General features: G+C 41.8%; 1 protein-coding gene across 1 annotated transcript; it reads right to left on the reverse strand.

Annotated features, from left to right (window-relative positions):
* Positions 1-4,202: 4,202 nt before the first annotated feature.
* On the reverse strand, positions 4,203-37,827 carry sema3ab (sema domain, immunoglobulin domain (Ig), short basic domain, secreted, (semaphorin) 3Ab). The gene is made up of 17 exons (XM_050073485.1): positions 36,982-37,827; positions 27,511-27,671; positions 26,996-27,058; positions 22,834-22,953; positions 20,762-20,852; positions 19,849-19,968; positions 18,382-18,524; positions 14,417-14,531; positions 14,237-14,306; positions 13,981-14,125; positions 13,656-13,875; positions 13,443-13,534; positions 13,310-13,351; positions 12,485-12,642; positions 10,634-10,701; positions 8,652-8,797; positions 4,203-8,353 (listed from the first exon to the last, which is right to left on the reverse strand). The coding sequence occupies exons 1-17, from the start codon at positions 37,097-37,099 to the stop codon at positions 7,823-7,825; spliced, it is 2,403 nt and encodes an 800-aa protein (XP_049929442.1). The 5' UTR covers positions 37,100-37,827; the 3' UTR covers positions 4,203-7,822.
* Positions 37,828-72,089: the final 34,262 nt, after the last annotated feature.

The following is a 72,089-nucleotide window of genomic DNA, read 5'->3' on the forward strand; positions in this document are numbered from 1 at the left end:
TACACCGATGCCTCTTCCCCACAGCGGCAGTTAAAGGATGCAGTGGCAGTAAAAAAGATGATGAGTGTCTGAGGAAAAGAGTCAGATGCATTGTGTGTGTCTGCATGCAAACATGTGATCTTATATATTCGCTCAGCTGCCTGCCAGATGACTCCGAATCCTCACCTTTCTGTGGAAGAGTGTTCCTGGGAAAGACGAGTTTCACATGATGAATCAGACAAGATGAGTTATCGCACTCAAGTTTTATTGAAACTCTCTTCACTTATTCTGCGTCTACATTACATGCAATCAATGCAGTCAGATTTTCTTTCCCATACCCACTGAATGTACTTTATCTTATGTTTTGTATCAGCCCCACAAAAAAGAAAAGCTCTTTGAGTTTAATTTAACACAGGTGAATTAAATTGAACTGTAATAACTAAAAGTCAAATGCTTATAGATGTGTTCAAAACTTCTGATTAAAAAAAATAACTTCACAAACAAACAGTCCCCGAGGTAACAGAGCAGTTTCAGTGCAATAAAAGCAGCAAGAAGGTCATTAACTTCTCTCTAATCTCTGTATTCTTGCTCTCCCACTGTGTCCCTCATGTGTCAGTTTTTCCATTGAGTCTAGTGGTCCTTTGTGTGAGTGTCAGGGCGGTCCTTCTCACTCATCCATAGCTTTGGCTCTGAGTCAAGGAGGGGGAGCAGCTATTTTCCATCAGACAGAGTGGGATGCAGGAATTGAACCGGATCGAAAGAAGTCCCCTTCAGCCACCGGAGGGCAGTCATGCTCTGTGTTACAGACTTGAATGCCAAAGCACAATCCTATCAAGGATTTTAGTGTTAGAGACAGACGGGGTAAAGCTCTGAAAAAGCTCTACTTTGCTTTGATGATGACATGATCAAAGTGTGTACTGTATGCTGCAATTTAGCATCCATCCATCTGTCTCTGTTTCTACTTAAGCACTGTCTGCATTTTTGCTTTGTGGGGATAAATGTTACTGCCAAGATCTATTATGATGTCATAGTAATCAAAACTAAATATTGCTATAGCATATGTTATAGTACACATACTTGTGTCCACCCTGTGATGTTAGGAGTTTGACTTCGGATCACTAATTACCGGTGCCAGACCATGGTCAAGAGCAGGGTCACAAAGGGAGCATGTGTGAGGGTATGGCTACCTTGGGGACACATTTCAGACAAAAGACCAGCAAACTAGGGACAGCTTGTCCAATTGGGGACAAAAGCTGTGGCCCCAGTTCATAAAAAGCTGAGTTTTGGGTCAGTGGTTAGTGTTTGTGTTAGGCAAGTAGTGATTAGGGTAAGTCTCCAGGAAATTAATGTAAGTCTATGTGTTTTCCCCAAAAGTGACCAAAGTAAACATGTGCGGGTGTGCCTGTGTGGGTGTGTGTACTTGTACATGCTATTCAGTGAGGACCAAAAAACATATTTTGGCAACAGAGTGAGGACATTTTTGCAAAGTGAGGACATTGTTGGCTGGTCCTCCCATTTTCAAAGGCCTGTTTGAGGGTTAAGACTTGGTTTTAGGACTCAGGTTAGAATTAGGTTTAGGTTAGGGTAAGGGTTGGGGTTAGGCATTTAGGGTAGGGGAAGGGGCTAGGGAATGCATTATGTCAATGAGGGTCCTAGCAAAGATAGAAGTACAAAAATGTGTGTGTGTGTGTGTGTGTGTGTGTGTTCTTCGAGCCGACACCATCAGCACTCGAACCTCTCAGTAATGTTCCCTTTGAAGTGTCTGACTCATGAGCTCCCACAGCAGCAGTTGAAGTGACTACAGAGGTCAAGGTCAAAGCCCAGGTGAGACATATGCTCACTGACCTCTGACCTTAGATCAAAGGTCACCAAATGTGTCAACAGAGGCTTTATTGTGATAAAGCGAGTCTGTTGTGTTTTCAACTGCAGCCTCAGCACTGCCATATCTGTCCCAAGCACCTATAGCTATCACTATACAGTGGCGTGCAAAAGTTTGAGCACCCCTGGTCAAGATTTCGTTTACTGTGAGTAGTTAAGTAAGTGGAAGATGAACTGATTTCCAAAAGGCATGAAGTTAAAGATGAAACATTTCTTCAACATTTTAAGAAAAAATACTTTTTAATTTAAATCTTTAACAGTTTCAAAATCAGAAACTGCCTGAAGCAAAAGTTTGGGCACCCTGCATGGTCAGTGCTTAGTAGCAGCCCCGTTAGCAAGTATCACAGCTTCTAAATACTTTCTTGTATCCAGCTAAGAGTCTTTCAATTCTTGTTTGGGGGATTTTCACCCAGTCTTCATTGCAGAAGGCTTTTAATTCTGTGAGTCTTTTGAGGTTTGTCCACAGATTTTTAATTATGTTTATGTTGAGGAACTGTAAGGGCAAAACCTTCACTTTGTGCCTCTTGAGGAAGTCCGTTATGGATTTCGAGGTGTGTTTAGGATCATTGTCCTGTTGTAGAAGCCATCCTCTCTTCATCTTCAGCTTTTTTTACAGATGCTGTGATGTTTGCTTCCAGAATTTGCAGGAATTTACCTGAATCCATTCTTCCCTCCACCTGTGAAACATTCCTTTTGCCACTGGCTGCAACACAAGCCCAAAGCATGATTGATCCACCTCCGTGTTTAACAGTTGGACAGGTGTTCTTTTCATGAAATTTTGCACCCTTTTTCTCTCCAAACATCCCTTTTCTTACTGCCTCCAAAAGTCCTATTTTAACTTCATTTCTCCACAGGACTCATTTCCAAAAAGCATCAGGCTTGTTTAGATCTCCCTTTGCAAACTTCTGACACTGAATTTTGTGGTGAGGACACAGGAAAGGTTTTCTTCTAATGACTCCGCAATGAAGGCCATATTTGTACAGGTGTCGCTGCACAGTAGAACAGTTCACCACCACTCCAGAGTCTGCTTAATCTGTCTGTATGTTCTTTGAAGTCAAACAATGGTTTTAATTTGCCTTTCTAACAATCATACAAGCAGCTCTCCAGGAGTGTTCTTGGTCTTCCAGACCTCATCTTGACCTTCACAGTTCTTGTTAACTGCCATGTCTTAATTACATTACCAACTAAGGAAACAGCTACTGTCTTATAGTGTTCTACAGCTTAATGGGCATCAGTTATTTTAGTTTTCAGAGAGCAAGGCAGCTTTTAGAGTAGCCCATGGCTGCTGATTGTCAGAACAAGGTTTCAGGAGTCAGAGCATTTATAAAGCTGTGAAATGTGCATCACCTGGCCTTTCCTTACGATGAATGTGAATAAGCCATAACCCTGACATACCAATTAAGGTCTGAGACCCTTTGTTAAAGTTGTCTGAGAGCTCAAATGTCTTGGGGTGCCTGAACTTTTTCATGGTATGCCTTTCCTTTTTTCACTCTAAAATTGTATATAACAAAAATAATGATAATAAGAATGTTTCATCTTTAACTCCATGCTTTTGGGAAATCCGTTCATCTTCATTTGACCAGGGGTGCCCAAACTTTTGCATGCCACTGTATGCTATACAAACAGATGGGGTATACATGTGCTTTCCTATTGAAACCACCAGAGGACAGTAGTAAAACACAGTTCATATTTTGGAGCAGGAGCTATTGACATGAAGTTCTGTCAAGCCCTGGAGAGGAGCTATTTGATTTCAAGATGTTGGTTTTCTGTTGTTGTTTTCAGCTTCAGTTGTAGACACTGAGAGCCAAAGTTGTGCTGTATCTTTAACCACCAACTCCTTTTCGGTATGCAAATACAACAGTTGGGCTCCAGTGAGAGACTGTAGGGGACCTCATGTTTTATTCACATCACATCACACATCAAGGTCTTCATAATAACTTACAGTAATTCCTCCACTGCCTGAGGCATGCCATAGCACACAGCTCCGCTTTTCAATACACATAAGGAGCTCTTGAGCTGAGTGATATTCTTTCTTACCTACTTAGATTTTTAATATATTATCGGTTATGTTAATGACTTGTTAATTCAATCATTAATTAGCCTATTCTCTGGCGTCAGTAAAGTTTATTTCTTCTGATATAATAGCTAATTAAATAAACTTCAATATTAAGGACAAGTTTGTAAAAGTTTTTCTCATTAATATGGAAATGTATGCAGCAAGGTGCTCCGCCATCTAATCTGATCATCTACGCTACGTGAAATTTTCTTTCCACTAACCACATACCATGATAGCAGCAGGACACAGCACATTAAAAATAGATTTAATGAAACCAACACTTCATGAAGAGACATTTATTAGATCAGTAGAATACATCACCAACATCATCATCATGCCAAAAAGCAGCAGCAGCAGCAGCAGCACTTCATTTCCTCACGTCCACTGTATGTATGTCCAAGACAGACGCAGTGAGGCACCCTATATTTTCTCTTTATCATGATGATGTTATCATATGCCCATCTCTACTGAAAGTTCCACAGCTCTGGTGTTGATCTTGTCCTGTTAGCCTTAAATAGCTCTCTCACGGGTGGCTCCAGCTGTTTCTCATCTTCCTCCATCGTGGCTTCCGAAAAAGCAGATGAGGTTTGTAAACACTCACTAGACAAGGTCATCTGACATACTGATGTGTTGCAATGCTCAGTTGGCATTGTTCAATGTTGTTGTTCGCCGTCATTAACGGGTCTGTGGATGTTAAAATCCACAACGAGATCCTGTTTAGATCTTGTTTATATTATTTTTTATGAATACCTACCTCAGGAATGATCAATTATACAGTTTAGAGTCCTAACAGAAATAGTATGTACATCTTTGAAATAGTTAATATTGTGTACTGCATAAGCAAACAACAGAATAACAGTGACAACACCAGACTAGTATATCATTGCTATAGCAAAACAGGAACACTACAATAGTATTCACATGCACTAGTACACAGTGTCATACTTGTCAAACATAGACCATAGTATTTATATTTACATAATGTTCACAGCTACATTCCAGGTTTGTGTTGGTGCATTGTATAATAAAGGATTGTTATAATCAGACAAAATTCGTTTTTATGTAACATGCAGTGAGATGAAGTTGTTACACTGCGCTGCCTGTGAAGAATATGAATATGAGGCAATAAATGTGAAAGAAAAATACAGTATGGATACTGGGTTATTGCTCAGTGCATTTGATATGTAGGTAATGCATGTGATATTGACTGATATTGATAAATAACTTCCAGTCTTACTACAGTATTTGTGATAATACAGTTATTTCAAAGGAATACTTCACCCACAAAATGACCATTTGTATATTCATTGGTAATGCAGTGCTAATTTCTCACATGCCTCCATGGAAAAAGGCAAACATATACATTTATTGACTGACTGGGCACCACGTAAAACTATATCAAAACATCAGTTTACAAACTACCGCACAACATAGTCGTATGCTCAGTACTTCACACATATACTTTTGCTCGACCCTTATTATTTAAAAGTGAACTGAACGTGATGTATGCTCTCTTCAAAGCCAGACTCCAATACTCCAAATTTTTAGTCAATGCATGTGTTTTGGAAGCAAATATATCAACACATAATCACACCTAACTGATCAGATATCAATGCTTTCTAAGTGGCTGTATACATCAACATATGATGTGCTAGGTACCCCTCCTGCGTCAGCTTTGAACAGTCAGGGACAGCATGCCAATTTACGCTCCGTTCCAGCTTCTGTTGTTAGAGCAAATGTACAGTTTCTGCTCATGCAGTGTCTTTCAAAATGAATTTAGAACATAGGTACAAACTTTGTTTTTAGACTTACTTCCTTAAGTTTGGGCGACAAAAGTATGTGGTTAGGTTTTGAAAAAATGTCATGGTTTGGCTTAAAATAAGTATGTCTGTTACTAATGTAATGTCATGTCGCTAGCATAGTATGCTACACATGCTAGCACACTATGTTGTTATTATAATAATTAAACCGATTTTTGATTTCACACAAGACATGAACAGCGGCCTCCCAGGCAAAAGTCCAGAGTTTGTTTGACCAATCCACCTCCACTCCTGTGTGTCTTATATGGACTTACTTGCTCTTTATACTATGGTAGTTGCCCAGAGCATCAAAAAATGCCTTTGTGCATCAGTATCTAATGCCATTGGTCATGCTGTGCTACCTTAAATTTGTGAAGAAGATGTTGTTTTTCTTGCATTCCTCCATGGGAAAAGGTAAACCTATAGCTTTATTGATGGATTGGGCACCATGTTTAGCAGCAAAACTATATCAAAACATCTGTTTACAAGCTCCTGCACAACTCGCGCAGTATAAATCAAGTCTCATTTATCCGGTCATATGCTCAGTATTTCCCAAACACAAACACGCACTTTGCTAGAACCTTACTATTTAAAACTGAAGCTAAAGTAAAACGTATGTATGCTCTCTCAAAGCCAGACTCCAATACTAAGGTTTATTTTAGTGAAAATACATGTGTTTGTGAAGTATTGAGCGTACAACTGAATAAATGAGGCTTGGATTTTAACAGCCTGAGTTGTACAAGAGTGTAAACGGGTGTTTTGATATAGTTTTGCTGTTAAATGTGGTCTCCAGTCAATCAATACATCAATATGTTGGACTTTTTCAGTGGAGGCATGCAAGAAAAATTAAGTTTTCTTTGCTTCATGACTAATACTTATACAAATGGTAATTTTGTGGGTGAAGTATTCTTTCAAAAGATTGGTCCTGTAAATCAGATTAATCAAACCAAGCAGAAAAAAAAAACCCTGCACATTGAAAAATATTTTCACAATGTACATGATTGTATATCAATAAATACACATATAGAGGAAACAAAGTGAATACAAATCAAATGAACATGGAAGAACTCAGTATGACATTTCATGCACTGAGATGATGCAGTTGGCAGACGTCCCTATGGAGTGACAGTCAACTTTACGACTGTTGACATTGGAAGGAATCTGATGATTCAAAAAAGTAGATGAACAAAACAGAATAATAAAACCTGACTTTGTTTGGGAAGCTTATCTAGGGCGTAGACACACAGGCTAGTACAAAATCTCCCTGTTTACAACGGCTTTCCAAAGACTTTTTCTTAAATAAATTTCTATCTGGGGGAAACAACATAAAGCAACAAGACGACTGCAAGCCATTCCCTTTAGTATAAGGAGACGTCATAGAATACAGTATTTACACATCTTAGCTACATAGTTGTATTTGTTGACAAATGGTGACCGTTGCTTGCAGTTTCTTGCAGTGTTTGGGCATTTTTCTTTCTTGTGTTGACTGATTTACCATCTATAATACCAAAAATTACCAAATATCCCATTTGTGCTTTTCATGAGCTTCACTTATTTTGTGCTTGTAATTCCACTGTAAGTCCATTTACTGTTTTTAATACAACCCCACCTCCTCTTCTTTCATATTTGTGAAGTAAAAAAAGAAATTATCTGGTATTTTTTTTAGGTATCTACTTAGTTTCACACTGATAAAGACACCTAACTAGCATGCCATGAGACAATGCCATTGACATCTCAACGTGGAGTCAGTCATGTCTGTAGGGTGGGTATATGTATCCAGTTCTTGTGCTGGTTTGACATTGTCCCTCTGCAGTGTCCAGGCCACAGAGGCCAGCTGAGATAATATGCTCAAATGGTCTGGCGTGATACAACATCCCGTTCCCCGCGGTCCTCTGTGCTGTCGTACTGTAAACATGGCTGCCCACGCACAGGACACACCAGCCAGCAGATCAGGATAGTGTTAGCTTTTTTTCCAGTTTAACTTTTCTACCCAGTCTTTGTGGAAGATGTCTGTATCTCAGTATGAAGGAGAAACGTGGGTATGTTAATCGAGGTTACAGAATGAGGGTGTGGTTTCAGGTTTGGGTGTTAAAAGTCAAAGGGTTATGGGTCAGACACTGCGGGGAGCCCTCTCCAGTTCATGGGTCCTGCGGTTGCGTCCCTTCTGCCTCTCTTGCAGGTGTTTCCACTTGGCTGCCAGTCCTTGAGCGTGCATGTGGCTGCGAGGGTTCGCAACCTTCTGCTGCTGTTGGTGCTGGTGTATTTGTACTTGCTGCACCAGGTGAGCTTTCTGCTTCCTGTGCTTTCTCTCCCTTTTCCATACCTGCTCGCAGAACTCGTCCACACTGTTCAGAGTCGGGTGGTTGACCAAAGACAGGAAGTCTCTGTACCACAACTTTTGATTGGGAGTTTCTTGAGGTGGGGTAAGATCCGGGGCAGGGACGCTGGCTGTGGCCTCTTCATCCCGGTGTAGCAGATCCTCCAGGCGCTCGGTGTCAATGACCTCCAATGTCACCTTCAGAAGTGTCTGCATGAAGCCGTGCTCCACCGCCTGGCACAGGTAGATCCCAGAATCCTTCTTGCTAAGTGTGCGAATCAGCAGGCCCTGGTCTGTGCGGATGAAACGTTCCTCTGATTTGATCTGCAGAATGAGAAGATTGAAAGCAACAGAGACACAGAGATAAAGATGGGAATGATTAGGAGATTCAGCAGTTCCCAAATATCTAATCAGCTCTGCCTCATGGCTGTTTTGATTACACAAAATTTATTTGACTTTAATCAACTATGGCATCAAATATTATTAAAATATGATACTGTCTACTTTCTACAATCATCTTCATAATGAAATACCATCAGTCATTATTTATCTGCTTTGCAGACTAAGTGCATCAGAGTCTATTTCAATAAAAAAGATGAAGTTCAGCCGAGGTAAACCCAACCTCTTGTTTGCGGTCATCAGTCGAGCGCTGATACTGCCAATACGTCAGGGCTCTCTGGGACTTGGGACTGCACTCAAGGAAAGTGCTGCTGTTCTCCACACCATACACAGTTTTGTCCAGGAGAGTTGTCTGCCCACTTAGTTCATCTGGTGTAAGACAAAAGCCCAAAACAGAACATATTACTCAAAGGAGTATAGGGGGCACGCACCAAACGAGGAGGTTGGAGGCTCACCAAGAAGAAAAGTTTGAGCTAATTTTTTAATTTCCTGTGTTCTGGTAATTTTTATGCATCAATTTGGGGTACTTTTGCTACTAGAAAAATATGGTATAAGAGGGGTTGCATTGGATTGGGTAAAAACCTATATGGGACACAGGCGGGCAGTTTGTGCAAATGAGTGATTATATATCATCATGCCTAGATATAACTGTTGGGGTTCCACAGGGGTCAGTATTAGGTCCCAAACTGTTTATTTTGAATATAAATAATATATGTATGGTGTCCAGAAAATTAATATGTGTTTTATTGGCAGACAACACCAGCAGCTTTTGGAGAACGTCACGACAGAAAGAGTAAATTAAAACAATGGTTTAAAATAAATGAATTGTCTTTAAATTTGTTTGGAAACCGCAGTACAGACACAGAAGTACAGATGATGGCTGATAATGTTAATGTGGAAAGAGTCTATTAAACTAAATTTCTGGGTGTGATTTTAAAAGCCAAAATCTGTTGGAAACCTAGGATCAATTGTGTAAGAACAAAGCTGGCAAAGAGCATTGTTAAAAGAAGAAATGTAAGGAGTAGGGACATAAAAGTTTTACTTCTACCTAGTCCTTTTTGGACATTTTTTTCTTTGTCTTGTTTGTTTTTTTAATTTATTTTTGGTATGATATAAAGTCGTTCATTCATTCATTCTGTCATGTATATGGGGGATGCACATGTTCTAGTATGAGTGGCCCAAGTTTGTTAAACTAAACGATTTTTGTAAACTGTCCCTGCTTTTCTGCCTTTCTGTAACCGAAATGTAAAAATCATTACCTTACACGTACTGCCTTAGAAAGGGGCCTGGATTTAGTTTTTTCAGTGACTGCATTTTAGATTATTTCCTCACGTTATCCTGTCTCTTGTCTTATCACACTCAATCATGTGCCGAACAGGCAGCCCCACCACAGAGGCAGTCGTTGGAGGAAATGGGCTGTAACTAAAATCTGGGTTTTATACAGTCAAGTAGGTGCAATGCTATTCAGTCTGGGAGTTTTTGCTCTTTAAAATCAGTGTTCTTCTGATTGATCTCCTAAAGCCTGTTGTAAATTTAACAACTCTGACTCCAGTAAAGGCTGCTACACTATATTGTTATTCCCTCCTCATTTTCTCAAAACACTTTGTTCATTTAGTCTTTTATTTATTGAGTTCTGCGGCTGGTTTAAAACATATAACCAAAATTGTTGCTGCCTGCTGAATGGGTATCAACAGGTAACAATATTTTTCACGTGTCTGAATTCCTCCTCCCGAAATCAGCAGCTTTCGATAACACTTTTTTCCTTTTGTTCTTCTCATTTAACTGAAAGAAACATATAATCACAGCGTATTAGACACCAGCGTGAGTCCTGCTTTTGTACTAAGACCACTAACAGGGCAGTCGTGGAGGGCTTGGCGACAGACAGGAGGCTCGGTGGAATCCTGACCATGTTAATTATAAGCTTCACATGGACCGACTCTAATCTTCACACCACCAGAGACACATAAAACGCAAACATTCTCTACTGGTTTGATCGCTTCAGGAAAGGCCAGCGGCTGCTTTTTATGTTCAAAGAAAAAATAAATCCATAAAACAAAAGCTCTTCTCCATATATCATTTAGAAGTTAAAAAAACATAATATTATTAGTCATAACAATAATTTCTGTACTAAAACCAACACAAACATGTGTTATTACACATTGTTTTGACTATTCCATAGTTTAAAATGTCTTTTCATTTATGTACCGTGGTGTTGCAGATCTGAGCACTGTGTGAGTGGGTCTCCGTTCCTGATGTCTTGCCTCCTTGTTCTCCTGCAGAAACACAAATATAAACACCTTCATGAGTCAGCAGACACACCGGCTTCTTTGTATGTGTGTGAGAGAACATGTGAGCACAGGGAGTTTGTGTGTGTAGGTGTGTGTTTGAACGTGGAGGCCAACACAAACAAATAAACTAACAGCAGGCAGCCCATAGCATTGTTAAGACACTTTAATTATAGGGTGTGTATGACAGAGGAATTCAAACCTAATCAATCATTTCAGCTTGATGTCTCTCTGGGCTGCAGATGCAAAAGAGATGGGGCTTCAAGTGAAGTGTGAGACATAACCCCAACGATATTTTCTGTAAACAATAATTGTAGAAGCTACGGAGACGCCAGAGCAAACTGGTAACTTCACTCCCCTTTGCTTCCCCATTGTTCTAACCCAGTGCTGGTGTGTTGGTAATTGGAGGTAAGAGTTTGCTCTGGCTGTGTTATGTTTGAATGTAGGACTCTGGAGTCCAACTAACAGCGAGAACAGGATACTGTGCGCAGCTAGCATTCAAATCAATAAGCCCCATGGAGCTGTGAGTGGGAGGCAGCACACAGAGCACACACATGAGCACACACAGATTGGTCCACTACTACGTACAACCGCGCTACCGCCGAACCTCCAACACCTACCTCACCCCTGGTTCACCCAGACAGCCTCCAGACATCACTGACACTGGGTCTCATTTACAGTAAACACATGAGGCAGGTTATATTTCTAGCTCTCTGGTAGAAATACGACCCTCTACCTTTAGGGGGTTTTGGCAAATATACAAAGCCTGCACTATAAGCGTGCCCTAGCTCCAGCCCTCAATCGCGGTCTGACTGCATATGTCCTCAATCACGATGTGAAAAGCCTTCTATATGATCTGGTTTTACGTCTGTAAAATAAAGTCAATATGTTAAACAAAAGTAATTCTTAAACAAGCATGATTCAAACATGTGTTGTACATTTAGTATGTTTAAATCTAAAGCAGGTTGCTCTCATGCAAAACACAAACACACCTTTCTGTTGAGGTTGTTCTTTTCATAAGACACGCACAGTCTAAGTGCGCTACTTGCAGCGTGTTACAGTTGACCAATCAAATTGAATGCGTATGGACCGAATTCTGACAACTTGCAAATGCATTGTATTGCGAAGATTCTTTAAATAGTCATTTTTAGCCTTAATGATAACATTTAAAGACACGGTGGTCTGACCTATCTGAGATTTTTGCTTTGGTGATGTACCCACAGAAGAGCAAACTCCAAAGCTGTTCTCCTCAGCATTGGTTTTCTCAGGGTACTCCGGCTTCCTCCCACAGTCCAAAGACATGCAGGTTAACTGATGACTCTAAATTGCCTGTTGGTGTCAATGTGAACGTGAATGGTTGTCTGTCTCTATGTGTCAGCCCTGTGATAGTCTGGCGACCTGTCCACGGTGTACCCTGCCTCTCGCCCAATGTCAGCTGGGATAGTCTGGTGGTGGCAAGGTAAAGTGGTGAAATATATTCTAAATATAATGTAGACCCCAGGTAGTGTTTTATGTGTGTGACACAGGGATTTTCTACCTAAAAATTACTGTAAACAAACATTATGCTTCAATCTATACCAAGCCAGGTATGTTAAAGTGTCTGCTTCTATTTCATGTTGGAACTATCATACTGCATTTGGGGCAAACTTCAAAAATACCCACTCAGTGTTTTGAGCACTGATTAGCCACTGTGTACAAAGTGTCAGGCAGCTTGTAAAACACAATGGCACGGTGGTGCCTTGACATGAATGTGGAAGTATGTGTTCAGTACCTCTTAGCCATGGGAAAGTATCTGGAGCACTCGGCGCCATCCCATGCACAGTAAGGGTCCCTTGCGAGGCAGCATTCAGCGCAGGCCTTCCCATAGACCTCACACCTATGCAAAGGCATCTGGGACACACCAATGTCTGAACCGAGGTACAGTTGTTGCTGTGAAGGTAAAGAGAGAGAAAGGTTTCATTCTCAAGATCATATACTTTATGCCTTAGGGAGCTGTGATTTAGGTTTTACTTCTGGATGAGCGATGTGCTTTGAGAAATACCCCTATGTTTGTCTCGGCTTGTGTGCGTCAGTGAAGTGAAAACACAAGTAAGGAATGTGGTCAAACCATTTTTACTACAGGTGCTCAGGTACCGTCCTACCTGTCAATTAGCTGTCTCGTTTTGTCTCTCCCTGCCATTTAAGTTGACGAGCTAACTGTTGCCTGAAAGCCAACAATTGAGATCTTTGTGCGATAAAATCTTTCATCTTAAACTGTTTTAGACAAGCACGTCTTTATTTTGTATTTCAGCCAAGCAGCGAGGTGTGTCACCTGTGAGGTGAAGCTCTCACTCTCTAACACAGGTTTGTCAGGCACACGCAAAAACAGCTCTCGCTTGTAACATTTTTCATTATGTGTCGAATCTCCACAGGTTTCTCCCCAATGCAATCTCGGAGGCTTATCTGCAGCCTCCACTGAACTCATTTACCGAGGTAATATTCTCTATCAGAGTTATCTTGATATAGCTTGAGATCTCCTCTTTGTCTACACAGCTCTGTTCTGCTACACGTGTTGCTATAGCTTCATTTTACATGCAATAAAAAGGACAATAAATACCTGTTTTGTCGAAAGTTCCATCGCTGTTATGGCTGTTGGCTCCTGAAAGAAAAAAATGATAGAGAAATTATACAAACTTTCCTTTCCTTTCCACTTTCAATCCTTTCATATGATTGACAAGAAAATAACCTACTCTGAAGACAGTCATTTCTTCCAGTAGGACTTCCTCCAGGTCATGCCAGGAGCCTCTGGGGATGGATACCACTTTCAGTATCGTCCCCATGTCTACCACACAAATCAAACACATGCATCTTGAGTTAATATCCACTCTGTAGCACACGTGTATCCATCTATCAGTCAATAAACCACTTGCAGTTTACACTATACAGTATCTGTAAGTGTGTACCTGTTCCTATGAACATGACGTCATACTGGCCATCTTCTGCTTCTACTTTATCCACCACTATCTGGGTGAACTGGTAGTCCACATCTGTTTTGACTATGATTGGTCGATTGTTAATGGGGTATACGGGGTTGAACATGGCCGGGTGGCTTCTAGCAAAAGTTACGACTTCATCAGGAAGGTCCTTAGTTGTATCGAATCCTCCAAACGTCTTGCTCGGGCACTATAGAGAGAAAAAAGTTATCTGCTTTGTAGGACATGGAGGGGAATTAACTTTCAAGCTCAGCTCATAAGAGACACATCCCAGTTAAGAGTGCACTGTACTCACTGTGCCGGGCCGTGGGTATGGAACACGTCCCTGGAAGGGCACCCACTGATAGTTCGGTCCGTCTCTATGAGCGTAAGGACCCAGGAACACTCTCCTGATGTCTGTCATGCTGTACATACACACAGCTGAGCCTTTGAAGATGTTGCTAATGGGCAGAAAGAATGAGTCGGTTACAGAAAGGTCAGGTTTTTGTTGAAAACACAGGTCATGCATTCAGTGATTACAGATAAAACTATTACCATGTCAGCCACAGTACCTGGAAGTGGTAAATACTGCATAGATGATCGGGCTCTTAGGATCCTTTGTGCTCATGAGAAAAACATCCTCTGAAAGCCAAAGGGAAGACACTGAATATTACAGACGTATTCTCCACTGAAAAGATAGTATTTCCTCTCCAGGAAATATTGTGTGAAAGAGTGCTGGAACAATTACTCACGTAGTTCATCAAAGTGTGTGTCTATTCCATTACTGCCGGGCACAGAGCAAATGAGTCGAGCCTTCAAGAAGGTGGTCCACTTATTCACCAGACTCCTGTGACCTCCCAGGTCATTCTGTTGGGCAGATCACATGGAGAAGCTCAGCAAGGAAATTAATTACTTGGAAGTTACAGAAAAATCAAGACGATTACTGTTTTATTTTCCACAGTTCTCCTCCTTCTTTTACCATAGCATATACCAATATATCATCATACTCCTAAATTACTTTTCTGGCTTGCTATTTACATGCAGCTTTGTGTCTGTAAAATGAAAAAAAAAAAGTCATTGGCTATAATGTTGATGGAGGACTTGCATTGCCTAATTTCATACTCTACTGCTGAGCTGAGAATATATGGCTCATTACCCTCTGGCTGAATGAGGTGTGGTGTTCGCTTGATGGCTGGATATACAGAGCATGAGAACTGCCTACCCTATGCAACTGATTCTGTCTTCCCCCCTCTTATTCACATTAGAGCATACTATAGATACAATATTGTCATTCATATTATCAAACAGACATGGAGAACTGGTAATAAATAAAGATTGGACTAGTAGTGTATTCCAAAGCTTATGAAGAACCTTTTTAAAGACCTCCAGATTAGAGGTCATGAAAGCATAAATCTTCCTTACAAAGCTACAGCAGACAGTTTTTAAGATGGTTTACAAGGTCAGATCATGAGGGAATACATCTATGATAACACCAAAGGTGTGGACTCAAGTCACATGACTTGGACTCGAGTCAGACTCAGACTTAAAGGGGCAATAAGCGAAATTCATCATTTCTAGATTGAAGGAATTAAAAAATTGCTATGTGAAGAACTAGAGGTGTAATTTCATCTGGAGTATAGCATGACCTCACACACCCTCTCTCTGTGTTGATCTCCAGCCCATTGTTTACAAGCCGGTCCGGCTTGTAAACAATGGGCTGGAGAAGCAGGTTCCCGGAACGTTAGCATAGCAGCCGACTAGTGCAGGCTAACGTCCCCACGCCAGAGCTCGCCGGAGCCGAGAAGCAGGCTCCTGGAACGTTAGCATAGCAGCCGGCTAACGCTAACGTCCCCACGCTTCTCGGCTCCGACTCACTGAGCCTGGCGGAGAAGCGTGAGCCCGGCTCCCGGCTCAGTTGGAGCGTTAGCGTGGCAGCCGAGTAAGTGCTAATGCTAACAGGAAAGCAGGGAAATACAGCAGAGACCGAGAGTGAGTGAAAGACACTGATAACTGCTAAACTAAGTTGGCTGTTTAGGTTTTATTTCCTCGCCCCTGTGGTGAGTGAATCTGCCTACAGCGAAAGCGGGGGCTAACCGGTGCTTCCTCCTCAGGCTCCACTTCACTCAGCTACTAACACACCCAGTTAGCCTCCGCTAGCTTCCCAGCTAGCGGCTCTCCGTATGGATCCAACCGGAGCACCAAGCCCTGGTGTGTTATTCAGGTTAATGTGGGAAGAAGCAGCGGGTATATCGGGCAGCTGAGTGAAGCGGAGCCTGCGGAAGAAACACCGGGACCGTCTGGATGTGATAGTCCGTGGAGGTGCTGCGGTACTCACCGGCACAGACGAGGTGAGTGTGCCTGCTCTACAGGCAGTGCACAACAGCGAACCTAGCGGTGAAACAATTTTGCTTATTGCCCCTTTAAGTCACAAAATCAAAAAAGACTTGCAACTTAACTTGGACTTCAACACCAATAACTTATGACTTCACTTGTACTTGAGCCTTTGACTTAATAGTTCTTACTTCTAAGCCCAAATAATTAAAACTATGTTACTTAAAAAGTGTGCAACTAATAATTTGCTGAATAAGTCAACGGTAACTCTATTCATTCCTTGTGATTGGACACTTAATTCCCCAGATCCACTTTGTTTAAACCAATCAGAAAACATCCAGTCAAGTTGCAAGAGAGATCCATGAAGAACTAATGTTTTGTTACTGGGCGCCAGTTGGAAAAAATGATACTAAAGATAATTTTGTTTGGGTAGAAAAATTACGCAGTGATCAACAAAAACCAAACTGCAGTTCTTGGTCAAAAATTACTGACAGAGATACAACTTCCCGCAAACTTGTTATAACAAACAAATATAAATTTTAAAAAGCATTCTTGATTTTTGTAGATGTAATAATGTTACTACTCTGCTGTTAAAATGTCACTACATTTGGTGAAGAGTGTATTATGGCTTGTTTAGGACTTTAAACTCAACAAAGACTTTGGACTTGACTTGGGACTTGAGTGGAAAGACTTACTTATGACATGCACAACAATTACTTGTTCCCACCTCTGGGTAGTACACACACTTAACACTTAAACTGTCTTCAGAAGTCTTTACATTGACTGATTCTTTCTACTAATAGACACCCGGACAGCTAAAGGCAAAAACACACCAGCGCCGAACGGCACACGTCAAAAAATTTGCCCGTTATTTTCAATGTGTAACCCCACAGTGGTGGCAGCAACATGCACATTGCCACTCTGCAGCAACTTAAGCCACTGTCCTTTTTCCAGCCTCACCGCTCTTGAATTAAATGCATTTGTTCCTTACTCACTCTCCGCTTATACATACCAGCTCTTTTTCTCTGCTCCTATGGCTGCTCGAGTCCTCTCCTCACCACTGACGTATAAAGAGAACTCTGTAGCTCTCTCATGTGTGACAGAGTGGATGAGGAGACACTTGTTGTTGAGGTCGACAAATATCCCGAGCTAAACGACCCACAATCCTGTCCACATAAAGACAACGGCAAAAAGATATTGCCTGGCGAGTCATGGCTCTGGAGATCGACTCTTCAGGTGAGAAATCAAGTTTGATTAGGGGCCGTCCACACATGATTTTAAGCTAATTCATAGGCTGCACATGCAGCACGTGACGTGCCATGGAGGTACCCGTGTGTTTTCAGCTTTAGTGGGAAAAATATATTCCAGAAAGCTGATTTAAAACAGATTCAACAGACTATATGAAACATAAACTTTTTATTAATGGTGATTTAAAAATTTCAGTGCGGGATTTGTTCCTTTTAATTACTAAAAAAGCCTGTCATGAACCAAACATCCACTTTAAATGCATCTCCCCTTATCAATAACAGGTTTCTAGATGGTGTAAAGAAAGACAGCTGTCTCTAAAGTACTGTATGTTCCATTACACACCCTAATAATATGTGTCTGTGTGCTTCACAGTATAGTGTTTGTTTTCTAGCACACAGCACACAAACACAGAGGCACAAAGTGCTGGCTCATAAAAACTTGTTATTGATTTATGACAGTAAATTAGAATGTGTCCAAATATGCATAGGCCCAAATTAATACCACATCTTGCATAATGGATGGCTTGTCTTTCGTTGAGCGTAGCAGATTCCTGACATACTGGGTAATCACGCTGTTATGACAGAGGCACGACATGCAGCTAAATGGGAGGCTGAGGCTGGACATTACTCGCTGATCTGCAGTCAGCCTGGTGGATTCCTGCTTAATGAATAAGAAGAGGATTTTGGAACGTGAAAGCTGATACAAGGCCAGTGATTTAACATGACCATCCCCTGGAGCTAGAGCGTGTAGCAGGCCCAATGAGTGCCAAAGCCTGGCATTAGGATAACAGTGCCGCCATTGACAGCATCTTTGCCTCTCAGGTTCTGGTGACATTTAACATTTCTCTCAGGTTTCTGTCTTCGGGGGCTGATTGTACCACACACAACAAAGCCCACTCTTCTCCAGGCTAAAAATAATCACAGATAACAGCCCCTGAAACCTGCCATCATAAAAGCCACTCAGACACCCGTCAAGTGTTTTTCCAGATACAGAAGCTATTTCGTATAATGTCGGTGTGAGAGTGTGTGTGTCTTTGTCTATCTCCCATTGTGTGCGTCTGAATTTCCTTTGTGAGAGCCAGCTTGTGTGAGTGTGTTTGAATGGACATGTGGCTGTGTGTTAATGTGCGTATGCATACTTTGCAGAGCTGTCCAATGCGAGCATGTGTGGCTTTCCCAGCGTGCTCTCCATCGATAGCGTTTTCTTTGAAGAGCAGGTAGATTTTGTCGTCTTCTGGGTTGTCGCTTTCTGGAATCAGATGAACGCCCACAAACCTGGGATCTGCAACACACACAGCGACGCACATTTGAAATGATGAAAATCAAGGAAAGTATTATTTAGTGATATGTTTTACCTCAAGGCGTTTAATTATTTTGCACTTTTCACAGAAAAATTACAGTGCTTTGCAATAATACCATTTAGTAATAAATATCAAACAGACAGGACAGTAAACACAAGAGCAATAACGAAATCAAATAATGGGTATCCCTTCATTTTTAGAGAGATGCTTTAGGGGCTTCCCTCTTGTAGAGCCTGATAAGTAATAACAGAAGTTTTATATTAAATTCTAAACTTCAAATGCAGCCGGTGGAGAGAATCAGACACTAATGTGCAAGGAGCGCTCCTTGCTCTTCATCTTTGCAAGACAAGCAGCAATAGTTTGAGACAGGCAGAAAAGCTGCAGCTTCTGGGTGGGGTAGCCCCTCTGTGGGGAGTTTGCATGTTCTCCCCGTGTCAGCATGGATTTTCTCCGGGTACTCTGGCTTCCTCCCACCATCCAAAGACATGCAGGTTAATTGGTGACTCTAAATTGGCCGTAAGTGTGAATGTGAGCGTGAATGGGTGTCTGTCTCTATGTGTCAGCCCTGTGATAGTCTAGCGACCTGTCCAATGTCAGCTGGGATAGGCTCCAGCCCCCCCGTGACCCCTAACAGGATAAGCAGTTACGGAAAATGAATGAATGAATTATGGTTTGGCTTAAAATAAGTACTCACTTACTTATGTAATGTTTTGTCACAGGGCGTATGCCACATATATCATGTGTCATATGTCTATAGTCTCTAGTATACTGCACATATAAGCACACTGAGTTGCCATTAAAATACCTCGATTTTAGTTTCACGTGATCCATGACCAGCAATCTCCTGGGTGAAAGTCCAAGGTTTGTTTGCCCTAAGTGTCTACTACTGCCACTAAAGGGCACCTCTTTGCATCTGTGTCTGATTTCAAGGGCCACTGACCAAGTGCCAATGAAGAAAACACAAAACCCAGAGACTGCTGCAGGGTCATTTTTCTCTGAGACAGCAACAAGGACCTTCGTTTCATCTGTATTTAAACTGAGAAAAGTTTAGGATAATGTCTCTCATAGTCCATAGAGACCAGGCAATCTTTTGGGTTAGGAAGTTTTCTAGTACAGCTGAGTGTCATTCACACAAAAATGGAAAGCTATATTAAAACTACTGAGTTAAAGGCCTAAGGGTAGTTTACAGATAGAAAATAAAAGAGGCAAGAGTTGATGCAAAATCAAGGACTCAAAATATATTGCATATTTGAAACTACTTATGAATACAATCCCAGAGTCGGCCGGTGATTTTTCTTTTCTCACCATTTAGCCATCGGGAGTCGTGTTGCTCCGTCCTGATTGGGTGATGCTTTCCAAGAGTGCGAAATATGGCAAAGTCCCGCCCCATGAAGTCAGCTGATGTCCCAGCATACAGCTCTCCATCTGAGAGTAAGAGGAATGAAGCGTGTTAGTTTAGTGACGCCAGAAGAGAAAACAGTGTGAGGTGATTTCTCCCCGGTGATGCATGTGTAAAAGTCTGTGGAATTGTTCAGGGGCTTAGCAGTACAGGTAGACACGGCGTCCTGAGAGAACACAGACAGTGATGGACGTGATGAACATCAGGAGTGTGAAATTGACATTAACACAGTAGGCAGGGCTGAGAAGGGAGGCGAGGGTAGGGGTGAATGAATGGAGGGACACATGAGGAGGGACAGGACAGAGGTGTGAGACAGGGGGAGTACATAATAATGCTGGTGAGAGGGGAGAGAGAAAGGGGAGAGGCGATGAGGGGTGATGGGCTGGAAAATAGCCATCTGCTAGGTTAAACGGTGTGATATAACACAATGTGACTGGCAATAATTGGGGGTAGAGAGAAAAGACATGCTCACACAGTCCTGCTTTATTTGCCAAAAATTGAGATTGAGCACAAAGAAAACTCAATAAAGTGTCATCTGCAATGCACACCCAGCACTTAAAGGAGGCATATTCAGATTGAAATAGAGTTAACAGACCTGCCAATGAGGGGTTCCCAGTGTGTAAATACAAACTACAGAGCAGACCCACTTGTAATGAATGACAGGAGCACCCTGTTCTGTTATTCACATTTACTTCATACCCTATATATCTGTGGAAATGACAGAGTGAGGCAGAGGGTGTTTTCAGGACTCCCACGTTTTTATATGACCTTGCTCTAACACACAGAAGAACAGCACAGTGCGTCCGGTCTTACACTCACCAATTAGCATGGAGGCTGTGAGTAACTTGGGATCATAGGGACTCTTCCCACGACCATTTTCTATGAGAGGCTCCAGCCTGAATACGCTGTCCTGGACATGATGAGACAGAAAGTTACAAGAGTTGTAGTGAGCTTTCAAATACAGGGGTTCATGGTATTTTCAGGCCACACTTGTGCAAATTACACAGGAAGAAATGCTGGGATTCTCTCTTGGGAACCAGTTTTTGCTGTGACATCAAAGGTTGAGAGAACATTGTAGTGTTTTCTGAAAATGAGCACAGTCACGGCCCATAGAACTGAATTTTTGAGTCCAAACGGTTGGCTAATATTTCACAGTGAATCACAGAAAATGAGTGCAGCCATCAACAAATGACATTTTGGTTTTCCATATAAACTTCAATATGTTTTTTTGCTTGAATTAGTTTAGGAATGAAGCAAATAAAGAACACATTATGTGTCTCATGCTGCATGGAACATGTTTTAAAAACTAGAAAAGTGCACTCAGTAGAGCGCATATCTCCACCAGGTGGCCAAGTTCAAGGTCCACACAGTTTAATACATTCAGCATCAAACTTGTCTGCGGCCATGTCGTCAAGCTAGTTTGCTGTCTCGGTCAAGGAGCCACTGGAAACGGCACTTCAAAATAAAAGCACTGTGCCGTGTACTTAAAAATAAAGTGTGTTTTTCATAAACTTGACACGTTCAAAATTCACTTGCGGCCCATTCAGAGTGGACCCGCAACCCACGTTCGGACCACAACTCACCAATGGGAACCACTGTTTTAGAATCATTCCAGAAGCTAAAAAAAATGCACGCCTTGAGCTGCAGCGGGTTGCAAAGAGTAGATTGAGTCTTGCTAACAGGCACTGTACGTGAAATACAGGTACGATGCAGTTAAGAGGATGAATATGTTTTTATGTAATTAGCCCAGCTGTGCCCGATGGAATTGTCCCTCCCGGTACTCTTACAGTCAAGATGGCAGCAACAATAACAAAAGCGGCACTAATTTATCTCGTAACACGCCTAACTTTAGTGGATCACATCATACCAGCTATGGGATTAATCTGCAGATGCTCCAGTTCAAAGTGAGACCTGACTTTTGAATGTCTATACCAGACTATGGATGTCATTTTTGAGTCATGACAAAAGCCAAAATGTGGCCTGCGACAGACGGTATGTCCTGTTTTTCGCCGAGCCAATTTCCGGAAAACTTGTGGTGTCTACCAGCTGGTTAAGAGGGGTGAGGATTCAATGTCGGTATAAAACAGTTAAAAAAAAGTTTTCTTAACAACTGTGAATAACTGCAACCAAGAGAGATCCTTAAGGATACAGTCAAAAATGTGTACACAAAATATTAGGCTGATTGGTCCAGTAGTTGCATGAATAGCTGCGGACAGACAGATATGCACACTCACACACACACATCCAAACATATGAATCCCTCTAGGCTTACGCCTGGCAGAGATGAGCAAAGGATAATAGAGAATTTGAGAGACTGGTGTAGTTAAATATTCCGTTTCCACCGTCATACTCTAAGACGAAAGGATTGTGAATAAAAACAATAAATCCCATCACTCTCTCTGACTCGTTAACCTCGGCCCATCAGATGAATTACACTTCTAGCTTAAGATCTATATACAGTAGATGGCTCTTGTCAGAGATATTTCCCGTCTCTAATTGTCTGTAAATAGCCGTCTAATGAATAGGAAACGCACATTTATAAGTCTGACGTAGTGACATTTGGAGGATAGGAGAGCAATTTCCTTCACTCATACTGAAATGAACACACACACATACACACACAGCGGGCTCCATATTAGAGAGATGAATTGGAAATCCCGCAGACTCTGAAACCCTGTGTGTAATTTTCCACCTCATTTTGCTGAATGAAACCATTTTTATGTACTTAGCAAATCATGAGAGAATGCACTCACACCCGACTACACACGGCGCTTCACAACTTTAAATACTTTACTATGAAATGAAACTCTGGATAGCTTCTAATGCTAAGGTGCATCATAGTGTTTGACAGCAGGGAGAGGGGGTGAGGAAAATGTAACGTGTGCCTGTACCTCTGGTTTCTTGCCCACCTCCAGGTAGGAACACACAGGGTGGAAGGCTCCTGTCCCACACACATAGAGATGGGTCTGGTTGAACGGCTGCAACACCTTGATGAAGTTTGAGCACTCCCTCTGATGGACCAGAGACAGAGGACAAATTAAGCAGGATGAAATATCGACCTTTGACACAAAACTATTAAAGTCACAGTACAGTCTTTAATTCCGTGGTTGTCCAAAAGCTTGTTGTGATAGCAGCTGACATTTAGGTCAGAGAAAAAGTGGTAAAACAGCTGGAAAAATAAACAGGTCAGACCTCACTAAGAGCACAGGTCATAGAGCAAAATCCAATACTCAAACAGAGAGATCTGTAATGATAACAGAGAGCAAATCCTACTGTAATCTACTGTAATTCCCCACAGAATGGCCTCTGGACTGGAACACTGTGCTGAGTAATAATTCTGATATTAATATTATGACCAGACTAAGCTTCATCATCCATGACTCTGTTTTTTTCATACCGCACCCCCACCTCCATCTCCATCTCCACTGACACATACACACACACAAAAACAATGTACAGACACTCATGCACAAACACACACATGCTCCAGTCTTTCTCTCTCTGAACTCAGTGACATCTTTCACTGCAGGCCTCAGAGACTTTATGCACATGAGCTGTGTCATTTCCCATGGAATAATTGTGAAATCCATACAGGAGAGAATTAGACCGTAGAATAACAAAAGAGGCAGTCGACAAACGTCAACCATAATAATCGCACCACACACGAATCACAGTAATGCAGGCCAACGTTGGCTTACTGTTATTTTGTCAGCAGAGAATACAAGTGATATATGTATCATAAATGTAGAAATATAAGAATATTTATCACAAGTATTTTTGTAGTTTATGTATTTCTCAGCTGGAACGACAGTCTTTTCAGATAACTAGGATGTCTATGCAGCAGAAAGAAGCAAATACTTTTGAACGTGGTGCTGTAAGACCAGAGAAAACCGTTTTTACAACACAGGAAAACAGTATGGCGGCTGCTTCCTGTTCACAAATTCTCATATTACAGCCAAACAGAGCACTAAAATATGTTTCTGGAAATGTTTTAGGCAAGAAAAAAGCAATACAGTGACATAATCTTGGTTTATATTTGATCAGCGCTGCCTAGTTTAACCGTTTCATTTGAGAGAGAAAGAGAGGGGCAGGTCTCTCTGTTGATCGGCTTCTATACTCTTTGTGTCTGGGGTGGCAGGTGCACAAAAATGCAGAAGTATGACCTGTAGTTCAAGCAACCAACCCGGTCTCACTTCGAAGTTGTCAAAATCCGGCGCTTGGGCAATGACTTGCAGCGCCAGACACCAACAAAATAGAAACGTTATAGTTTAACAGCGCCCAGTGGCTTAAGGGGCGGCAGGACCAGAATGAAAGTTAAGGCGGTGAAGGGAGTGGTAGTGGATGGGTCCAACATACACCGACTTTCACCTGGGAGAGCGGTGTTTGTGTCCTGCAAGATTCTAAAGCCAAACCGTTATTTTTTCCTTAACCTAACCACGTGCTTTTGTTGTTGAAGGGGGAAAAGAAGTCAATTTGCAGAGTGGTACCGATGTAGGTGATTTAATTTTAAAGAGACTGTATGTACACTGTAAATTTCCTGTGAAAATAATGTATTTTAAAAAAAGACAACGCATGTAACAGGCAGAAGTTGACGTGGTGTCCCAGAACGTCATCAACACACCCAGGGTACCTTCCTTGTCGTATCTGGATGTGGAAAGTCTATAACCATACATCGATATGTGATGAGGTTGGAGTAAGAATGTGTTCAAGCAACAGCGAAAATCTGTTGAATGTTGTAAAACTGGTCATCCAGTGTATCTGAGCTGAGAGATGAGCAGGGAAATCTGGGCGCTGGCAGGATGGAGGGAAGTTTACCACAGTTCATTTACACACACTAACCACATTTTTATGACACAAAGCTGGTTGAAAATCCTCAAAGCATCCCTTTAATTAATAATTTCTTCGTGTGTGTGTGAGAGTGTGTGTGTGTGTGTGTGTGTGTGTGTGTGTGTGTGTGTGTGTGTGTGTGTGTTTGGCACAACAGGCATCTGCATGTGCTGTATGCATTGCTCCGTGCTCCGTGCAGCACGTGCCTGAGCAGAGCTGACCTCAAATAAAACTGAATGTGTCATCACATATTCAAAAAGAGGAAAAAAAAAAGAGAGAGAGAGAGAGAAAAGCACCACAAATTATGCATGACTAAGTTCATCTGGCTTTACTGGGTCATCAGCAGCCTCTGTTTGTGTAAGCTTTTGTTGTCTTTTAAGCAGCTGTCTTTGCCTGGATTTATACGGCCTGTGTGGGTGGAATTATCCGAGTGATGGACATCATTGTTACAAACGATAACACACTACTGTAAGTACAGTATCTGTGTGATCTCTTTGTGTTCTTCGTCGTACGTCTGAGCATTTAGCATGACGATGCAAACAAGGTGACTCAAACCATACAGGTGTGTCCAACATGTCATACCTTACATTAGTGGCTTGTGACAAAAATGAGAAAGTGAGTGCAAGCATTAGACGTGGAGCTAAATGTGCAGCAGGAAGCAAAATAAATATGAATATTAACCCTAAATAGCAAATACTTTTCCCTTACACTGCTTGGTCGACATTTTGTTGAGAGATTTTCATGTTTGGCATTGACTTTGTGCACATTTGTTTGGCTGTGCGATAGCTGCAGCTTTCCTTTCTCTCTTGTGGGTATACAGCCACACATTTCACACCCATCTCTCTCTTTCTTTCCTCTCTGCTTTATCTCCAGAAGTGTTTGCTTACTGTACATCAGGGGGCATCGGCAGACTCACTCTCCATCTCCCTTTAATTCTCACTCTCCTCCGACTCTATAACAGGAAGACCACCCCTCAGGGCACCTTATTCATCCACGCCACAATGTTTACAGAAAACACACAAAGGGCTTCATAGCGCTTCAAATCAGCCACACAGAAGGGCAGGAGGACTTGGACAATGCCCAGGCAGCGAAACCGAGGCACAAACAGCATCGCCAGTGATTTCACATTCCAGCCTCAGGCACTATTGAAGACAGACTTCATAACACACAGCTTGAAGGGAGCAGAGACAACCTCTCAGTGTGTTTACATAGAGTTGCACCACACCACACAAGATGCTCTAAAACTGCACTCGGCCACAAACTGGGGAGATGTGATGCTTGGCTTGTCATGCGAGGGTTGAGTAAGGTAAGGAGAAAAAAGCCCAGGATCTTAACGCCGCAACAGCTCTTTTTTGTTTTGGATACTCAACCCTCGAAGCTCATCGGATTCAATAAAAGATTATTATCCTAAACAAATGGATACGCTGTACAGCTTTAGAAATCCCAGATGATTAAGTGTATAATTTGTTCTCAAATATATTACTGTAGGGCTCAGGGTAAGGATAATGCTTTTATTATGTAGTTTATTAGCTAAAGCGACTGAGTCCTAATTGGCATGGTGGCCACACCAATATACTCTGACTGACTGACACAAGTTTGTCTGATTCAAATGGGGTAAATTACCCGAAGCCGAGCCAATTAGGTGAATCGGAAAATACCTAAAACGAGAGGAATGTACGAACACTGAAATTTAAAAGCACAAATGGAGAAACATGAAAACATTTCGGTCTAATCACGTGGCCCATGATGATCCCTGAATATATGACAGTAGTTATTACTCATGCAGTAATGTTATACCCGTAAGTCGGGCAGAAAGCACAGCAATTTCCAAGGCCTCACTCTATTAAATGAAGTGCCCAGAGGCTTGATGAGTGATTAAGGTCAAATGATGGTCTCAAGCTTGGCTCTGAGATTATGATCAGACTTTATGGTGAGCCAGGCGGTGTGCTGTCCATGTGACAGATTGGATATGTCAACACAATGGAATAAACAAGCTCCAAGATGAAAAAAAAAAAATCTCATGTTGTTTATGATTAAAATACCATGTATATATGTGGAGCGCACATTCTATGTAATCCCAGTGCATCTGTGAGGTTTACTCTGAGACCTGCAGAGTTGCACTTCTTTCACAGCACAAGAGAACAAAGACATTTTCAAAAACATCTGTGGGAGTGGAGGGGCAAAATGCTGACACCCGCTTGCAAGATGGATGGTTTTAGCTCTTACCGAGAGATCTTTTCCTGCCCACTTGCATTCGTCTCTTCTGGTGGGAGAAGCCGGCCAGGGGATCTGCAACACAAACACAGTTCCTGTGCATGTTAGAGATGTTAGAGAAGAATAACCCCCCTCCTCGAATCAATTTAACAGAGTGAGTCGATACAACTACTGCTCGTGTGCACGAATGTGTGTGTATATAAGGGTTGAAGGGGTCACAATGCGATTTGTTATCCACTTTGTTTCAGTTTACTCCATTATTCATCCAGGTGTGCAGAGAGCAGCTAACATGCCTGGCACAGCGTGTGATGGTGTGCGACAGCCCTGGTCTGAAATATTCATGAGGCTCTTTTCTGTAGAAACAGAAAAGAAAGTCCCGAGATACCTGAGCCCCTGACTGGCACTCTGGACGGAGATGCACACTCAAGGCAGATATTAAGTCGGTCAGAAACGCAAACAATCTTAGAGTCATGATAAATGGATAGAAACACCAGACAGACAGACTGAAAATCAAACACTGCCGTTACCTGTGCGTAGTCTCTGCTGATGTTGAGGAGGTTAAAGGAGAAGATGTGGTCCTTGGCTCCCACCACTAGTCTTCCTTTCTCCTCGTCCAACAGGAAGGTGTGGTAAGCCGAGCTGTTGGCCAGGCCTTCAAACGTCACAAGGTTGTTCGACTCCAGCATGTCTGCAGAGAAAAATGGAAAGAAAAGTGATGCTCAGCATAATATGATAATCACTCTGTGAAAATCACAGCAACTGTGGGCAGCGTGGAAGTGGAAGAAAATCCATCAGGTCAACATTTATTTCAATTATTTTATTAAGTTTCCAGGGGTGTTTGAAAGAGACAGCCTTGGTTTTAGAAAGCTTTCAGAATTTCCAACCACTTAGAATTTCTGTGACCACAGATTCACCTCTCCATTCACTCGTCTGCCTGCTCAGTTGAATGTGCACTGAGGATCGCTGCTCTCTGCCGTGACGGTTGTTTTGGCCATGTCCCAACAGACTGGTCCTCTTCTTCTTTTCGTCAAACACTCCCTCAGAGCTTGTTTATGTGTTTTTATTTTTTGTGGTAATGTTGTAGCTTCCCATTCCATTTACAAGGTGATCTCAGGGCTAGAAATTGTACAGCTCGGCCAAGCAAGGCAACTGACAGAACCACTGCCAAGCCAAATTGGACTGGGCAGGTAATGCCAGCACTGGGAGCCAGTGATCAAACTGTCTGCATGGGGAAGTGACCTTGACCAGAGCAGCCAAGCAGAACTTGGTGCACTCGCAGTGGAAAACTGGGAGGAATATGTAATGTCATGCGACTCTGCTAATATTTCATAGTCCAAACTGCTGGATTACTCTAAACCGCATCAGCTATCCGGACACGTTACTATGGGCTACAGCTCACGATTTGCAGTGTAATGCGATGGTCTGCCAAGTCTGGCAAAGAAGCGCCATTTGCTTTCACAGCAGAAAGCCGAACTTGTCACAAACAGACATTGAGGGTCTCATTACCGTAACGACCTCTAAAGGTGGCATTATGACTATGGCATTATCACACCTTTTGTGTAACATGTGCATACACAAACACACATTCATCCTCCGTCCTTCTCACATTTTGTTCTCACCCGCAAAGTCTAACCACACTATGACGCCCTCCCATTGACCACCCACACAAAAGGCTGGAGAGTTATGGAACAGGGGAGAACCGGTTCCTTTGGTGCTCTCTTTCCCCCTCTCTCTCCCTCTCTCTTTCTCCAGGAGTAAATAACAAAAACGTTCATGAATGTTTTAGCAAGGAGAATGCCCCCTCTCTGAAGTGTGTCAGAACCTGAGAGAGTGAGAAGACACAAGCTGGCGCAGAGGCTGGTGTAAGAGAAAAGAAAATTGGAGATGAGGGGGCATCACACTGCTTTTATTCATTCATAAACTTGACTTTGACGAGAATTTTAAACATGAGTTATGGAAGCTGTCCAACAAAAAATATTGGCAACTGTAATCTGAGAAAGTTTGTTTTTTTATTAGAAAATTTAAACTTTAATATTCAGCTGAAGGCCACTATAGTCTCTTGAAAAAAACACAAAAGGCAAAATGAGAAATAGTGACAGATAATAATGACAATAATGGGGGAATTCATTAAAAACAAGATGGGTGAATAATAAAGAAGAATACTTATAGCAGAAAAGCATACTTCATACATTTTATTTATTATTTTGCCTAAATAATTATCAAATAAATATTTTATGTTATAATGTAGCTCAGGTGTTAAAAATGAAGGGCCTTTGGAGGTCTGAGTGATGGCTGCCCTCTAATAGTCAATGACACGTTAGTCGAGCAGAAAGGTCATGGGTTGGCAAGATTTCATTGGTCACTTAGTCGCAGGGGGGGGAAAAAAAAAAAAAAAGTGAAACTATTAGGAGCCACACCTTGTCAAAATAAATCCAAACCTATATGACTGGAACATGTGGGAATTTAATTTGAAAGGACAGACACAGGAAGTGGCCACGCTCAGCAGTCTGATAGGAGTCACCTTACAAACCAGTTACAGCCGACAGATATCTTTCCCGTCTTCCGTAAATATTCAGCCTGATAAATACGGAAAAGTTGATCAGAGCTTTATATATGTCGCACAGACAACAGGCCTACACACTTATAAAAAGCGCCTGGAAGAAGATCAGCTCTGCACTCAGGATTTCAGGTAAATAGCCTACACAATGCAACCTACCACTGCGTTCTTAAAAGCTGGTGCAAAAAAGGAACAAGAGTAGCACCCAGCACTCGACCTCGCATTTTCCAGGTGGTTAAAAACGGCATGATTACCGCCCCTAATTTCCAGGGCTGGTACCTGCGGTTATTCCACAGGCTAGTTAATAACATGTCAGGCAGGCCTGCGGTTATTCCACAGGCTAGTTAATAACATGTCAGGCAGGAAATCCAAAGTGTGGGATCATTGTGAGAAGGTGAAGGACGAACCCAAGGTGATATGTAAACTCATCTTCATTGGTCGACTACAAACATGACGTATCATCTGAAACATGGAAGTAGCTACATGCCCATTAGCCCACAGCGTCATTAACAGGCGGCTCGCTCAGTGTGTGACGTGCACTTGTAGATAAAATATAGGCCTATATTAATGAAGGTTCATTAGTACGGTTTTGTATTTCTCTGTAATGTAGCACAGTGTTAACAATGTTACTGATACTATTCTTTCTCACACCTTCAACTCAAACCATTGTGTTGCCACGCCCAAAATATATATCATTTAATAATTTAATTAAAATTGTAAACATGCAGGTGACTAGTCGACTAATGGCCCTACATGATGACTATTGCGGGCAGCCCTAGTATACCCTGGTAAAAAAAAATCCATTAACAGGAAGTGTAAAATAAAAAGGGTGATGAAATGAATGAAAAAAAAAAGAATTTGAAAAAGGATATATATTAATAGTTGAGGAAACACAGCTGTGGGAGACAAAGGAAAAACAGAGAACAATCCTTGTCATCGTGTAATATTTTGACTCTGCCTTCAGTCAAAAACAAACCTTTTTTTCATGATGTAAATCACACACACACTCATGTGAACGCCGCGCTCTCATGCGCACACACGTGCAGACTACTGTACACACAGGATGGTAATAAACAATGGGTTGACATTGGGTATTTATTGTCATTGTTTTGGTGATTTAGTTGGTTTCCTGTGCCTCGGCGCTGATGGGGACAGATTTAGTCTCCTAAGTATAAACTCACTGCGTTATGTGACCCAGCCAGAGAAGCTGACATCTAAACCTGATTTAATAAGTCCATGAGGATTTTTAAAGTATTCTTAAAGTCATAAAGAACTAGTCTGAAGCCACTCAGATGCATCATGGGACTTGATCCAAACCCAAAAGCTGGTTAAGACATACAGTAACAAGCCAAAGCAGTTTTATCCCTGAACAGTTTAAATTATGATTCAATAAATGCTTCCAGACGTTCACAGTATCAACTTGTATGTACTTTATGTGTCTGTAAATCACAGACACAGTCACAGTACATTACTTTATTTGTATTTTATTGCGAAAATGTTCTTGGAATATTACTAATTTAATTTTCTGCAGGGGTTATTGGGCCACACGTAACACAGCTACTGTCTTAGAGAATGGAAAAAAGCACAAGGTCATAAAAAAGTTGCAGTGAAAGTATTGCTTCTCCCAGTCCAAACCTGCGTCCCAGATATATGCTCCTCTGTAACCTTGGTGATCAATCATCAGCCGATCCACTGTAAGCCCTTCACTGACAGCACAATAACACCCGCCTGCTACCTCTGACCCTCTTTCACCTGCAACAGCGCTGCGTGTGTGTGTGTGTGTGGGAGAGGAAGACGAAGACGGAGAGAAGACATCCTCCACATGTAATATTTTTACTTTTGCTCCACAGATCTAGGGAACACTCAGCTTTGCATATTGTGGCAAATTCTTTCTACCTACCTGACATCCAGCAAGGTAATTACACACATGCACAAATACACACTGATGAGTCAACCTGAGAGGCAAAAAGGAAACATCCCTTCTGGTCCTTAAAATAAACTGACAACAATACAAGCAGTGTGTGTGTGTAATTTGTGTGTGAACAGTTTATCTAAAGGAAATCAGTAAATGCCCACAGAGTGATACACTTGTTTAATAAACAGCGAGGTGTCAGAGAGTTGTAGGGAAACTGCACAGACGTGATGACTGCACTTCACTTCTCCTCAAACCACATCCCTGTGTGAGAGAATGGAGACCAGCATCACCACATCCACCCACCATACACATACACACACGTCTCTGGTTTGTGGAAACTGTCTATGGGAGTAGTGTCCATGGCAACAGACCATTCAACAGAGACTACTGCTAAGTTATTAAAAGCTATTCATCCAGAGACAGATACTCTATGGGTATTGTGTGTGGATCGGTGTGTGTGTGCGTGTGTTTATGGAGCATGCTCCGATGTGTGTTATTGGAAAGAAACAGTATGTTTCCAAGCCACGCTGGAGGTGGTAACCTATGCATGTCTGAACTGGTGTGCCCTCTGGTTAAATATACAATAGGGTGACACCATGTGCACGGATAGAGCAGGTTTTTCTCGAATTTATCCTCCAAGTTTTAAGTTTTTTTGCAAAACGCTCTTACACTGCATGCTCTGTGACAAAGTTTTTACAATGATAAAATTACTTTAAACTTGTGTGTAATGTCATGCTACATAGAACATGCTTGGTGTGTTAAAAGAGATACAGACAGAGAGACGGAGACGTAAAGACAGGTGGATCTGCAAGTGTGTGGCTTGTAACAGGTGTCAGCTGCTGCCCTGCCATATTTTACAAATTTTCTCTTTTACTCTGTTACTGTTGAGGCCTGTTGAGAATCCTGCAAATGCCATTTTTTACCAGCTGTTTGTTGCCTACTTTCTCCTTCACGTCCTTTTCCTTCCCCTACTTCAGTAAAATTTTACTAACTGTGCTCCCTTTCTTTCTGTTTCACTCCCTTCTTCTCTCTCTGTCACCACTTCTATATTCTGTTACAATGAATCTGTGCGTGAAGGACTGAGGAAGCTGAAAAGCGTGAGGGAAAAATGGAAAGCAGGAGAGAAAGAGAGAGTGAGAAGGAGATAAGGGGGCAGATGGAATGGATGCAAAGAATCAACAGTCCCATGTGAGACCGATAAAAATAAACTCTTTTACCCTACATTCTCTTCGTCTTTCTCTCTCTTTCTCTTTCTCCACTGGAGGGCACGGAGAGTGTTATCTAAGTGCTTCCTAAGAAAAAAGGCAGAAACACTTCTTAACAATAACTCATGTGTGGCCGCACCGTATATGTGCGGCTGCTGATGTTTGGCCCTGGTTCAGCAGCTACACTGACGTTCATCCTTCACATGGCTGATTGTGTGATTGCACACTGACAAAACACAACGTATTACTGTGTCACTTTAAGTGTATACAGTCACTGATTCATCCACGCCCGAGGGAAAACACCACAAAGCTTCATCAGTCAAGTAATTTGTTCAGTGTCAAGCAGAAATGCAGGCAAACACCTCCTCAGCCTCTCTCCTGTATCGCAGGCTGGTCTGCAAATTTGTCTGGTTTGAAGTTTAAGGTGATTGCTTTAAATATGAATGAGATAATATACACAAGATGCTTTAATCAGGCAATAAAGTAAGTGTCAAAATTTCTGAGTTACATATCTAAGGCTGGGCAATAACTCAATGTGGTCATGTATCGTCAAATGGTGATGACATGGTCCTACTCTATTATTGATACACAAAATATTTATTGAATTTGATATTTCCATACTAAATATAGTTGAAATATAAAAGTTGTGGCGCAGTTTTGTGTGATGTTTCCTGCATTTTAGTTTGATAATTTTAAAGGTCCAGTGTGTAGGATTTAGGGTGATGTATTGGCAGATATTGAATATAATAAGTATATTTTCTTGAGTGTATAACCACCTGAAAATAAGAATCGTTGTGGTTTTGTTACCTTACAATGATTCCTATATAGGAATCAGGGTCCTTGTCTATGGAGTCCCCCATGTTTCTACAGAAGCCCAGAATGGACAAACCAAACACAGACTCCAGATAAGACCATTTGCGTCGGCCACTGTAGTTATCAGCCCGTCTGCAATGAGCCAATAAGAGTCAGAGAAGCACCAATTTTCGACATGAAACTGTTTTATTCAGTGTTTTTACCGGTTTAAATCACAGGGCTCATTTGTGTTGGACAGAAGGAGACCTCTGCGGATAATCTGGCTCCAACTTAAAATCTCCGTTAAAATGAACTTTGAAGGACCCAGGAGTTCACGCTTGGCACATGGGAGAAGTCTCAGCTAGCAGCAATATGCAGTCCTCACCACTAGATGCCACTAAATCCCACACACTGCTCCTTTAAATGTTTTTTTTTTTTTTTTTTTAAAACATTTGCCTTGTTATAATTTGTATTGCTAATGGCAAATATTGTGCAATTGTTTTCAATCATATTCCCTAGCCCTACATGACACTATACCCGTTTGTCAGCCAACAGCCAGGGGCACTGGAGATAGTGTAAGCAGGCGTATTGAAACAAAGTCAATTTTATCATCATAGTATCTCACTTTGCAGCTGGTACAGATGATGACTAAGTCAAATGACTTACAAAGATTCCTCTTAGAGCCCCAGGAGAAACAAGTCAAACAAAAACTGAACACTGCCAAACAAATCCTGAGCACGCCTCCAGTTGGAGGGGAACAGACTATTCAAAACCCGAGAAAGCCTCCAAACATCCAGCTCTCTCAGTGTATAGGATACCTTCCCATGGCCATTCAGGGCCATTCAGAGTTTATACTGTACACACCCCGGGAAACCCAACTCCGCTCCGAAGATTCTTAACGTGCTTATGGATTAAAGGTCTTTAAGAGAACTTCTCCGTTCTCCAAGTCTGATTAAAAGGCAATCTGAAAACAAGGCTGACACGAAAACAAAGACAGCTGAAAATGACTACTAGAGGAAGAATTTTGTGAACAGCGAAACCACAGAATTACTACTGTTGTTTCAATTTTTCTTGGCTCTTTTCCTCCTCAGTTTGCAAGAGTAAGAATTTTGTTGTGCTGCTCTGAATATATCTGCCCGTGTGTGAGTGCTAGCCGTTGGCTCTGCACGGAAAGGGGTGGACAGGTCGAAGAGAAGGAGAAGGGAAGAGAAGGAGTACTTTTGGCAGTACACACACATCCTATAAAACTAAAGTGCCCCCTCTTCCCTTCCCTGGACAGCAAACAACATGTGCTCTACTTCTCGTGGCCCATAAACTTGCGAAACCATATGGATCTCTGTTTACTCTCCGGAGGATCCACTCACCCTGGGGGTGTCAATCAATCTCATATCAATTCATGTTAAAGTATGTGAAATGACTCAATTCACAGCGCTGTGGTGCGCTGTAAATCCACAGCCCTACTCTATCTCATCATCACCCAGTCACCCAGTTGTTGATACAGTTGGACTTTAGCTGGTGTTTAGGTAGCCATGGGGTACCATTGTGATCTTTCCACCTACTCCACTGCCCTTCTGCCCCTCAACAATCGCTTTCAAAGATCTGTTAGAATCTCCCGGGGTTCAGCGGGAAGTGTGTGTGTTTGTTATGTGTGTGTGTGTGTGTTTGTGGTGGTTGGCCATGGAGGTGTGTATGTATGCTTCAGAGAGTGTTCACTGAGGGGCTCATACTGTGGGGGAGCAGGCTGCACCTCAGGTTCAAGCTCTCGACATAAACACCTCCCTGCTGTGTTCATAAGAGTTAAATCTTCAGTAGAGTCAAAAACAAACTCAAGTGTGTGGAAGCCTGCACCCACACTGACACATTCATTTGGACACACATAGCTTCTCCCACTATTCCCAGTAACCTGTAGGGGTCAGAGTTCCTTCACCTCACAGCCTCGTGTCACTGATCAGGCGTTCCTCGCTCAGGACCGGACAACTTCTCAGGCTGTCTAAGCAGGTACTGCTCTGTAATTCACCACAGTGAATCATCTGATTTCCTCCTCTCCATGAGTAAATCTGCTTCACCTATCACAGGGGTAATAAATAATTTATACGACGATATAAATGATTCATAATGCAATAATCCCACGTCACTTGCCTAATGGGACCTACAGTGGATAATGTTTGATGAAATTCTACAGTATGATATGAATAATATTTCCCCCACGTTCCAGGCATGAAAATTATACCTGCCTGCTTTCCTCCGGCTAGAGCTCCTGAGCCAGATATGGTGCCAAATAATGTCCCCCACCAGCCAGAATGTGAATGAGGTCTAATGGAAATATTGAATGTGACGGCAGCAGCCAAATAACCAAGCTGGCCAGGCTGCTACCTGAAGGCCTGACTTCTAACAGAGATATCACTGCATGGGCGTGTTTCACCAAACTGACAGCATGTTGTTTTAAATGACTGATAAGCTCACAGGTATCATTAGCTAACTACAGATGGCCATGTATTTATGCGTGTGTGTGTGTCTGTGAGCGCATGCTCGTGTGTATAATTATGGATCTCCCAGTGCTGAGCGAGAAATTTTTCTCTTTGGGAAAGCCATCTGCTGAAACAGACCTGCACCATTCATCCTGAGCATAATTACCATGCAGGAAAGAACGGAGCGGAAAAATGACATCCAGGAAAAAAAAGAAAGAAAGAAAGAAAGAAATGAAGAGAGGGATAAATGACGCTCAACTGCCAGGGAGTCCGTGTCTGGCACCACTTTTCATTGCAAAACTGACAACGGCAGTTGATCAACAGAGGGACAGAGAGACAGGAAGAGAGAGTTCATCAGAGACAGACTTCTGTAATAAACAGATCAGTTGTGCCACAGAGATCCATCAGGAAACTGAAGTTTCTTTCCTAAATACCACTAAACTGCTCTCGTCTTGGCATAATAGTACGATTATTCCCATAAATTCCTATTCATTATTCCCAGCTGATTGGTTTACTGAACCAATTTAGTACTATTTTTATAACACTGCCATGAGGTTTCCATGAGAACAACACATATTTGCTTTTGTTTCTAGCTAAAGTGAATATAATGGATCATAAATGCTAAATTTGGAAGCGCTATCTGCATGACTATATCACATGGGAACTTGCTTTAGAGACATGCAGATGATCTAACACCATATAAATCTGTTTTCTGACTAAAGCCATAACAGATGAGATATGCATTATCCACCACACCAGAACATACATCTTATCAGCCAAAAGGCTCAACATGCCTTTTAAAAAATCTGCTTGTTTCAAGTAAGTTTACTTTGCTTTTTTTCCAGGTAATCAGAGAAGAAGCATCTTTCTGCCTCACAGGGACATCTAGGATCTCACAGTTACTGCAACTTCTGTAGACAAGCTTTTCTGGTCACTTCATCGGCACACCACATGTGGTTTGCGGATTTAAATCTATGTGATTGAATGGCAAGGCAGCTAACTCAGATAAAACATTTAGACATAACCATCTGTGACTGAATGCACAAATGCAAGTAACTCACCTTTATAGGAGAGTTTTAGCCGGGGGACGTTGTTCTTGGTCTGTTGGGCTCCGCTGCCCTCCGTCCTGAGCAGAACCACCCCACACAGCAGCATAATGCTGCCCCAGAGAGAGCCCATGGTCCTGGGGCAATAGAGGCCAGAGAGGTCCTTTAAATACACGCCTCCAGCGCGGTCTCAGTCTCAGATCTGGTGTAGTAGAAGAAATGTTCCTGTTGTCCACGGATTATGAATAAATGCTGTCGCTTCAGTCCAGACTGGCTCTCAGCAGGTCTCGTCCCCTGCCAAATCAAAAACCCTTTCCTGTTCCAGGGGTCAAAAGCCAAAATTAGAGTCCAACTCCAGGGGAGACAGAACCTGCAAAGCAGAGTCGGGGGGTTACGGGTCAATGTCACTGCAAGTGAGTCTCTCACACCAGCAAGTCCCGAGGTAAACTTAACCAAACTATGCACAACGAGAAGATCTTCACTATACTAAATGCGAGGAAGAGCGAGAGGATCTGGGTACGACTGCCATAGTTTTCTGTCCCGGTACCTAACCAGCATGCAGCTCTGTCTAAACAGCCATCCACGTTGTCGCTGAGTCTCTACCTTTAGCTAAAGAGAGAAAAACAGGTCCAGTTTGTTTCAGCTGTTAATCCAGTCTGCTTGGTAAGCACAATCTGCACTGACTCCCTCTCTCCCTCTTTCACTCTGTTTTACTAGCTACCTCTCTCTCTACTTAACACTGCTCTGGACTAGTTCAGCCCCACTCAGCGCAGCTCTGCCCTGTCCCCACAGCACAAGGCACACAGTGCAACTGAGAACAGCTGAGGCAGACGGCATAGTCAGAGTGAGTGTGTGTGTGTGTGTGTGTGTGTGTGTGTGTGTGTGAGAGAGAGAGAGAGAGAGAGAGAGAGAGAGAGAGGGAGGAGAGGAGAGGAGAGAGTGCGGTGTAGGTGGGAGAGAGGGTGAGAGAGAACATAGAAAGCATGAGAGAAAAGAAAACAGTGAAAGCAAAAGTGGTAGGAGAGGAGAGGTTAGGGCATGGCAGGAGGTTAGGAAGAGTATGGAAACAGGAAAACAGTGGAACATGAAAGCAGAACACTCCGAGGAAACACATTCTTAGTGGAAATGTTTGGATGAAGCTTTTCAGTAGTAAAGATGAGACTCTAAAGCAGGAGTGTCAAACTCATGTGGGCCACATAAAGCCAAATAAAACAAAAAATAAAAAAATAAATGGACCAATAAAACCATTGCACAATAACCTATAAGTAACAGCACCAGTTATTTCCCTTTTTTGTGTGTGAAGAATTAAAAGTACATTCTGTAGACGTTCATCCTTTCACAAACAGTTGAACAGCCTGAGACGTCTTAAGAAAATAAGTGCAGCTTCAACAGTATGCCTCAGTTTTTCCACATTCAGTCAGTCTACTTCTTGCTGTCATTACATGTGCATTTAGTCACACATTTCCTGATACAGATTCTCTTGAACTAAAGCTGCTGATTGACAATATTTTACACAGTGTTTAATATCTTTAAACATAGCCTCAGTAAGTATTCATTGTTATATCAGAGCACTGCATTGTGGTCAAGGTGGAAAAGCTTCTGAAGCAGAATTTTACATGAAGTAGACAAAGCATTGTTTTACTTGCACCTGAAACCTGGCACCTCTTAGTCTAATCATCTAGTGGGCCAGATTGGACCCTTTGGCGGGCCGGTTATGGCTCATGGGCCGTATGTTTGATATCCCTGCTCTAAAATATAGTAACATATTTTTTCATTAGATGTTGCAACTTGACTGATAATTAAAACAAAGGAACATACAAAAGTAACACCAGTCTTAGTCCCAACAAGGTGAACAGTACACTGAATCTGTATCACATAAATCTATCATACTGTTAACTACATATTAAGGGTGTGACATACCGTCTCGTTCACGATAATACCAATAAACATGGCTGAAAGCGAAATTATCACAGACTCTGCAGAGGTTTCCAAAAAGAGGAGCAGCTTCAGTAGTGTGGAATAAACTGTGGCGTCGTGAATGTTTTATGAACAGCCCCGGACTTCTCAGACTCTTTTAGCGAGTTACCGCTCAGAGGGAACTCATTCAGCGGCTCCTCTGGCAGCAGCACAGAGTCTCTACCTCTCCTCTCTCATCGTGCGCACACGGGAGTCAGTGTTGTCAAGTGATTTTGTAATAAACGTTTGGTAATGTAAACCTACGTGACGCTCGCAGCTCGACAAAAAGCTACAGATATGTGAATGTGCGATAGTTATGGCAGCATAACAGCTTGTCACAGGTTACAACGTGATGATTAGAGGAGAAATGGCAGAGCATAAAGGTCCAAGCGGAAAAAAACAACTTAATCGTTTAGGATTTTGCTAAAAGAGAAGGAAATCACCTGTTGATTTATATATATAGCTCCAAGGGTACAGTTTTTGTATTTGGGAGCTGTTTAAATGTGTAAATTGTGGTAGATTGTATTTTGCTGTACTATTAATATTGTATACAGAATCTAAATCTCACTCTGAGTTACAAACTAAAGAAATGAGGGTTCGTTTTTGTTTAGTTTTTAATGAATATTTGAAGGCAAACTGTAAAACTATATCGTAAAAACACCCTGAAACACAGTGATATTATTTTGGGGCCACACGCCCACCGCTACTACATATAACATTTTCTGTGTTTAAATATGACTTAAGAATAATCTTTTTTGCCATTTCCTTCACAATTCTTTATGCATTTCTTCAGTTTTTCATGCATTATGCACGCAACAGGATTAGCTGCTGGAAATCATTTTAAGTCAGCTGAATCCCCTCTGTTAATTCTTTCTTGCACTGTTCCAATATCTGTGTCTCCTTTTTAATTCTGACGACTTGCATAATACTGAAAGCTATCCATTTTATAATGATACATTTCCCACAAGACCAACTGTCTCATAAATTAAATTATACATAATTTATCATCTCACTTGTGCTTAAATGTAGTATGCTTTGCAATTCAAATGAGTCCGTGTCCGATGTGGTTAAAAGTCCACTACTTTTAGTTAACTGTGATTTAATGTAACAGGCAAACATATGAGTGATTATATCTTAAATTGCACAAAGTTTTTCTATGCTGTGTAAAGAAGGCAGACAGTGAGACCGAAAAGAGACCATAACAAACTGCATGCCATTTAACTGTTGCCCATCAGCAATCTACTTTACCTGAGTCTGATGGATTAGTGGTGACGCTGACGTTACAGTGTCGCGCCTCATGGTTTATATGGAAATTGTACGGACGACACACAGACGCGTCTTGTCAGGTCCATCTGTCTGGTGACGGCGCCACTTGTGTTTCAACAATCACATGGGTGAACACAGACGTTCCTGGAATGATGTCACTTTCAAGCTTAACTTAATTTTCAAGATTTTATGCATCTAAGTGTAACAAATCTATTTTCGGGGAAAAACAAGAAAAGTTCTAGTACTGAGCAAAGAGCATGTTTCCTAGAATGAGAAACAGTACTGTAAATTTACCAAATTTGGGCACTGACTTGAACAAGATGTTAAACACTTACACACACAGATCTCTATGAACAACAAGTAATCCCTCTGCTGACAGATTAAGCTGGTGTGCATGTGTCCAACAAAAATAATCCACATTTTTCCATAAATACGGTGTTCCAAAAAACATAACAAGACCCGATTAACATTCTTAAATAGCCACTTAAGTATAAAAGCAGACTGATTAGGCATTTATTGGCTACTCCATCATAGTCCGAAGGGGAGTACCCTGTCTTTTCTCTTAAACCATCCCAAATGAGATGTCAATCTCACTCTAAACAGCAGACCCTCAGTGAGCTGATTCCTTCTCGTGGTGAATGATAATGACTTCAGTGCCAATGGTGTGGTTAAGACCTCTAACAGGCTGTATCCATCTGGATAAAGAGCCATCAGACAGTGGGAGGAGAGCTGAACTAATCCTGTAGTGAGTGGATGGGCCTCACGGTTATGCTAATGTAAACTGGCGCTTGGAGGTTCCAGGGAGAACACTGGAGACTACGGGGAACAAGTGTCACGCCACAGTCTCTGCTTCCCAAACAGACTGGATTAGGGGTTTGAACAGACAGATCCTTTTCTTTGCGATGTGGGATTGGCAGTGTTGACGTACCAGTTCATTATTCCAGGGATCGTGTAACACAATCTGCCATAACTAAGGCCAGACGGAGCGATTGTTTGAGGGGAATTAGGAGTGAATGGCCCACTTGAGAATGTTACTCCACACTTCTACTGGCCGTACTCCCTGCATGTTGATAACTGCAAAGTGTTTTCATGCATTTGATGTTCAAGTGTAACTACAGCTCCTTGTACTACATGTCACATCAATAATGCCATGTAAGTTCTTAGTTGAAGAACTGTCACTTGTGATTCTGTTTGATTCCTATCAAAAATGCATATGCAGACTTGACAATTGGCAGTTAAATCCTCCTGGCCCCCCTTCTCAATGAGGAAAAAAGACGGTGGTGAGAATGTCCCAGTTCCTGACATAGGGGAGGTATTCAGAGCTTCCAACTCAAGAGTTCTCCACTTCTCCGCTGAACCCCACTGAACCCTCTCAATTCACATTTTATTCTAACTCATCCATTCTAAGCACTCTCCCTAACTTTTCCCTACTTTAGCTTTACTCTTTATTAACCCATTAAAATTTCAGTCTTCTCTAAATGTCCAGGAAACAAGTTTCCTGTGTGTGTAGCATTGCGCATTCAACATTTTCTTCCAGCTTTACACTCTTGTAAAATTTAGCATCTTCCTTTTCCTCTCACCTCTCAGCCTCTCTATGGCTCAAAAATACACTGAATAACGTTGGTCCAACAAAAAAGAGGGGCACGTCCTTGACTATGTGTGGGTTTTTACAGAGCCCAAAGGGAGTTGTGTGCTTCAAGGAGAATGCCCCTTTCTGAAGCACCAATTCAGCCTCATGGTCTAAACTCTTCTATTCACTACGACAGAGGGCCCAGAGTACTCTGACCATCTCAGGGTTCATCAGCTCCTATAAAAGTGCAGCGAGGGAGGGGAGGGGGAGGCTTCTTTAACTTGTGAAGAGGAATGGTGGTATGTTAGGAAGTGGGGCTGATCAGGCCTGTAGAGTAGGAATGGCAATGGATCTGTCGATACCCATTGAAAGGTGGAGCCCCCCCATCAGACTTCACTCAGCCCTCCTTAAACAATACTCTCCCCACCTCACCACGCCTCCTGCCCACACAAGTGCACCCCCAACCCTCAGATCTCTCCACACACAAGCTGTTTTCCTCTTCTGCCTCCCTCTGAGCATCACCTCCCCCAACTCCACACCAGTACATACATTAACCCCCATCTGCTGCCATGTCTCTCCATCCCTCTACACCTATACCCCACACCAAAAAACGTTTTCCATCACTTTGTCCATCCCCGTTTCATCCTCTCTGACCTCCGCCCACTCCCCACAAGCCTGGGAACATAATCCCCTAAATTAGAGGATTTGGCTCAGCAAAATTAACCACGAGCCCAAAGACAAGCAAATGAACCACATTTGCCGCCCACCTACCCCTTTACAATACCAGCCTGCATAGTTCACCCCTGCATCCACCCACCCAGCTGTAGTTAAGATTAGCTTCACAACAGGCAGCACTGAGTGATTGGAACAGGCAGCATGAGAGGGAGAGAGAGAGAAAAAAAGGGAAAATGCATGAATAAAAACTATCAAGAGTAATATTACAGGTTCAAGTATGGAATAGCCTGTTAAGAACGGTTTTAGTGAATGATTCGTCAAGGCATTCATGTTCCATCAGCCTTCAGTTCCTCTGAGTGGAATAAATTACCCTAAGAGACTTTAAATACCATTGTATGATATTTTATTCTCATGGCCCAGACGAGACGAGATATATGATGCAGTGACGCAGTTTGCCCCACTGCCATGGATATTGGGTTGCTGCCTATGACAGGACTGATGTATTGGCAATGTGGTTATTATGGGCATAAAACTTACACACAAACATGGAGTGATGGAAGCCATCTGTGTGAGCCCACAGGTCTTAGTATGAAGGAACAAGAGCAGGCCTTTCTTCACCTTGGGAGCTACTGGGATCAACCAACCTGCCCCAGGGGCATCTGGGAGACAATATAGAAGAAAAATGCTTCATGTCTGACCACAGTTGAACACTAATAGGACTATTTAGAACACAAGTTGGGATAGAGTTAAATCGTATTTGACCGTATCTGTCGTCGCTGTCATCAAACAAAGTGTGGAAAATCTCCGTTCCACCTCAACTCTTCCATGTAAGGAGACTCTTGAGAGAATGGCATAAATAGACGGAGTATGTTGTGCACTATTCATGACTGAACAAAGCACATGCTGTTGGTGATTTACTCTTTCTTAATGAAAAATGGATGAAAAATACAGCTCCGAGCTATGAATAAATTACTGGGAACAGTGCGTCGCCTTCAACACCGAAGCAACCACACCCTCATTGTGGCAACCACACGGTCCACTATGGCAAAACTGAGAGTGTGCATTTCGCCAGTTCATATCAGGGAAAACACATTCTCTATGTGCCTAAAATTTGAATACAGCATTCTCAAATTTCGCCACATATCAACAAGACTACAAACTCAATTTCCTTCACAACATCGGTCCTCCAGAGGGCAATGCCAGTTTACCAGAGATGAGCATTAACATGAAGATCGGAAGGCGCGGCGTCTGTGTGGATGCGCTTCACGCTTTCACCAGCCACATGAATTTATCATCATCCATCAATATTTCAATCTTCAGGCTACCTGCTTCTCACCTCCACAGGGAACAACAAAAAAAACACACAGCCTCTTTCCGACTCACATGAAGCCACCCACAGATTACATGAACAAGGACGGGTGCTGTGACAGCACCTTTATCGGTCATGTACTCCTAGAAATAAAGTCACATGGTGTGGAAAATAGTCATGTGAAATGTTTTCAGGTCGTTCAAGACATACTGGTGTGTAAAATAAGACAGTGGAGTGACATATGAGCACAGTATTACAATTTTGAGAAGAACCTTTGATGACTTCACAAGAAGCCTACAAGCTACAATCTGTTAATGTAATGTGATACTTTTTGTTTGCCTTCCTTCTTGGAGCTTAGAGTACAGGGTCAGCTTCAGTACACTGGCTCTGGAGCTGGAGATTAGTTAACTATTTCCACAGTCTGGACTCATTGCAGAATATCTTTTCTAAGCATGTTATGCCAAACCTTTCTCTGATACATTTATGATATTCAGAGATAGGCAGAGGTGCTCGAAACCAAAACTTTTCTACTTCAGGCTCCAAGTTCTTTGGTAAAGTTACGCAGCGGCACTTGGCAGACACATTTAATTTCCAGTCTTTTCCATGCTTAAGCTTCTGGAGGTGTTCCCTTTAACAGTGATCTGCTATTGTGGTGAATTAGCTGCTGTTTTAATATGTATGTGTCCCAGCTGAGCTTTTATGGTTGGGAGATACAAACCAGACGTACAGTGCGGCTTAAGCCATGCACCATTTGTGCCTGAGCTATCTATTAATGCATCAACTGGAGAATAATATGAGTGCTATTGCTTCTTTTGAAAGACACACTCGCTCTATGATCCTGTAAGACTTTTCCAAATATCTTTTCATAAACTGAGATTGGAAACTGTAAACTATTGCTCTTACTTGGTGGCTTGTTGATGATTATCTGCACTGATTCTGACGCCACACAAAATCCTTTCTTTGTGCAAGAAGTGCAGGCACACTTACACCATTTGAATTACTTTCCTAAAAGTATTCAGATATTTGATATTATCAAACCGAAGCAAGCTCTGTATTTTCCTCTTAATAGGAAGTTAACAACAGCAAGACCTGCACAACCAAACCTGAAGCAGTCTGCACTTTCTGGAAACTCTTTTCATAACTTATGTTATGTTGTTGTGGCTATTTTACTTCACCATTAAATTCAACATCTGTCACATAAATTGTATATTTTACAAGGTTTGTAAAACTGTTGCAGTTTTGCAGATTTACTGTACAAAAGTAATAAATAACCTGAGAATAAAACACCTACGTTTGCAAAGCTCATGTGTCAGAGGAGAGACTCGCTTTCCAGAGAGGGGGGAAAGGGTATAATGAGAGAAAAAGACCAGTTTGTTTCTGTTAACATCGTGCGTGCCTGTTTGTTTGTGTGTGTGTGTGTGTGTGTGTGTGTGTGTGTGTGTGTGTGGTGGAGACAGACAAGCTGAAACTCATCACTGATGCTGTTTATTGACTCAGTTCAGCCGAGTGACAGCGGTCCAGACATCACACAGCTCCCCTCCTTCGTGTTATAACAAACCAAACTGACATGACCATACACTTTACTTTCTCTCTCTCTCCGTCACACTCCTGGTTGTTACCACAGTAAGCTCTATATAGCTCGAGGTGTGAGTAGGAAAATGTGGGGAAAGAAAGAGAGAGAGCAAGTCATAAAGCACTAAACCCAGCATGTAATGGTATACCTTCTGGAAGTAGACATAACAATAACTTCTTCTAGGTAAACGTGACCGGCTCAAACCTCCTTTTTTTCCCCTCGTTGTGGGCAGTGCCAATGGCAAAGTAGTTCGCAAGACACACAGGAGCTACTGTTTCTCCAGTTTCAGAGAGTTCCAACCTGCTGATAGACTATTCTTAGGACAAAGACACCTTTCCCTGCTTACAGATCTCTGCCAACTCATACAGTTAAGAAATAATAATCAACATTTCATATTTTTTAATGGTTATGCCTTGAGGAGCAAAAATGTGACTGTTAAAGGGGTGCAACTTTCACTCTCTGACTATTATGTTACATAAGAGCCAACATGACAGCCAAATTATTGTTGAGATATTCTCGGGCTTATTGGGGGTTAAAGGTTAGACTTCATTAAAAACAAATACTGGAGACTTGGGATTACATCCCCGCTGAGTCTTTGATCAGAAAAGGTGGAGGTCAGTGATGAGCCTGTGTCACTCAGGGTTAAGCCTAATCTCTAAGCCTGTAACTCCAGTAGCTTGAAAACAATACCTCTTATCGGTGAAGTAAAAAAAAAAAAAGAACAGAACTAAAGTTGTTAAAACCATCCTGCTAGATCTGTCAGAATAGCTCCGACAGTTCCTCCCAATCAGCCGGATGATACTGTTTGTCTGTTCCCTTCAAAATGATCCATGTGACCATTACAAATATGATTCGTGTAAATATTTTTGATAGGCCATCTTTGTGGTTAACTGCTTGATCATGGTAAACTAGAACCAATGTTGTAAGAGACAAGCTTTGAGCAGTCTCCGGATACTTTTTTTTTTAAACAATTATTATCTAAACGCAAACCAGATATGCTTTAATGAAAAGAACAATAGTGCATTGATTTCTGTTCTTCCCAAAGACTACACATGTTGAATGTCCTTGTAATGTTCCTTCCTGCATTTTAATCAAATCGCCTCGCTTGCCGCAGCTGACCCCTGAATGTGCACATCAGCAGTGTCAGTTGAGCCCATAAACACTGTGTGTACTGACATTTAACGATGGATTAACTGACCTTGTCAATAGCACAGGGAGTCTGGGGGGGAGGAGAGGGGCTTGATCGATCGATCTGGGGCGTCTTTTTTAATGGGGCTTCTGGTGTTAAGCTGAGGTCAAACAGAAGGGATCCATGAGCCGCCATCCTTCCACCAGGATTTATACCTCCAATCGGAACCTTGACTCTGACATAAACCCAATAATCCCCATTCAGCCTTGGACTGCTCGGTCCTGACTGAATACAATCTACCTACTCTAAATCACAGAGGGCCACACAAGATGACGGAAGAGAGAGGTGGGAAGGGAGGACGGAACATGGACAGCGACACAACTGAAGAGAAGAAGCAAAGGTCTGAAAAGGAGGGTAAAGATGATAAGAAAAGAGCAGAGGACGGGATCATTCACCACTTAACGTTGTTGAGGAAAGAGAATAATCTTCAGGTGAACATCAGTCAACAGTGCATTCACTCGTTCACGATGCAGGAGCATCTAAAGAGGGGCCATTATGGCCTGCTGCTCCATCAGTGCTCTTAACATTACCCGAAGTCAGAAGCATCTCTCTCAGGTCAGTATGAGTTGCTGCTTTGACACTGATATGACCCAAGAAAGGGCTTGGGTTTCAGCCCACATTGCCCCGTGTTAAACCAACAGAAAACAACCTCTGGCTGATGTCTTCTGTCGCTCCTCCCGTTCTTGTTCACACCTCTTTGCCTCTGTCTTGTTTGTGTCTGTCTGTACTAATCCAGACAACTTCCAGAATTCTATAGCAACAGCTAGAAGCTCACTACGGCGAGACCCCAGGGAGGTTGATAAAACAGCACCAATTCCACACTAATTAGCCAAGAGGAAATTGCACCTCATTTGGCTTATTGCTGGACATGTAGCAGAAATGTGACACAACATGTCCTTCATCCTGCCCAGTCCGCCCAGGTGTTGTCATGAAATTTACCATGGGACATTCCCTTCTGCATTTTTGAAAGAATAAAGACAACATATATATTTTCACTGCATTTTTCCATGAAAGAGTAACAACTCTACCCTTCATTCCACCTACATCCTCCCTCATCCACAGGTATGTCCTCAGACGTACATGCTTTAACCTCTCCTGCAGTCTGCCAGGTGCAGCTATATAAATTTAACAAGATTTTTAACATACAGCTCATAAATAACCTTTTGGCACATAGCGTTTAAGATTAATGTTCACTTTGTTTAACGCCTTACTACAATCGGAGCCCTGCAATGACCCTGATATTTCATTGATGTAAACACTTCTTGCAAACATGTTTTTAACGGATCAAATTTCATGTCACATAAAAAAGCATTTATCAAAATGAGCGCCCCGCAGACAAAAACAAGCCATCATGAAAGGACAGTGTGTTTAGTTTCACTTCTAAGTAGAAAGCCTGCATTCCTGTAAGTTAATACAAGGCACTCACCGACTATGGAGAGTTTCTGCTCTAAATTAGGTAGGGAAGAACCGCTGCAACCTGCAGAAAGAGAAGGGGGTATTATTGTATGACCCCCTTAGCTAAAGTATCAATAACTGCCGGGCTTGTCATGGTCGAGTGAGAAAGGCTGTTACCTAGAGAGAAGAGAGAAACAACACATATCCATCTCTCAATCTCTGATTACCGCACTGATAGCAAGCACTCCATGCTGAAGTAATGCCAATATTGGGCAAGCAAACCTCGGGAAGAGCAAAGAGGAGTGCAGAAATCATTAGAGAGGAGAGGAGAAGCTTACAGCATCCTCTTTTGTGAAAATATGTGGGGAAAATGGTCCAGCTGTCCAATTAAGCAGAAGCTCCAACCCAGAAACTCATGCCCAGGAAGGAACCCTTGGCCCTGCTTTCAGTACCCAGTGTATCACGCCACATTAGTCAGGCACCAGTCTCTGCCAAGGCATCAAACACAACGCAGCCACTGCTCTCCGGGTCTAAAATCTCATTTATCCGCCCTTCCTTTCCATAATCCCTTTATCTCAACCTCATCCAAGCCTCATGTTCTTCCGCTTGGGTGCCTCATCACGGCGCCCATAGATGTTTAGTCTTAAGTGACCCATGGGTGAACGAAGATGAAGGCAACCACTGTTACAGTGAGCGGACACATCCTGGTAATGCCACTGATTGCATACAAACACAAACAAAGGAACTCAGAAAACCATCCCGACATGCACAGTCATTGTATTTTCTCCCTGTGCCCCTTTGGCCTCCATGTTTGATGGCTCTGCCCCACTACCCGTGATCAAACAGGGTTAGAGCGCCCAACCTGCCATCTCCAATCATACCACAGCTTTCTGCATCTTTCATGTATCCGTCCAATTGGGAAACATTGTATAAATGCATCATTTTGTTTTCATCATTACGGCGGATCCATTGAATACGACCACTCCGAGTGTTGTAAACATGGGTTTAAATGATTGTTAATGAGGGCTTAGTTTTCTAATCTAGTTCTGTGCACTGTTTCAAGTTTCCGCTCCACACTGTATCTATGAAGCCATCTGTATGTGAACAACAACTCCGTATAAAACACAGCAGTCTCTCCACTGTTAATGATATGCCTGCTTTTGGAGATGCATTACAATCTAGCTCAGTGCCAAACCTGTTACAACAACCACTGCATATTTTGCCTTGTTTGTTTAAAACAATCAAATTGAGTGGAAAAAGGACACTCCGAGCTTCATCACTCTGAATATGCAACAAAGCATAATTGAGAACACAGTGTTAGCTACATTGTTAAATTGAGTAATTAACCAAAACACGCAGCGGTGTATTACCATGCTTGGCTCCCTCCCTCTCTCTCTGGTATGTGGTCTGCCATGCTGCTGCATAATATATTGCGCTGTGTTGGAGTTAGCAGTAAATGAGAAGAAGCGGCTCCGACTCAATATCATCCCGAAAGTACAGCTCATGGGATGCATAAGACCATATTACACCACAGAACAATAATAATGTTATGAACAAACACAAACACTCAAGCTTATTTATGATTTATATCTATGATGTGTAACAATTCTTCACGCCACAGACTCCACATGAGGTTTCTATCCGTGTTCCTTTTGTCTTTACCAACACTGACTGACTTTTATCTGACTGGAACCTGAGGCATTCCAGAGCTTTTGGAGACACTAGTGATCTTCTGACTGCTGTCGCTCACACCTGCACAGACAAGCTTATCATTACCTGGCCCCATCCCTTCACCCTGCACTCTGTGGGGAGGAAGGTCAGCAGTATGAGGGGGAGGAGCGGGAATTAATGGCACACTTAGAGAGTCTTCTCAAAACAAAGTGAGACTCACCGCAGGACATCAGGGTCATTATAACACTCTGCTCTACGAAGTCTGTCACCTTCCTTTCCTAAAAAAGATAGAGGGAAATGAAGTAACCCTCAGGCTGTGTTGTCTACAATATTAACCTAAAGAAGTGTTTCACTGCTGGAAAAACAGTCCTTTTGTAAAACGGGGCTGTCTATGCATTAGAGAGATGCAAATACTTTTGAAATTGGTGCTACATGACCAGAGTAGAGAAAAAGGGCGGTAACATTCACTTTTGCTCGAGAGGTAGGAACCCAACAACTACCAGAATGCCCTCCACTGCACCAAACGGTCCTGCTGGTGAATGACGTAATGCTGACACAGGAACCAACATGGCGGCTGGCCTGTTGGAAACAAACAATCTCAAATTACAGTTAAACAGTAAGCTAAAATATGTTTCTGAAAACATATTAGGTGAGAAATAGGCGACGCAGTAACAGAATCTTGGTTCATATTTGGTCAAAAGTGCTTAGTTTTTTAATTTCATCTCAGTATTTTTAGCCTCCCTTTTTGCAACACAGGAAACAGTAGGCGCCCATGTCCTGTTCACAAATTCTCATGTTACAGCCAAACAGTGCACTAAAAATGGTTTCCGGAGACATTTTAGGTGAGAAATAAGCAATACAGTAACAGAATCTTGCTTTGCATTTCATCAACAGTGTTGAACTTTACAGTTTGCTCAGAATTTGGTCTGAATTTTGGGGAGGGGAGGGGGCATGCTGGTGGGCATACAAAAATACAGTGTTACAATCTGTAGTTCCAGCAACAGCCCTAGAGCCAGCATGATCCGGTGGCTTTAAGCTGAGAGATGAGCAGGGAGATCTGGGCGCTGGTAAGAGGGAAGGAAGTTTACCACGGCTCACTTACACACACTACCCACATTGTTATGATACAACACTTGGTGAAAATTGTCAAACTATCCCTTTAAAACACACCTGCACTGTCACATAGGTCACTAAATAAAATCTGACCACGTGATATTCACTATGTCATTGCACACAACTGGTCCCACTGCTGTTATTTCAGGTACTGCTAAATGTAACTTACACACATTTCATTGGCCAACACAGTGCATTGCCAAATTACATCACACTGTGTTGGAATAAGAGTTGAGCCTGGTTCAACTTTTTGCTGAATGGCAATGGCATTTATTTCCACTGGAGCCCAACACTGTGCCAATGCAGTAGCCTCAATAAAAAGAATAAAAAGACTGTGTTTTTTCACACATCCTTATCCTGTAATTGTTAAAACTATTACCACTGCTTGCAAGTTGTAAACGTGTGAAACAGCAGTGCTCACCGTGCCAGATCATTAATGCGGCTCAGTAAAGCAATATTAATGGAGCAATATTAGAGCCAGCCCGGCCTCATAGAAGTACATGAAATGGACAAAAAGTCAATGCACTGCGTGGTAGTGGGCAAGAATGTGTTAAAATGAAAAGTCAGTGAGGATATGCTGCTGTGGCTGACACACAAATTAAGTATGAAGAGCAAGAACGTCCATGTAGGTCTGTGTAGAGTAAATGGGAGTGGTGGTGGATGGGTCAAACAAGTATGGACTTTCAAGCGGGAGACTGCTGTTCGTGCCTCATGTGAAACCAAAATTCAAAGTACTTAAGTTACTTTACAGACTTTATGTAACAACACAAAGTACGTAAGTTAACGTCACTTACCGCAATCTTTTCCTTAACTTTCCAAGTATTTTTATTTCCCTTAAATTAACTAGCCTGCCACTGTTCAGAATAGACTTTGCATTACCATTATTTCTGTGTTGCCGGCAGTGTTGGGCAGTAGCGTCACTCAGGTAGCGACGTTACTAACTTCACTGCATTTCTCAGTGTTGTAGTGGCAGCGTTACAACTTTCTGAGTCAAATAACTTTTCAATAACGAAGTAAACTTAATTGACCGAATAGCGCAGTAGCGTCCATAAAAGTTACAAGCTATTTTCCCCAGGGAAAGCACTTAAATGCAGCAGACTTTTTTCTGCAGAGGTCTGAATAAATGTAAGGATAAAACTAAGGATAAGTAATGTAACTGACGCCAGTGCTACACCGAGGCATATAGACGAGGGAAGTACTTCCATACAGTATGACATCACTTACTGATTCTGCAGTTTACTCTGCTTGCTGCCTCACTATTGGCTTTTCTTGACAAGACCCACCTTGCTCTTCCTCTGATTGGCTACACTGCATGGACATGTTCATATTCCAGTGTCCCCCCAAAAAGGTTTTCATTGACTGAAACATATATTTTGGAATTCTGTTTCTGAATTACTGACATAGCCAGATAGCCTTGAATGAGGCCAAGGCAGAGAAATGTATTAAGTAGAAAGAGGAGAAAGAAAGAAAGTGCAATAAGCCTATTGATGATGTCATGTTAGTGACATTTTATTTTGATGTAGAGTAGCTGGTAGCTTAGCTCACTACTTTTTCCAAGTAGCTTGCCCAACACTGGCTGCCAGTAGGTAATTTTAACACATTTTTTGCCCACTACCACATGACATGGGGTAAAGAGGTCATGTCCATTTCATGTATTTCTGTGAGACTGTGTAGTTACAGCACAAATACGAATACAGCAAGAAAGAATGCAGACAATAAAACCCTCAATGCAAAAACAGAATAAATTCAGGGTGAGGAAAGACAAGCTGTTCATTTTGGCTACCTATCAAACTACTTATCAGCTAAAATATCTTAGTGAGGATATCAGTTCAGGATCCACCCTGACAGACTCAATCCTACCCAACAGCAACAGAGGTCCTTTCTGGTTATCAATACACACAGTGAAAGGTTTATTAATATCTGGAATCTGCAACATTAGCTGCATCAAACTCTTACCTTAATCCAATTAACTCTTAAACAATATATCTTTTAACTTAAACTGATCTATCTCAAGGCTTATGAAGTGAAAATAGTCAGTTGTCGTTTTCCTCCAAAACCCTGATGAGATTAGAGTCTTCACACCGACAGCAATCAGCAAGCTAGTGTATCCATCACCTCACCACTAGAGCCAGTTCAAGTACATCCTTCTTGAGTGGGAGTTCTAAAATGCTTGGACCTTTTTGTTATGTTCTGGCAACAGCACTTCCAGGCTTCCGCTGGCATCTTTTTTTAGTTACGTTATGTATCTAAAGCAACAAGTTGCACTCTCTTTTTCCTGCATGCCTGTAAGACATTGTTATGGACTAAAAATAATGATGATCTGTAAAAGTACTGAGGTAAGCTAAAGAAAACTAACTTCCCTCGAAGTCCCTGCTAATGTCAATCTCTGAGATAAACCAGTTGGATGACACTTTAATGTCTAATTTCCAGGCGCCATTCTGCAGTAAAAGCAGATAAGAGTGATAACAGAGAGGCAGTAGATAATGTGTTAATGAGTGCAACAGACATGTCGATTCATCATGTCTTAATTAGTCTTACCTTCATTAACTTTATCTTAATAACGCTCTGCTAAAATTAATGACTCATTTAGCTAATTAGGATATCTGTGTGTGTGTAATTCTGTGCCTCGGAGCGACTTTCGCAAATGCCAAATAATCGCTTAAGTTAATTTAATAAGGCTTTGTCCTTCAATGACATAGGCTGACTTTAATTCAGAGCAGCAGTCTAACCACAGAGGGGTTTCACTCACCCGATTTTCCTGGAATGTACATCTGTGAGTGTGTGTATGAATGTGTGTGTGTGGGAGCACGAACAGGCATGTGTCAAGGGATGTGCGCACAGAGGGGTGTGATGGGGGTGTGATCGGGTAATATGGAGGAACATGCCCAGATCCCCTGTTCCTCCACGCTACCTGCACCTACAGAAAAGGGTAAATCTGATACTTTGTCACAGTTTGCAAACAGAAGCGTCCGGTGGGGCAGAGGGGTTCACCTTATGGGTCAGCTAGCATGAACTAGCAGAGCGCCCATCTGTGTCAGCACCGGGACGTTGGGCGGGGAGGACGGTGTGTGGCTGAGATGAAAAGAAGTGAGCGCTGGAACAAGAGATGGGCAGAGGATGAGGGAATTTTAAAAAGGACGTGCAGATTGAAACAGGGAGGAAATAATGAGGGATGAGGTGGAGAGATGGGAGGAAATGAAGGAGAAGCAGATGGAGGTTCAAGAAGAAACACACAACAGGAGCTCTGAGCAAACTTTAACAAATACAGTAAACACATACCTGACTGCAAATTACACAAGCACATGTTTGCACTAAATCAGACTTCTGTTATTGTCAGGATGAAAGGCTGCTGTAAAAGAGAACTATGTGTTGCTCACAGTTTGAGGCAGATCCATTAGTTGGGGAGTGACTTCAAGGAAATCTGAGCCGGTGCGAAGGGGGTAGTTTTTCTAAGATAACCTTGGCGATAGTGACTGACAGTGGGTCAGAGATTTAGACACAGTTACGATACATAACCACAGTGATGTGAGCTACAAGGAGGATTGTGTTTCAACAATAACTAATAAATCAGTACAATGTTACAGAAAAAACACCTGTGATGCGTTAAGATTGTGAAAATAGCAAAATAACTTTGCATTCATGTCTGACGTCTGCACTTCTTTTTGGTCAGATTGATACCAAAATCACTAACATTGACACTGCATTGTTTTGCAAAGAGTCCAAAACCAAATAGTAGGATCCTTATGACCTCTTAAAGGTCTAGTGTGTAGGATTTAGAAGTATATATATTGGCACTAATGGAATATAATAAGCTGTGTGAGCTTCATCTTAAACACTGATTTTTCAGTGTTTTCACCGGCTTAAAGGCACTGTATGTAAGAATGTGGCCATAACAGTTACTGCACTCAAATTCAAAATACTGTTGCGAGTCGTGTCCTGGCAGTGGGCTAAGGCAGTGGTTCCCACCTGGTGGGTTGCGACTCCCTTCTGTGTAGACCGCAAGTGACTCAAGAATGTGTCAAGATGGTAAAAAACACACTTTATTTTGAAGTACAATTAATTTCCTGCACAGAGCTTTTATTTTGAAGTGCCAAATGCTGCTGTTGAGTGAGTGAATAATGGACAGCTACTTAAGAGAGACAGCAAACTAGCTTGGCGACATGACAAAACTTAAGTATGATGCTGAATAAAAGGGCAAGCATGCAACGTCATCTGAAATAATCATTAGCAAATGTAATTATAATTGTAAATACACTCCACAAATAGTCATTTATTTAATTACTACCAGATCTAGTATTATGGTGTTCTGCAGTTCTGCGTGTGGTTTGTGCAAGTAGTGTTGCCGTAGCCCTACAGAAGCAGTCAAACACTGTGTTGTCTTGCTGAGTCACTACTTTGTATTACAAAGTGTAAAACTACAATGTATTAGGAGTGTTACGTAGGCTATATCACTGTCGACTATAGATTTTGTAAAGTGTTAGCTGGGTTTCAGCAATATACTGTGATATGAAAGTTGACGGTTATCATACTGTGTACATTTCCCTAACTACAATATTGGAAGAAAAAAAAATTCAACTGGACGTTGAATCTCCCCTTGACTTTAGTTATTTACTAGGGAGAGACTTTTTACACAAACTTCCATTGACAAAATGGTTTCAAGTATCAATTATAGTAATGAAATGTTTGTTCTATCAACAATAAACCTTCCATTTTCATTCCTTTAAGGGTCATTCTGACTGATAATTATATAAATTCTTTACTGCTGTGATACTGTGAAACCCCAATACTTTCTGAGACGGTTATCATACCGTGAAAACCTCATACTGTTACAACCCTAGTGTTAGTTTGTCATAAAAGTCATATTATTGTATGTCATAAAAATGTCAGTGTGTGCACTTCTCTGTGTGGTCCTCAATCAAATGTTGGCTCCCTAAAATGGCACTCAGTCATCAAAACATTGAAAACCCTTAATCCTTGTTTCTTTCAGTTTTTTGTTTCAAAATGCTCCAAAATGGTCAGTTTACCTGTTAAGTTTACGAAGAATTCATCTAGGGACCCTCCTTGAGAGTTGGGTGTCAGAAAGTGTAGATTGAAAATGGTCAACCTCGACATTAAATATGTGATTAGGTAATTACAGCCCTGAACTGTGATACTGTAGCAGTATTTTCATACATTGCTCACTGTATTAAAAGTTCATCAAATGAGATGAAGATATTAAAACTGTTACGTGATTCACCTACATGAATATGTCACCTTTACATGTGTGTTGTCATATTTCTATTTATCTTTCTCTGGAGAATTTCTATTAAATAGTAGTTTATAGGTTATATCCACATGCCATAATCCACAGTAATAAAATGCAGCATTTAATTGCCATTGCATGAATTAATTACATTTTCCCGTTTCTGGAAGTTATTAAAGACAGTACAGCTCATGCCAAAAAAAAAACTTCATAAAAGATACAGTAGGTATAGTATAAGAAAACCCCAACACTTTTTTTGTGAATTCCTCTGTCTACCTCTTTTAGAAACTACCCAGCAGACTATTGACAGATGACTGTTTCTGTCTGGATCCTTAACAAAGAGCCTCTGGTGAGAGAAATATCTGGCTGCCAGCAAACATTCAAAAGGAATGCCAGTTTCATAATGAAACCACAACAGCCACTCAGGATGTGCTGCTCATGCCAGTGACAGACTGTGGTGGGAGTAAACTAGTAGCACATTTCTTCTGAGCTATCTTAAGGTTCAATTAGCCCTCTGCCCGCTGACCCTAACACTGTGTGTGAAGAGGGCGTAATTAGAGAAAATAGCATGAGTGACTCCATGCTTTCTGCCACCCTGCTTAATGACAATAGACGGTGGGGGAGGCTTCATTTCAAAATGGAAACAACAGCACTGTATACTGATGTTATTCTAAAAAGGGAGTTATACCTCCACCGAGGAGATTACGGTCTCAGTTTGGTTTGTTTGTCTGTTTGTCAGTAGGATAACGGAAAAACCACTGGCTTAGTTTTCATGAAACTTGTTGGAAGGGTGCAGCACAGGCCAAGAAACAAATCATTATATTTTGGAGCGGCTGCGAATCACAAGGCAGATACACAAATTATTTTACCCTTTGCAACATTGCGAAACAGGGCTCTCACTCTGTGAGCGCCCTTCTAGTTCAAACTGTGCTCTTCAGAGTTTTTATAGTCATTTCACAATGTGAAGAGAGCAATTTCAAAGAACAACATAACCTCCCTGACTGAACTAATTTCTCTTCGTCCCTTCCAAGCCTGTAAAAGCAGAGGCTGTTTTGTCTTGCTACAGTCATGTTTTTGCAAATTTCATATTCAAACATTGGGCTCCTTTTTTCTTAGATGCCATTCACGTTTTACAGGATCTGGTTGAGCAGTAGCAGAAGAGTTATGCCAACCCCTCTTAACCTCACCTCCGTGCGGTAATGGTCAGCTACGCTTAATGAGAGGTATTCTGCTGCATTGTGCCCAGAGAAATAAAAAACATGTGCATGGTTCTGGCTTTGCAACAGCTGACCATGCGAGGGGAAAAATTTAGACTAATAGTCAGGAGACAATGCATTTTCAGTTCATGCTGGTCCAAATATACTGGCTTAACAGAGATTCAGCACTTTATGTATCCCAGAAAGCAGGCTGCAACTTTGCCAGAGCTGGGACACCACACTGCTAATGACACTGTTAAATTTGCCATCATGCAAGTGGCTTTGATAATTAGTAAATATAAAAATCTGTCACTCCTTATTTGCATATATTTCAAATCTTTTCAATTCTTGCTGTTAGTTTGTAACTATGGGTAAGGTAGGGAGTGGTCTTGCTGAGGAGAGTCGTCTGTTCTCCCTCTATCTCCTGAGACAGGGCAGCTGCGAACTATCTATCTCTATCTGTCTGTGTGTGTAGGTGTGTGTGTGTGAGTGTGTTACAGTATTTGGAGCAGTAAGAGCCACTGTCAGCACCTTTAACTAGTCCCCACAGTGCAGCATGGCGGTAAATAAGCTTTCACGCCTTTCAGCCTCTCACTTAAGAGAACACATCCTCGTACATAGCTTTTAATTAGGGACTCAAAAGATCAGTGTAAACACACACAGACGTGAGGAATAACATCCCTTAGAGCGGCACATCATTTACACAAGTTATTTGCGGTACTCTGTGGTACATTTAATTTCGCTGACTAACTTCTGACAGCATACATCATCACAATGCAACCCGCGGGCTGATTTTAATCATTTCTGTCATTACAAACCATGAAAACTGTGTTTCACTGATGCAGATATTTAGGAGTTTTGGAAACCTATGCACTGTTTGCTTTTGGATGGGGTAAGATAAACGGCACTGAGTCATGTTAGGGGTAATTTAATGCATCATCAGGCTACAGAGACAGGGTCTCTGATCAAAGATCCTCAGTCACTAAATGTATACAGTTGGGAGGGCTTGTGGAAGTGTGTGTGTGGTGTGCTCACTAACTTGCTCAACAAAAACTAAAGTATGCAGTAATTTGATCATCAGTCATCACCTGTACCCTCTGTAGTTACAGAAGTATTTTACAGCTGAAAAGAGTCTTTTCATAAAACTGGGCTGTATATACAGGAGGGGGAAAAATACAGCATAGTATCACAATGTTTCTGTGTGGCAATATCATATCGTCACACAGTGCCAAGTATCGGTTTTTATTATATCAATTATTGATATTTATGCAGCCTACTTAAATCTAATAATCAATTGCTTTTTCAGTCCAACAGATACATTTTGCTGCAGCAAAAAATGGCTGAAGTGAGATGAATATACTGAAAACTTCATCTTATTAGATAAAACAGATGTTGACCAAGCTTTCCAGTTTACAGTTGAAAAACGGTAACAAATCGCAATATATCACAATATGTTTTAAAGCAAGTCCCACCCATAGCTGTATATGCAAAAGAAAGATGCAAATACTTTTGAAATTTGTGCTATATGACCACAGGAAACAAAAGGGAGAGGGCTGTGGCATTCGTTTTAGCTCCTGCTGGGTGATATAATGTAGCCTGGCTGTTCTGACACAGGAAGCAATATCGCAACCAGCTGGTAATAAACAATCTCAAAATACAGATAAGATAAAATATGAAAGAAATAGGCATTGCAGTAAAAGAATCTTGGGTTATATTTTATATAATATAGTAGTATAGTAGTTCGTAGTTGTACGATTTGATCTCTGTATTTTCAGTAACAGTAACAGTATGGCGTCTACTTCTTGTTCACAAATTCTCCTGTAACAGCCAAACAGTGCACTAAAATATGTTTCTGTTTTTACAATTTGATCTGAGTTCTGTCCAAATTTGAGAGCGAGTAGGGGGTCTCTCTCTCAATCTGCTGCTATTATACTCTTTGTGTCTGTGGTGGTCGGCATGTCAAAATGTGGAAGTACAATCTGTTGTTCAAACAACTGCCCTTAAGCCAGCTAAAAGCCAAATGGATTTTCCCCGGCTCTACGGAGGATACAAATGGAATTGAGCTGAGACATGAGCAGGGAGATCTGGGCACTGGTAAGATGGACGGAAGTTCATTTACACATTTGACAAAGTATCCCTTTAATCATGTAATATCTGACTGAATTATGATTTCTTTAGGTTCTAAAATAAATACTGCAACTTAGAAATATGGCCCACAAACTGCCGAAAGAAATGATATGTGAAATGCAAAACAAGTGTCGCACTGAAGAAATATCCTCAAGCTTCACACCTAAATGAAACCCAAGAGCTGTGAGTGTTTGCCTCTGCTGCAAATCCCTGTCTGACTCCAGACCAATATGCTAATTATGAGACTCTACAGACTCCATAAAAGCTTTAACTTTATTACTGAACACTTCATAATTCCATAAACTGAGCTGCCATCATAAATCACACACAATCACACACACACAAGCACACACTTTCTGTCCTGGTTACTACACTGATGTGATGTACACACAGAGAAAAACATCAGGTTGTGTTATGAGATCGCATGGCACGCCCCCCCAGGTTCTGTCTCCAGATCTGTTACTCAGCCCAACAACACCAACAAACTGTAAATGAGACTCATTTTATTGCCATGACAAAAGATGCGATCACTGAACTCCTTACCCTGACAGCATGATATCAGCGATGACAAGACAATAGACCTCTCTATGAGTCTATGAGTAACCAACAACAACTGTGCCGTCTCCAACCTAAGAAAGACATATCACATCTCCTGTAATAACACTGGAAGAATGCTGTTGAAACAAACAAAAGGGTGTACACTTACAATTATTAATCCAGGCTGATGTTTGTATAGAGTTCCGTGTGTCTGAAAGAGTGTGTATGGGAGCGAGCGCCTTTGGGTGCGCGAGAGAGGGAGAGCCTGTGGATGAGTCCAGCCTTGGAGTAGTGTTGGGGGTTGGAGTAACAGCAGATGAGTTTAAGTGGGCAGTAATATCAGTCCTCGCTACATCACTCTACCATCTGCCAACCACTGATCATTAGCATCCCTCTCTCTCTCCCTATGTTTTTCAAACATAAACACAGTTGTGTTTGTGTGTGTGCGCATACACACACACACAGTTCCTTCCTTTGCTACTGGTGTGATGTGAAAAATCATACTGGTGTTTGGAAGTGTTGATGCGTCTCACAGGGTCACCTGGGAGAAGAGCGGTGACGTCAGCCGCTCTCAGAGGAGGACAGGGGCTGGCAATGGGCATGCCCGCCTGCTGCCTGCCTCTGTGGGGAACCTGGGAGTGTGCAGTATTTGGCAGAGTGTGAGCAAGATAGGCAGAGACAGGTAGGCAGGTATACACAGTGAATGAAGTGTGTGGGTGGGGAATCACAGATGCGTTTGCCTCCCTACGGAGAAAGGATGTGCCGGGATACAAACATCGTACCACAGTGATCCAGCGAACGAAGAAACACTCATCCGTGAGTCATTCATGGAGACTGGGTGACTGAGTGTGTGCTCCAGATGCCACAGACACATAAAAAAGGCTACAGTATGTACAGCCTATGGTTCCCAAATGACAAAGATTTACAACTCTCCAAAGTGCTGTACACAGTAGAACAGCCTGCCTGGTAACCATTCACAATATTCCAGCAGAACAGCAAATCTTTCCTTTGCAACAGTCCAACGCATGACTTCATATGATCCGTTTTCTGTATGTTGTCATTCAGAAGACTCACTCACACACGCATACAAACACATCAGTGAGTATTAATTCGGAGACACGTGTCATCACATCGAATTAATGCAGCTCACTGTCAGAGCCTATTAGCAAAATGTCCACTGAGCCCAGACCACAATCCACTTAGCTTGAGCTTCCATAAAACACACACACATTAACAGAGCCACATAGAGTCCTGGCATTGCATGTGGTTGTCATCAACACACACTGTCACCACCATGCGGCAATGGAACAGCCACATATCCAGCACCTAAAGACCAAGTACTTTCAAGGCCATCCTGAAGCTGTACTTCCCTGTATCCATATATTTGCACTTCTATATTCAGAATCATAAAGGAAAGCACATGGACCACACCATGTGTTTCTTTCTGCCAATACACATTCTTTTACATGTACATTCATGTGTATTTGTGTCTGTTTGTAATTTAGGCCATGCTTGCGAATGTCCTCATATCATCAGGCAGCTTTATGTGCAGATTCCTGTAAATGCAAAAACCAAAATCTCACTCACGATAGTTGGATTTAACTACATTCAGGCCAACAACAGCAGTGCACTAAAACAAACAACGGTTCAGGTGTGTTGCCACAGGTGATAAGCTCAGTTTGAATAATACATCTAATTATTTCAAGGCTTATCGAATGCCAAATACTGCACAGTGTATACTATAATATTTCTATGGGAAAGGATATTAAAACTTTGGAAAGCTTTCACTGCAGCAGTTATTTTCTTCTTTGTCCTGGCAATTAATATGTAAGATAATTACTGTGGTTTTAAGTTACAGTATATCAGGGATCCTCAACTTGCTTTGCCCAGGGGCCAATTTTTGCTTCAATAATATTTACCAAATAAAACGAATAAACAAGGCAAATCCAGTCGCAGCAGGTCCGCACAGGTCGGGTGTTTTTTTTCCTGATGGTTCTATTCTGATGCTTTTGAATATACGTCGACTGATAGTGGATTTTTAATGGCCGATATGATAACGATAGAATGGAGCAGGAAAAAAAACGTTAGCCGATTCCGATAACACCTGGATGGTCGCGCCCCGAAGCCAGGAATTGGCGCCCATGGTACCGGTTTTAGGAGGAGCTTTCGGAGGATCAAACTGTGCAATTGAATTAATCAATGGATAATTACATGGCTCTATTATTCGGAAGAGAGTAGGCCGACTCCAAATTGGTAAGTAAAGGTAGATAGTTTCTTATCCTTGTATCGTGTAGGTCTACAAAGAGCTTAAATGTGGCCTGCTCATAAATGACAGGACACAGAATAAAATCGTTTTTATGTGGGATTTTATTTCCCAGCTGCACTTGAACACTGTAAGAACAATACTGAAATTGTAAGAATCGAGCAAAGCAGATAATCACAGAACAGCTTCGAGAGACAAATACAGTGGGGGGAAATCGGCTGAAAAGAAGTCTGTTATAACATAAACGTGAAAAACAGCCTTGTGGTAAAATTAGCTGTTCTCAGGACAAAGTCACATTCTTTATCGCCAGAAAAATGCAAGGATAATTGCTTTCTGAGAAAATGATGTCTTATGTACAGTGAGAAATGAGATTGGGAGGTTGTTGAGCATTTATGGCTGGGGGACACTGAGTGCCGGCCCCTCCTGGTCTCAAAATAATTGTGAGTTTACCGGCTGCTGCGCCCCATTCTGCCGCTGTAGCCGGAGTACCACAAAAGTATGACGGTAACCACAAAAGCAGTACCACGGCTCATCTTTACTGTTTAGAAATAAGAAATCAATTTCACATACATTGCTAGTGCGAGGCAGATCTAAAGCACACATTACCTTCACTTTGCCTGTGGGGTACTCCATGCAAAAGGATCATGGCTATACTCACCTGACCAGTCGAGGATACAGCCATCAGCCACTATCGGAGCCCCATTCTACCATTAACGATAGTTTATATAAGGTTCTATTGGTGCTGATGGATCGGCCAAACTGATAAATTGGTCGAACGTCTAATTTTGAATGCGCTCTAGTCCCTTATTTACGCTCAAAGTAAATTCATTCATTTCATTCATTTTCCATAACTGCTTATCCTGTTAGGAGTCACAGGGGGCAGGAGCCTATGCCAGATGACAAAAAAATAGACTTTCATCATGAATTAGAAAATGTTATGGGCTCCAGCCGGCACCATATCAGAGGTCAGATTGGCCAGCTGGCTGTAAGGTGATTATCATTATATATATTTGATTACAATGACCGAACTTTGTTTTACAGGGCCCTCTGTGTCACTGCGCATGCTGTGCCAACATGATGGTGTCGTTGAAATGAATGAGGAAGCCACATTGCTTTTTACGCATTGCTAATGTTGGTCTGAACAGTGTTTTACTCCTCACAGCACAATGATGTTTAGCTCAAACCACCACCAAGGTCATCGTGAGCGCAGCCAAATGGCAGTGAGACACTTGACAGCATGTCAATATTGGCAACTCAGGACAGGGTTTAGCCAATCAATAGCAAAGACACCGAGCCACAAGCTTTCACTGAGCAAAGACACAGAGTCAGATCTGTTTTCATCACTCATCAGCTCGTAATGGAACTATGGTAATCTGATCCAGGAGATGCTTTCTTAACCATAAAATCTTCACATACATGTCCACCTTTCACTCTGAGGATTCGAAGTAGAGAACACCCATTTCAAATACTATGCAGTCAGCACTACTTAACAGGCAGTCAGCACAATGGTGAAGTGGAACGTGTTGCACACACAATGTGCGTGTGTGTGTGTGTGTGTGTGTGTGTGTGTGTGTGTGGCTGCTATTGATATTGTCCAGGAAAGTGGGTATTTGGTTCTAAAACAGGCAATTACAGAGACCGCAGCAACCGATACAGACTTGGCATATTGTGTGTGAGTAACTGTTTAAATTTTTATTTTTGACAATATTATTATTATTTCACCACAGAAATGTTTTCACTACATGATCAATAGCTCCATTATGTCCCCCCAATGAGAGCTGGAAATGATTGATCAAACGGCGAACATCTGCAGTAGTAATTCAGTCCTTCCAGATTCAATTTTCGATGAAGTGTGTGTGTGTATGTGTGTGTGTGTGTGCGCATGTCGGGGTTGTAGCTGAAGTGGGTGTCTGTCCTGGTCCTTGTCCCAGGCTGTGCTCACCAGGGTCGTAAAGTTATCCACTGTCACCACAGGACTATTGGATGGCTGTCAGCACGCTAAATTAAAAACCACAAGCACGCAGCGTTTAATTTCTGTGTTTTTACCCCTAACGGAGTGGGACTGCCTGCCGCCGCGGTGCTGAGAAGTCTGTGTGTCTGCGTGCACATGGATGCACGCTTGGGTGTGTGTGTTACCTTAACAAAGCCCCTCTGTACTAAGTGTTCTGCTGTCTCTCCTGCCTATCTTCCTACGGGGAGAGAGCCAGACAGACTGGCCCAATCTAATAGCATTACATAAAACAACATGGATGAATAATTTGTCTGTTATGAAAGTGTTTTTTTGTCTTATTATAATAGAATAAAGTACATGATGAATGGTTGAACTGAGGCATGACCCGTTCCATCAGCACAATCTCATTTAAATCAAATTAGTCCAAATGACAAGACAATTAAGCCTGACCAAAAAGTTGCGTCTGAGGAAATTCAAGGAACAGAGGAGCCAAGAGATAGCAAGAAGTCTTAAGAGATAATTATGTGTCTGTACAGATTAGCATACTGTTGGTGAACTTGGTAAACAACAGTTATTCAAGGCTCCAGCGTGATTAGTGGCTTAACAACAGAAGAGCAGTAGACCAAGTTATACTGTTTACAAGCTCGAAATTAAACTTAATAGCCTAAATTGGACACTGTTGAGCAATCAAAGTTATAAGTACAGTTTTTCATTAAAAGTCAGTGAAGCCCAACTGAAGGACTAAAACTTTTGTGAGTTCAGCAGATTTGATTGAATGAATGGAGTGTTCTGTTTAATAAAACGAAGTCGGGATGTAAATGTGAACTTTGGTGCACTCTGTGGTATCCACATTCTTCGACCAAAACAGACCTTTCACCATGTAATCAACTATATTAGCGTTCAGCCATTTCAAATACGTGACACTTCTGTGACCTCCATTGTAAAGAGCACAGTGCATTGGAGACGCTGCAGATGCCCTTTAACAGCCTGCACCGTAATGCAGAAGTGAAGAGAGAAACGGATGTGACCAGACAGTTATTAAAAAAGAGGAAATAAAAGTCTGATGACAAAACTTCAGACCTTCTCCCAGATTTATACAAAGTGGAAAGGTGTTTATAATCTAAGGTCATCCTGTTTAGATGGAAGTAAAACAGCTCCAGAAGGCTTCACCAGCACTGCAGTGCAAGCTGAAATTTTTACTGTAAAACATAGTCTAAATTCTTATAAAGGAAAAAGCCAAATACTGGATATTTTTACATTATCATGACTCAGCTGTTGAGTGCTTCAGTCTTAAGCCCAGTTCAGACCAAAGATTTGCATCAAGATGAGCTGAAACAGGCAACTGCTTGCAGTGCGCCGTTCTGCAACATTCTAAAAACCTGCCAGTTCACACCAATGCAGCTACATAACATGGTGTATCTTCTCTATGCAACAACTCTCTGTACTTCATTTCTGATTTCCAGCTTTTCAGTCTTATTTTGTTGCTGATTATAATTTGTAGCTTCTCAAAATATAAGTGAGGATAGTGATACTGCCTTGATTTGATGAACCCAGACTACTTAATCATCATATTAATTTCAGGCAAATTTGAAATACATCATTCCAAGGATCAAGGACTTTGGCTTTTGTCTGCCATCTTTCCTATTGGAAGCTCGTTAGGAAGGGCTCTCATAAATGCCAGTATGACAAGGAGGAATTATTGCATCAAGCAAACGCTGTTTCAATTTACATATGGCCCCCCTTACTATTGTTTTAAGACAGACTTGACAAAAAGTGAACCTATCCTTTAAGTTAGGTGACTGCAATTTGCTTATTAAAAAAGGCTGAATTTATGGTTAGATACAGGTCAACATTCAGAATGTGACAGATATATAGTTCTAACAGTAGTATAAATCTACGCCTATTTACCACACTATAGGCCTTTTCCTTGCAATTCAGGATGTCAACGATTGACCGTTAATGGGTTAACCTCAGGGAATATGTTTGACCAGTCATGCATGTTTGCCTATAGGTTAATTTGTTATGCATCAGTTTACTGCACTGCGCATCACCTGGGTCTGGTGGGAGCTAGTTAACAGCGCCACTTATTCGGTGATAACTGCTAGTAACGCTGGTGTCCCGACCCAACAGTGTGGCCGTGGAAACATTGTGCCCATATCTAGTCTCCCTCTAGGTCACCCTGATAAAACCCACTTTAAAGTTGTTAACTAAGTCAATGTTATCACCATTAGCTCTGTTAGCATCACTAGCGATGTCAGCGCGACTAGTGGTGCTAACAATCATTGGTTAACAATGATAAAGAGGTTTTGATGGTCACCATATTTCCGTAGTGGTAATCACAAATAAGTGGCATCACTAGCTGGCTTGCAACTAACCCAGGTGATGCACAGTGCAGAGTGGCCAGGGTTTATGTTAGCTAACTAGTTGAGGTCGTGGGGTCGGCAGTAGGCGCTACATTTTCACATGTTAATGCAGTGAGCCGGCTGTCCGACAGCAAAGCTGATTGAAAATGAAATAAAAGTCACAAAACATATAAATTTAACTACCTCTAATAAAGCTCAGTAAATCAATGGGAGGCCGGACTAAAAGGAAAGGCCTCTTTTATTTAACATCATTTTGCGCTTTTCTTTTCTTTTCTTTTTATTATAAAAATTGGTTAGTTACTGGTTAATGGGTGTCAGGTTATCAAAAGCTAAATAAACCAAAACTGTCATCCCTAAACGCAATGACCTATATATTACCTATATGTTACATGTGAACGCCACACTCCATCGTGTGTTTCCTTTTAAACAATTGGTTCCTGACCTTTGGGTCTCAGTGGGACACAAAATCAATTTGAGGGGTCACAAAATGATGAATGGTCTGAACACATTTTTTTTCTCTAGTATTTATTTTTTGTCTAATGCCCCTCTGGATACTTTAACATTTTCTGGTCACTGTTTTTAAGCACCAGCAGCACTCAAAAGACACATTAATTCATCATTCCTTCTCTTACATGGCTGTGTGTTAGGTATAGGTGTTGGACATACAGTATACACTGTCACAAACCAAAAGGAAGTTGCTTTACTTTAATGTTTTAAAGCAGACTATTCCTTTAAATTGACCTACAGTAGCATGGTGGGTGGCAATTAAATCAAACCTGATAATGATTTCAACATTTTTCCCAAACGCTTGAGCTCTCTTGTGTGCACATTGGAGACTCTGACAGGCAGATTATTATCTGACGCAGTAAATCCCTGACGAATTGCTGTATAAAGTATCTCTTCCAAGAATGTCTACAAAGACATTATGAGAGGTCTGGTCGAGCTTTAGCATATCGGTTGGAGAGAGAATGGTGGATGGGGTGTATAATCCATGGTCATCCTGTTTAAATAGAAAACCAGCACCATTAAAGGCTGGGCTTTAAACAATACTCAGTACAGTCTGAGATCAGTCTATTGTCCTTTAGCTATTTTACATGTAAACTATAGCTATATCTTCCGATTCCAGACATGATGCAGTATTTCTCAATCCTACTCATCTACTTTTATTGTATTAAACCTATGATTTTCAACATTATCAAAAATGTTATTGGGCACATTCCAATAAAAAAAACCCTGCCCGAACTTGTTGCAGCTGCTGGTTTTACAGGAGAAGGGGAACACAAGTCATAATCATGGAAAGAGAGGATGTTTATTCTGGCTGGATTTCTCTGTCTCTGTGACTGTTAAATGTCAACAGTGAGTCTGGAAAGAAAACTCATTTTCTTGTGGCATTCTCTTGTAATAAAGACTGTTTTCTACTGCAGACTTTTGTTGACAGAAAATATCTTAAGACCAGTTCCTTTTATATAAAGAGTGTTTGCTCTACTTTGAACTTTTCCAGCAAGAGTCAATGGTTAATAATTTCTGTATTTTTCTCAACAACCTGAATCAGTGAGAAACGTCGACTGCACACTGACATACAGATTATTATCTGACGTGGTAAATCCCTGACGAATTCCTGTGCAGAGTCTATCCTCCCACAAAGACTACGCAGACATATCAGAGGTCTGGTCAAGCTTCAGCATATCATATAGCCAGGATGGAGAGAGGGTACGTCCTGTAGTTGACTAAAAGTGAGTGGAACCATCTGTGGGGCATTAGAGCTTTAGTATGCAGCCCTTGTCTTCAGCTGTATGAAAATACACACCGGTCTCTTTAATCTGACCTGCCCAGCCTTACTATTTATTATTTCTACCTGAGACGGAAATGTTTGGTAACTGGACCTGCATTGGACTGACGACTGCATGGACTCTAGGTGACTGTAGAAGATGAGGAGCTTTAGATAGGTGTGTCCAGGAGCATTGCTAGCAATTACGGACCAACTGAGAACAGTGCAGTTTGGGTCCTGAGCGGGCGTTCTGACCAAGAATTGCAAAAATGCAAAGTGAGACATGAAATGTGATCCAGGAAATCCAGGTTGGGAAACAGATCCCTGAGTTTGAAAGCTCATTGGATGCCAAAACACTGAACAGCATTTTACAATCCTGAGCCTACACTGATTATTATGACACACTTGTCTTGAATTAAGTGGCTGAAAAACAGTCAACGTGTCATTTCCTATTAATTCTTAAGGGGGAAGGGGGAAAGCCCGTCAGTTTCCGCTCGACTACTTTGGGGTCAACATGTCTATCTTCAGTTTTAAGTGGATTACAATGATAAACTGCACTTGTCTGGGAGGTTTTATTGCATTTACAGTGATGTACCGAGAGGTTGTTAACTCAAGTAACATCACCTGTGTCAGTGACATTTGTCGTTTCTCATTTCTCTGAGACAGGAGGAAATGCAGCTGAGCAAAAGGAAAACACAGTTAAGGCTCTCACACTGAGTTAAAATCAAACGAGTGCACATAAACTAAGTAAATAACATAAATTAAATATTTTGTTTATTTCGGGGGTGGGGGATCCCGTTGGTAGAGGGAACACTTGATAGCAACTGGGATTGTTCCGCAGCAAATAAGTCAACACATGATGCAGCATGGCGAGAATGCAAAGGGAAATAGAAGCAGGTGAATCGTCGTCGTTTAGAAATGAGATTGCACGGACATATGAATCAAGATTTTTTTTTTTTGATTAATCATGCAGCCCCACCTAGCACTGCTGCGCCGCACCACCGCTGCCATGGCTGCAACCTCACACCACACTTCTGTTTCAGAAGCGGAGCATTTTGCCTGCCTGGTTTTGTAGACTTGCAGATTTTGTTGATTTGATCTTTTTTACTTGATATTTGTGGTTCTACAACAAAAGCAAGGAAGTAAGTGAGCAGGCAACATATTTAATTGTGTGTACTGTTATTTCCCTTGTGTTGTGCTATCGCCTACAGACAAAGTTAATGCTGTAGAAAGTCCACTTATGAATGGCATGGATCAAAGATTAGTGGCTGTGTTTTAGTTATTAAAAATTCATCCTTATCATTATACTGTATCTATGTTTCACATACAGTGCCTGTTAGCAGGAGAACTCGATCTGCTCTGTGCAACGTGCCGCTCCGTCACGAATATATGAGGCGTGTATTTTTCTGGGACGCCTCTGAAACCTGCTGCGTCGCTTCTGCTGGAATTGTCTAGAGTGGGCACGATCAGCTCGGGCGGCTGCCTTGCAGAGATCTGAGTGTGCGCACTACTTTAGTTAAGATATTGTGTAGTGAGGAGAGTTGATGTATGACATTCCTGATCCCGAATGAGTGATTGTGATTGATCAGGTGAGTGTCTGTGGCTGCCGCTGCCTAATGGGAAAAGCAGCTGGACCACAGACAGAGCGTGGGAGAGAGTGTGTCTTTGATTTGTCACAGTGCTACCGAGGCCACACTAAACCAGTCAAATCTGACAAATTTCTTTTTAAAAGTCTGCTCTGTTTGAGACTTCCATCCAAATCCACATAAGCCGGTATTTTCGCCATGCAGTTTTTCACTGGGTCTCCCATCATTCCCACCCTTGAGTCTATTTCTTCCCCTCTTCACCTTTTTTTGGTGGGGCAGCAGCTGTTAGTGACACCACAGACTGGTGTCTGCATGTGTGTTTGTCAGTATCCATCTCAGGGATATGGAAAGTGTGTGAGTGGAAAGTGTCTTCTGGCACTGTTATTGTTTTCCAGTCACCGATGCATCACGTGATGAGTGAACAGCATAACAAAAAGGAGAACAGGAGACAGATCTCTCTCACACACACGCTCTTAATATTATTTTGTAAATTTTACTGTGCCAATTTCTTTTCTCTGGGTTTTGTCACAGGTGGCGAGAAGCTGTGTGTGTGCGACAAGGTGTTGATTTACACACACAGCAGGAGCTCCACATGGTAACCAGGACCAACCAAGAAAGAGTAATAAAAACAACACCTTGTGAGTTTACTCTGTAGAGAGAAGAGGAGGGGTATGAGCTCAATAACGATTGAAAGTTAAATAGTGTAAACATTTTTTCAGGACTTGGGGGGTGAGTGGCACCCTTAGGGAGCTTGGTGGGACACTTAGGGTGCACAAACACACGTGCTTACAAATATGACCCTTACTTAAGTTGTGTATTATTAATGATATTGCCAAGGGGGTTGCAGTTGAGGTGTCGTTTTGTCGTATGACCCCTTTATTATATCTAAAGTAATCTATTACATGAAACTGAAAGCACAAGCACTGAAATTGGAGCACACCCAGCATTACATCTGCATGGCGCTTTAGCAGTAATACTATCACACCATGAGCCATAAATGTATATCATTTCAACTGTTATTTACACCTGACCCATTACACATTGAAAGTTTTATTAATGGTAAAAGCAGCATGTGTGAAAGTGCTTATACACACACAGACACACACAAAGACTCCTTGCAGGTCATCTGTCTGGCCTCAACACCTGGTCAGTGAGAGGAAATGAGTGGCGAGCCATCTCAGGACAATGGCCACAGTGTCCGTCCAGCTCTGACCTCTCACACACTCGCAGCCAGTTCGCAGAAAACAGTCACGGCACCATGGGAGGCCTCGACCAATTGCACACTGCACTGGCCTCCGTGACACTGTCCATGTATCCTGTTGCTGTCAGCGTCCTTTCTCTCTCGCTCTCTGTCTCTCATTCCTTCTTGTTCTTTCACCCTGTGTCTTTCTTTCGCTTTCTGTCACACTTCCTCTCTCCTTGAACTTAGGTATTTGGCACAGAGCGTTATAAATGCAACGAGAGGCAAAGACGAGATGACATGTAGCAACACTTGGGGGCAAACACTGTCTTCTAGAAATTAGATTTTTATGTCACTAAACTGTTTTCTTAATTGTTGAGGGAAACGTCTCTTTCACTTAACGAAACACTCCATTCATGCGCTGTGTAGGCTTCCAAGGAAGGTGGTTGAGGAGGATGGCGGGAATACAAAGTGCAGGACCTTGACACTTGATCCATGGCCAGACTCCTATGGCCTGTTACATTTTAATAAAAAACATAGTAACAAAGACTTCTGTTTCAGATTTTGGCAACAAATGCACTTCAGTTAAGGTTAGAGTAAGTCATGATTTTGGAAGAATGTTAATATAAAAGGTATCTAAAACCATGGCTAAAAGTATACCAAGTGAAAATTTCTACTGATACATTCAGTATCAACATTTTTGTGTCATTCCAGGTACGTTAATTGGCTGCATTTCCTCATTATGTTAATAGAAAGCATTAATCGCTCTGAATTACATTTCCCTCAAATCGTATTTACTGTTTCAAATAACTTGCATATAAACATAATATCTAGGAGACGGGGCTCGTTACTAAGAACTGTAGACTCTTAGCCCAGGATGGCATTAGATTCCCGGCCTAAATTGTTATCCCAGCCCGGCCACAACACGCATACACATACAATGTCCTTGTATATGTGAGGGAACAATTTTGGTTGCAGCATGGGTGTGCATTTCGAAGTTTCTGCTAACACAGTAAATCAAAATTGCAGAGGAAACAGTATATTTACGCATATATAAATACAAATGGAGGCAACAATCATGACAGGGAGTGAACTGATACGTTACGCTAATAGCTATCCCACCAGACTGCTTTGTGCTCTTTTTATTTTCTCTCGAACCACACGCTGAGCTGCTCTGCCAAACCACAAACTAA

Source organism: Epinephelus moara, chromosome 20, assembly GCF_006386435.1.
Source record: "Epinephelus moara isolate mb chromosome 20, YSFRI_EMoa_1.0, whole genome shotgun sequence".
Taxonomy (NCBI): domain Eukaryota; kingdom Metazoa; phylum Chordata; class Actinopteri; order Perciformes; family Serranidae; genus Epinephelus; species Epinephelus moara.

What these genes read in the sequence shown, in the direction of transcription:
- sema3ab (XM_050073485.1), bottom strand. Translation starts at nt 37,099, where the DNA reads ATGGGCTCTCTCTGGGGCAGCATTATGCTGCTGTGTGGGGTGGTTCTG. An exon ending in TCAGCAGAGACTACGCACAG is followed by an intron (nt 27,059 to 27,510) that starts GTAACGGCAGTG and finishes TTTGTGTTGCAG; the next exon opens with ATCCCCTGGCCGGCTTCTCC. An exon ending in CTGATGACCGCAAACAAGAG is followed by an intron (nt 8,354 to 8,651) that starts GTTGGGTTTACC and finishes CTCATTCTGCAG; the next exon opens with ATCAAATCAGAGGAACGTTT.